At 38.1% G+C, this 72,089-nt stretch overlaps 2 protein-coding genes across 2 annotated transcripts in view; one reads left to right on the top strand and one right to left on the bottom strand.

Annotated features, from left to right (window-relative positions):
• The first annotated feature begins 16,158 nt into the window (after nucleotides 1-16,158).
• On the top strand, nucleotides 16,159-66,391 carry smpd1 (sphingomyelin phosphodiesterase 1). The gene is made up of 6 exons (XM_039744052.1): nucleotides 16,159-16,686; nucleotides 30,735-31,507; nucleotides 37,171-37,342; nucleotides 40,129-40,205; nucleotides 57,537-57,682; nucleotides 61,595-66,391. The coding sequence occupies exons 1-6, from the start codon at nucleotides 16,489-16,491 to the stop codon at nucleotides 61,999-62,001; spliced, it is 1,773 nt and encodes a 590-aa protein (XP_039599986.1). The 5' UTR covers nucleotides 16,159-16,488; the 3' UTR covers nucleotides 62,002-66,391.
• A 5,520-nt stretch (nucleotides 66,392-71,911) lies between these two features.
• Nucleotides 71,912-72,089, bottom strand: part of wdr4 (WD repeat domain 4) — a 35,032-nt gene continuing 34,854 nt past the window's right edge. Inside the window, exon 12 of the mRNA XM_039744050.1 lies at nucleotides 71,912-71,998. The gene's annotated coding sequence lies outside the window, so the exon portion shown is untranslated. The remainder of the gene's footprint in view (nucleotides 71,999-72,089) is intronic.

The following is a 72,089-nucleotide window of genomic DNA, read 5'->3' as shown; positions in this document are numbered from 1 at the left end:
ACATGTACATCCACACCATTGAACTTGTCTCCGCCAAATTCTGCTCAAATTCTCCATTTACATTGCGTAACACCATAGGCTATGTTTCATTCCTAGACAGCACTGGATAACCCTGCTGCTTATAAATATAAAAGGTAGACTTTCTAACAGAATTAAGCACAAATGAAATTATTATTAACTATTGGCAGTTTTACTGTATCGACTAGTAACAATGCCAATAGTTGAAAGTTCAGTTTGATAAGATATGCTATGGTATGTGGCGAGAAAGAAGAGGAAAGCATTCCAGCTACAAAGATGCTGAAAAAATAAACCCCAGGGAATTTTTGGCCAAAAGACACTACATAAAGCAAAGTACCCATTCTCTGATTTACTATCACTTGGAAGATGTAGTTAATGCTCACTCAGTAGAATATCGTTGGCAATTTAGCAAAAAGCCTAGTCAGAGTCCTATAACTCATCTCCAACTCATTCACAATGCAGCATTTTTCATTTTTGCTTCTTTTTTCTGCCACCATTTAAAGTTAAATACGTCAAAGAAATTAGACCAGTGACATTCAAACAGATTTATACGTTTGAACCAGTGGTAGGTTTAATGATCTTGAATATCGTGGCCTGGTGGAAAATATGACTGGTCAAAGACCACAAAGATGAAGAAGATGCATTTGAAGGAGCATCCAAAATAATAGTCAGGAAAAAAACACAGAACAGAAAAGTTTTAACGATTACTATGAATGCCAAATTCCAAACTATAATTGAATCACTAGTTGAAAGTTTTTCTTTGAACTTATCCAAAACTGAGAGGCATAGCTATGCATGCTGCCATGATTTTTATCAAGATGACATGGGTCAAACAACCTTCAAGAAACAATACAATACAAATTGGTGGAGCCCATGAAAAGCAAAACTGTGATTGCAAACTAAATAATACATTCCATAACCATAACAGAAATAAACTGAATCATCAAACACATCCTTATGGCATTATGACAACGGGCTAGTAAATCATGCAAGTCATTCTGTCCTTAGACATCATTTTCATTTATTGCTCCAGAAAATACTTGTGATATTCACCTATGGTGTGTCTGTTCTTTTCATTGGTTTAGTTAAATAAGTTGGAGACGACTTTAAATGACCTACTACTGCTTATTGTCTATTGAGAAATTAAGCCTTAATATAAAAGTATGAAGTAATGTAGATTGGCATGCCGCTTGTAAAAATGCCACTGTAAACAAAAGCTGGTTTTTGGATATGTTGCTTTACATGTGCAAAAAAAGCTGAAATATGAAAAAATTAAGCAAGACTTGCATAGATGGTCAACTCTTCATCTTACTCTAGCTGGAAGAATTAACATTGTTAAGATGAATATTCTTCCTAAGCTCCTTTTTTATTTCAAAACATTCCAATATACATCAATAAATCATTTTTAAGCAATTAGATTCAACAATAAGCTCATTTATTTGGAACTCAAAACATCCAGGCATCCAAAGAGCGACCCTACAAAGACAAAAAGCAGAAGGTGGCATGGCTCTACCTAACTTCCAGTTTTATTACTGGGCAGCAAACATACAAGCTATAAAAACCTGGACACAAATAGAAGAACATACACAGGCTTGGTCCGCAATAGAAGTAAAATCCTGCAGTACTTCTTTATATTCCCTGCTCTGTGCCCCAATAAACGCAAGTTATCGGCAATATACTGATAACCCAATTGTGCTTCACTCACTCAGAATATGGAACCAATGTAGAAAGCATTTTAAGATGGAGAGGGTTTTGTCTGTGGCACCTCTGCAAGAGAACCACCTCTTTCAACCTTCATGAACATATGCAGTTTTTAATATCTGGAAAAAAATTGGGATTAACTTGCTTAGAGATCTTTATATAGACAACATCTTTGCATCCTATGAACAATTACATTTCAAATTTAACATTCCAGCTACACATTTCTTTCACTATCTTCAAATTAGGAACTTTGTTAAACAGAACCTTCCCAATTTTCCTCATCTTGTACCCTCATCCATGCTGGAAAAAATATTGCTCAGTTTCAAGGACTCAGACACCATCTCTGCAATATATAAAATCATTTTACAGTCTCTCCCTTTCAAGGATCCAAGAGGACACTGGGAAAAAGATCTCTCAATTAATATATCAGAAAAGGAGTGGAAAATAGCAATGCAGAGAATTCACTCGAGCTCCATATGCGCAAAGAATACAATTATACAACTTAAAATTATATATCGAGCACATTTGTCTTGTCTAAAACTCTCGAAAATGTTTCCAGGGCAAGATCCAACCTGCGAACGCTGCAATCAAGTCCCAGCCTCACTAGTTCAAATGTTCTGGGCTTGCACCAAATTAACATTATTCTGGACCAAGATTTTTAATTACCTTTCAGACAGCCTTGGTGTCATAATCCCTCCTAACCCTGTGTTGGTGTTCTTCCAGAGGGGCTTAAAGTGGAGAAAGACAAACAAATTGTGATTGCATTCACTACACTTTTGGCACGCAGACTTACTCTGATAAACTGGAAGAACCCAAACTCTCCTCTTTCAAGTCAGTGGGAAACCGATGTGTTATACTATTTGAAATTGGAAAAAATCAAATACTCAGAGGATCTGTACAGACTTTTTTCAAAACATGGCAGGATCTAATCAGTAATATTTTAAAATAAGCTCTTAAAGCACAGAGGAAGCAACTATTTCCATATTTCTTTGTCTTCTGCCTTCATCTCTATTGGCTTATCAAACTTATTATTTTAGGTATGTTTACAAGCCTTAAATTTTACGCCATTTGCCTTGCTCTCTCTCTCAGGGGTGGGGGTCGATTTGTTCTTAACTCAATTTTACTTTTTGTAAAAATTGATTGATTTGTATGGAATGATTGCAATAAAATTAATTTTTTGAAAAAGCTGAAATATATCTTCTAAATCTTTGCTTTTTATTTTTAATGTGAAAACCTAATATAAATATATGCAATATGTTATCTCTATACTGTATATTAATACTAACATTTTATTTGCTTTATCAATCAATTCTTCAGTCCATTTTTATAGCACTCTATGGAAAGACCGCCATTATATGCCTGTACAATTCAAAGCAGCAAAACAAAACACAACATTTTTCAATGCAAAATAAATTATCAGAAAATAAAGACAAAAATTACAGAAGCAAACATGAACTAATTGTACATGAGAGTCAGTTGGCCTGCAGAAGAATCATCAGCACAGTAGGTTTCTACAGATGACTCACTTAGAGAATAAACTGACATCTTTAGTCAGTTTAAATAAAAATAAAAAAGAGGAAGGGTTTGTTTTTAACCATATTAATATGACAATGACAGTACTTCAAAAACAGACTATGAGAAATCCAGAAACAATGTGTTTTTTATTTACTTCATCAATTACTTGATCTATGGCTTTGTCTTTCAAAGAGCTCCCTATTTTTTCTCCAGGTACTCCAGTTTTCCTCTCTCATGCCAAAGGCATGCATGTTATGTTAATTTGCAATTCTAACTTTATTCTTTTTGAATCAGTGTGAGAGTGTGCACAAGTGTGTTCTGTGATGTGTTGGTGTCTCATCCAGGGTTGATTCCAGCCTTGCACTCAGTGCTGCCAGGAGTGGCACTGACTCCCATCATCCAACCCAGACCTTTATACACAACATGAATGGATGGCTTATTATAGCACATATCAACATGAGAAATGTTGTATGTTAATGTTTCACTCAGAGAATAAGCATCAGTCAGATTTCAATATATCAGTTACACATATGGACTGGGTTGCTTCTCTACAACTATAACCATGTATCTGCATTAAGCAAAACAGTGTATTGCATTTAACACATAGCAGAAGTATGAGAGTATACACGTCAAATCAAGAAAAAAAGTACAATTGCGAAGTGAGGCCTACTTCTTCTATTAGTGGCTTGACAGGAGCCAGAGACTACCATGGCAAAAACAAATGCAGTGTTTCAGAGTATACATGCACACAGTTTCTTAGGTACTATTTGAAGTTATCTAACCGGCATATTTTGGGATTTGAAAACAAATAGATGTAAGCCTAAGATGACTGAAACTGAGGTTATAATATTACTCACTGAGTCACCATATCACTGAGGTGAAGTATGACACTCCAAAAATACATAATCATAATATCTTCTTCTTCTTTTGCTCCTGTTAGGGGTTGCCACAGTGGATCATCTGTGCATATATTGATTTGCCAAAATTTTACACCAGATGCCCTTCCTGTCATAATATAATTAATTAATTTTCATTCAGGCCACCTTATTGCAACGCAGGGCTGCAGGGTAACAAAGCCTACCTGGCATATTCTGGGGCATGAAGAGTCAATTCTGACTAGCAGTCCACACACTAATATTTACAACAAGGGAAATTCTGACTGAGAAAACTGACAGCAACTTTTTTGGTTTTAACAGGATGGCACAGTGGTTAATGTCTCTGCCTTACAAATCCCAAGTCCTGGTTTCCAACCCTGGTCCAGGTTTTGCCAGTATGGAACTTGCATTATCTCCCATATTTAAGTAGATTTTTCCTCCCAAACCCCTAAAACATACACATTAGCTTAACTTGTCACTTTTAAGTGGCTTAATGTAAGTGGGTTTCTGCATAACAGTGCTGGGAAAGTCTATAGTGCCCAATGACTCTAATCAAGTTTAAACCTGTTAAGAGATGAAGAAATCATTTATCTTGCTTATTTTTAAGTAAAATGTTTTGTGATTTGATTATTTTTTTCAAACCACATATCTTCACAATATGGAAGGAAAAGCAAAGACCAAAAAATGTGAAGGTATGGGTAGAGTGTGTATGTTCAACACAGTGATTCAAAGCCAGGCCTGAGATGTGAGGCTGCATCACTTTCCATTGTGCCTCTGTGTGCTCCAATTATAAATCAAGATTTGGAAGAGCCTACAAATGTGAAAACCACCTTGGAGTACATGGGAAGACATTAACAGTAGCAGCTGCGACACAGAAATGCAGTGTCAGCTTCAGTACAGTAGGTAAGAGTCAGCAAGACGGGATAATTAATGCGGGAAAAATCTGAGGGAGAGGAGGGGGCATTTAAGGTATTATTTGAACATTAAAATTAATGGAGCCTGAGGTAGCTCAGTGGTTAACGTTGCTGCTTAACGGACACTGTGTGAGTTCAAAACCTGCACCCAATTGTTGTTTGGATGTTTACCCATCGCCTGTGTGGGTATTTCTCTGGGTAGTCTTTTTTCTTCTTTGCCCCACAAATGTATATGTTAAATTGACTTACTACTTCTAACTGGCCTGTCTAAGAGAGTGTGCGAATGGGTACCATGTCTAGAGGTGGCTCCCACCTTGTTCTCAGGTCCTGCAGGACATGCTGTAGCTCCCCGTAACCCTGAAGTAAACTTAGCAGATTTGAGAAATGTTATGTTAAGGTCAATGAAGCTCAAAAACATACTGTATCTGGGTTGGGATCATCACAGAGTGTGATCATCAAACATGAATTACTGTTCATGGTTTGATTTGTGTGTGCTCAGTTCCCAGGTACAGATGTGTGATGGGACAAATCACTGACAGGTACATGATTGTGACTGCAAAGGGTTTTCCACATTAAATTAAAGGTACCTCAAAAGCTTGGCTTGAGCTTTGTATCTTCTTAGAGTAAACACCACTATATAAGAGAAATACCAGAAATGGGAAAAGCAGGAGGACGGCACAGTGGCACAGTGGGTAGCGCTGCTGCCTGGCAGTTAGAAGACCTGGGTTCGCTTGCTGGGTCCTCCATGCGTGGAGTTTGCATGTTCTCCCCGTGTCTGCGTGGGTTTCCTCTCACAGTCCAAAGACATACAGGTTAGGTGCATTGGTGATTCTAAATTGTCCCTAGTGTTTGTGTGTGCATGCCCTGTGGTGGGCTGGGGTCCTGCCCGGGGTTTGGTTCCTGCCTTGCACCCTGTGTTGGCTGGGATTGGCTCCAGCAGACCCCCGTGACCCTGTACTTAGGATATAGTGGGTTGGATAATGGATGGATGGGAAAAGCAGAAAAATCTGAAGATGAAATAAAACATGAAGCATTGCAGAAAGCTTACCTAACATACAATAAGTTTTATAACATTTAAAAGGAAAATACAATGACAGAAAAAATTGCCAATAACTTAATCACACAAAGACAACCTCAACTAGTTATCAAAGTTTCATCAGTTTCATAAAACACTTCAAATGACCAGAGAGAAAAGAAACCATGTGCAGCATGCAGTGGTTAAGATATTGCTGGTAAGTCTCTCATTATTCACATTTTAAAGAAAAAGAGTTGTACAACAAAGCTAATAATAATTAATTATCAATTTAATAAAAAGGTGAAATTACTACAAACTGCAAATGTGTAAAATGCAGGCTAAGGAGCAGGACTTTAAATCACCAAGTTCACATTCACAAATACACATTTCTGGTTGACCATGTAACAATGAGCAAATCAATTAACCTACCTGTACCATTCATCCATTATCCAACCCACTCCATTGTCTCAATGGAGGTCTTTTAAGCCACAGGAAAGAAGATTGCCAGTGTCTGCTGACTTAAAGCAGAAAGTACACCTTATGAGAAGGATTTAGGAGTTATAGTGAACTCTAAGCTATCGACTTCCCAACAGTTTTCAGAAGCCATTAAGAAGGCTAACAGAATGTTAGGATATATAGCACGATGTGTGGAGTACAAGTCCAAGGAGGTTATGCTCAACCTTTATAATGCACTGGTGAGGCCTCATCTTGAGTACTGTGTGCAGTTTTGGTCTCCAGGCTACAAAAAGGACATAACAGCCCAAGAAAAGGTCCAGAGAAAAGCGACTAGGCTGATTTCAGGGCTACAGGGGTTGAATTATAAGGAAAGATTAAAAGAGCTGAGCATATACAGTTTAACCAAAAGAAGACTAAGAGGTGACATGATTGAAGTGTTTAAAATTATGAAGGGAATCAGTACAGTGGATCGAGACTGTTATTTTAAAATGAGTTCATCAAGAACACTGGGACACAGTTGGAAACTTGGTAAGGATAAATTTCGCACAAACATTAGGAAGTTTTTTTTACACAAAGAACGACAGACACTTGGAATAAGCTACGAAGTAGTGCGGTAGACAGTAAGACGTTAGGGACTTTCAAAACTCGACTTGATGTTTTTTTGGAAGAAATAAGTGGATAGGACTGGTGAGCGCTGTTGGGCTGAATGGCCTGTTCTCGTCTAGAGTGATCGAATGTTCTAATGTTGCAATTAGTCTTTGAAGTATGGGACTGATTACTAATTATATATTAATTTATCTTGCCTGTATTTATTCTGTCCCAATTTGTATTATGGCACTGAGCTCCCTGTTAAAATTCTCTTAAACCATAATTGAAGTGTCAAACCACTTATAGCTCACTTTTTATTTACTGCAGGACTTTATTGTAATGAGTAGCAAAATAACAAACTCAAGTGAACTGACATGACACATATCCAAAAACTGTTAGTTCATACCCTGCTTCAACAGCAATATTAAAATTCTGCCTCCCCTTACATACTCATTGCCATAATGGGAAAAACTGATGGAGGACATACGTCAATTTTAGAAAGAGACAAACCAGTAAAGATTACTTGACTTTCCTAATAATACTGTGTACTTTCCTACACAGTATTAGGATATCAAAACTTACAAATTTTGCAGTTATTCAGAACTATCCATTATACATAATTCCTCAGATTTAGAAAACAGAAAATGAAATTCATAATATTCAACAATTACAAATGTAGCAAACATTATCTTACAAAAAATCTTACAACCATAAAAAGACACATAAATGAAATCTGACTGTAGAAAGTTTTAGCGACTGGATTATGTGAGTCTAAGAATGTACCCTGCTCAGGGTAAAGTGGGTTTATAAGATGGATGGATAGATGGATGTTCATTTGTTTAATCTAGCATATAATGTATGCACCCCTCCTTGAGCCGTCACCTTATCACCTTATAGGTGAGGGATGAGACAAAGAGCGGTTCAACAAACCTCCAATGAAGAGCAAAAACATTGTACAATGTTTTCCCTTGCCTGGACCGGTCACCGGGGCCCCCCTCTGGAGTCAGCCCTGGAGGTGGGGCTTGATGGTGAGCGCCTGGTGGCCGGGCCTGCACCCATGGGGCTCGGCCGGGCACAGCCAAAGAGGTAACGTGGGTCCTCCTTCCCATGGGCTCACCACCTATGGGAGGGGCCAAGGAGGTTGGGTGCAGTGTGAGTTGGGTGGTGGCCGAAGACGGGGACCTTGGCGGTCTGATCCTCGGCTACAGAAACTGGCTCTTGGGACGTGGAATGTCACCTCTCTGAAGGGGAAGGAGCCTGAGCTAATGCGCGAGGTTGAGAGGTTCCGGCTAGATATAGTTGGACTCACCTCGACGCACAGCTTGGACTCTGGAACCAATCTCCTTGAGAGGGGCTGGACTCTCTACCACTCTGGAGTTGCCCCTGGTGAGAGGCGTCAAGCAGGTGTGGGCATACTTATTGCCCCCCGACTTGGAGCCTGTGCATTGGGGTGGCCTCCCTCCGCCTTCGGGTTGGGGGAAGGGTCCTGACTGTTGTTTGTGCATATGCGCCGAACAGCAGTTTGGAGTATCCACCCTTTTTGGAGTCTCTGGAGGGGGTGCTAGAGGGCATACCTTCTGGGATTCCCTCGTTTTGCTGGGAGACTTCAATGCTCACGGGCAATGACAGTGAGACCTGGAAGGGCATTATTGGGAGGAATGGCCTCCCCGATCTGAACCCGAGCGGTGTTTTGTTATTGGACTTCTGTGCTCGCCACGGATTGTCCATAACAACACCATGTTCAAGCATAAGGGTGTTCATATGTGCACTTGGCACCAGGACACCCTAGGCCTCAGGTCGATGATCGACTTTGTGGTCGTGTCGCCGGACTTGCGCCATATGTCTTGGACACTCGGGTGAAGAGAGGGGCGGAGCTGTCAACTGATCACCACCTGGTGGTGAGTTGGCTTCGATGGTGGGGGAAGATGCCGGTCAGACCTGGTAGGCCCAAACGTGTTGTGAGGGTCTGCTGGGAACGGCTGGCAGAGTCCCCTGTCAGAAGTAGCTTCAACTCCCACCTCCGCAGAACTTCAACCACGCCCCGAGGGAGGTGGGGACATTGAGTCCAATGGGCCATGTTCCGCCTCTATTGTTGAGGCGGCTGACCGGAGCTGTGGCCGTAAGGTGGTCGGTGCCTGTCATGGTGGCAATCCCCAACCGTTGGTGGACACCGCGTGAGGGATGCCGTCAAGCTGAAGAAGGAGTCCTATAGGACTTTTTGTCCTGTGGGTCTCTGGAGGCAGCTGATAGGTACCGCAGGCCAAGCGAATGCGGCTTCGTTGTTGCTGAGGCAAAACTCGGGCATGGGAGGAGTTTGGAGAGGCCATGGAGAACGACTTTGGACGGCTTGAGGAGATTCTGGTCCACCGTCCGGCGTCTCAGGAGGGGAAGCAGTGCAGTGTCAACACCGTATATGGTGGGGATGGTGCGCTGCTGACCTCACTCGACGTTAGGGTCGGTGGGGGAGTACTTCAAGACCTCCTCAATCCCACTAACATGCCTTCCACGAGGAAGCAGAGCCTGGGGACTCTGAGGTGGGCTCTCCCATCTCTGGGACTGAAGTCACCGAGGTGGTCAAAAAACTCCTTGGTGGCAGGGCCCCGGGGGTGGATGAGATACCGAGTTCCTTAAGGCTCTGGATGTTGTAGGACTGTCTTGGTTGACACGCCTCTGCAACATCGCATGGACATCGGGACAGTGCCTCTGGATTGGCAGACGGGGTGGTGGTCCCCTCTTTAAAAGGGGACCGGAGGGTGTGTTCCAACTATAGAGGGATCACACTCCTCAGCTTCCCTGGAAAAGTCTATTCGGGGGTTCTGGAGAGGAGGGTCCGGATAGTCGAACCTCGGATTCAGGAGGAACAGTGTGGTTTTCGTCCTGGTCGGAACAGTGGACCAGCTCTTCACCCTTAGCAGAGTCCTGGAGGGTGCATGGGAGTTTGCCCACCGTCTACATGTGTTTTGTGGACTTGGAAAGGCATTCACCGTCCCTCGGGAATCCTGTGGGGGTGCTCGGGAGTATGGGGTACCGGACCCCTGATAAGAGCTGTTCGGTCCTGTACAACCGTGTCAGAGCTTGGTCCGCATTGCCGCAGTAAGTCAGCCCGCTTCCAGTGAGAGTTGGACTCGCCAGGGCTGCCCTTTGTCACCATTCTGTTCATAACTTTTATGGACAGAATTTCTAGGCGCAGCCAGGGTGTTGAAGGGGTCCGTTTGGTGGACTCAGGATTGGGTCACTGCTTTTGCAGATGATGTTGTCCTGTTTGCTTCATCAGGCCGTGATCTTCAGCTCTCTGGATCGGTTCGCAGCTGAGTGTGAAGCGGCTGGGATGAGAATCAGCACCTCCAAATCCGAGACATGGTCCTCAGCCGGAAAAGGGTGGAGTGCCCTCTCAGGGTTGGGGAGAGATCCTGCCCCAAGTGGAGAAGTTTAAGTATCTCAGGCTCTTGTTCAAGAGTGAGGGAAGAATGGACCGTGAGATCGACAGGCGGATTGGTGGGGCATCCGCAGTGATGCGGGCTCTGTATCGGTCTGTTGTGGTGAAAAAAGAGCTGAGCCGTAAGGCAAAGCTCTCAATTTACCAGTCGATCTACGTTCCTACCCTCACCTATGGTCATGAGCTATGGGTAGTGACCGAAAGAACGAGATCGAATACAAGCGCTGAAATGAGTTTCCTCCGCAGGGTGTCTGGGCTTTCCCTTAAAGATAGGGTGAGAAGCTCAGTCATCTGGGAGGGGCTCAGAATAGAGCTGCTACTCCTCCGCATCGAGAGGAGTCAGATGAGGTGGCTCAGGCATCTGATCAGGATGTCTCCTGGACGCCACCCTGGTGAGGTGTTTCGGGCACGTCCAACCGCGAGGAGGCCCCAGGGAAGACCCAGGACACGCTGGAGGGACTATGTCTCCGGCTGGCCTGGGAACGCCTTGGGATTCTCTGGAAGAGCTGGAAGAAGTGGCCGGGAGAGGGAAGTCTGGGCCTCTCTGCTTAAGCTGCTGCCCCCGCGACCCGATCCCGGATAAGCGGAAGAGGATGGATGGATAATGTATGCATTGAATAATCTAGAATGTATTTTAGGAACATATGGCAAGGGGCTTCCAAGGAAACTGATGAAACATAACCATGGAAAGGGATCATGGGGAGTGGAGGAAGGAGAGGAAAAAATGTGAACTACTATGGTTGTAGCATTGATGGAGCACACACCTTTATTGTAAGTGCAATGAAGTAAAATGAAAAGAATGCTATTGTGTCTGAGATTTAGGGTGCTGCTACGCTCCCTACAAGTCATAAATTAATGTAAAGAAAATAAAAAAGAAAACATATCAGAACACTCCAGTCAAGATTATGACAGAACTAGGCATGAGCCAGTGCAAAATAAAAAGATAAAACATCCGGCCTATCCAGAGTTAAAGACATCCTCCTTTTATCCTAGCTTGCAGAGCACTCCTATTTGTTACAGTCCTGGCTTATGTTTATTTTGTGTTTTATTATGTTTTTTCCTAAATTTATATAATTATTTTTCATGTTTCTGTGTTATTTACAGTATGTTGGTTTGGTCTTTATTCATTATTTATGTACTGTCTCTATAAAGTGGCATCCAATCCTTGTTCTTTGGGGGTGGACCCCCTGGAGGCAGAAGAATGGAATTCATTAATTGAAGAATACTTTACTTATTCACTGACTTTGTGTTGGAGTTTAAGAAGTGAACATTGTTTTTCTTGATTTTCTAGTTCTTGGATTTCTTGTGCTACTGTTTATTGGTTTCTGCTCTTGGATTGTGCATTGGAACTTGTTTACTTTAGTGTGTTTTTGGCAACTCTTTTATTTGCCTTATTTCTCCCCTTCTCTTAATTTTTGTTAATAACTCCTTCATGAATAAAGATAAGCCATTGTTGTTCATGGTTTCTCTCTCTTGTGAGGCATTTTTGATATTTTGGGACTTTAAGATAAATTTTTAACTTTGGTTTGCCCATTCTGGGGCCTGGCAGGCCGGAAGCTAACAGATAGTAGTTGTGGGACTAGTTAGACTGGGGTAAGCCTCTTGTGGGCTGGCCAGTGAAAGTCCTGGCCTGCTTTGTGGCTGTTTTTGGAGGCCTCAACCCTTTTTTGTCATGTGTGAGATGTCAAATCATAACACTATTTGTAACAATATTCTTTTGTTATTACTATGCTTTAGTATTTGCTTCTTCCAATTTGTGATATACTTACAGCAAAGTTGAACAATTGTGAATTCTGTGAATTTCAATCAGAGTGCTCGAAACTGAAAGTGCTAATTTTCTTACAAAATTCAATTTTGACTCACCTTTTGTATTATGCTCAGTAGTACTTAGATTCAGAACAGTAAACCTCTTCTAATCTGTTAAAACCATTCTAGAAACAGTGAAAGGTTACAAAGGTTCAATAATTTATGGTATTGTGTAAAAGTATCTCATAATATTCCTATACTTACTTTATGACTCTAACATAACAAACCGCTGACATTTATTTATTTCAAATAATTTACACAAAGATTCCCATACTTTTATCTTAAGACCAGGGGGCTTGCTGATTTACTCTACTTTATTTGTTGACTTTAAATTAAAATGAAGTCTCATTCCTAATGTATGCTCAGTGCCTCAGGCCTGGCTAAAGTTCATTACCACCAATAACTCATTCTGAGGGGTTGACTAGGGTTCTAGTCACTATAGTCACAAAAAAGATTTGTACTAATTTTCACCTATCCTAATTATATATTGATTTTCTGAGCCCGATTTATTTTTTATTAATTATAGGGTTACAGGTAAAATTTCCCACTTTTAGGGAAAATCCCTTAGACATGATGCCAGTCTTTAATAGGACACACTGACACATACCACACACCTAACATTTATGCCTTTGGGATGTCTAAGAAAATTGTAGTAACTAGAGGAGGAGGTCCACATTGAAAATGGGAGAAGATGCAAACTCTGAACTGCAGTGCTCACCAGTCCTGGATCATAATGCAAGCTTTTAATCCAACCAGGTTAATTATTTCAAAATAAAATATTTTACTTAATTAAATGTTGGATAATGGATGGATGGATGGATTAAAATATTATGTCCCTTATTCATGTTATCAAGCTCAAGTTCAGTGTATTTTCTCATGTACAGGGTATAAAGAAAGTCTTAATTGCATAATGTGCGGCCAGTGGAAAACTGAGTAGGTGACCTCTCTGACAATCACATTGGATTTGCCAAGGCAGACCTCCCCAAACTTGGGTAACAAAGGTGCTTAAATGGTGAAAAATGGATCACAATATCAAAAAGGTTGAGAAGCAATAAATTATTCCTTTCCCAACAGGTGCTGAAGTAAGAATGAGAAACGTAAGTTGTTCTGCTTCCTACTATATCTGTATATCTCTACTATACCTCAGTTGTGAAGCAATAAATAAAAATTGTATATGGTGCTATCTGAACACTGTGACAAAATGACAAAGTGATATTTCTAACCAACATTTTTTTGGCCTGGATGAAGCGTAATAATTATGGGTTTTTTTATGCCATACAGGACTTCTCACTAGATGCAGAGGACAGAAAGATATGGAAGAAGATGATCTGCAACCCCTAATGGGAGCAGCCAAAAGAAAAAAAAAGAACAAAAAGACAGGACTTCTCATTAGGGCTAGTTTCCTTTTGCCTTAAACCCTATAATTCCGCCATATCAGACTTTCTCAGACTCTCAAGGCTGTGTACACTGAAAGGGGGCTCAATTTAAAGGAGATACAAGAGGAACAAAAACTTAACCAATAACCTCACAATGTATACTTTACAACATCAGCCTGGGAAGAGTTGCCAAACACAGGCGAAGGTCCCTTAATGGCTGACATTTTAACCATGCTCACCAGACCTTTCTTATTAAGACCATCACAAGGAGGCTAGGAGACTTCAAGACCAGTGAAAAAAAGGGTAAGCACAGCATACAAAAGAAGAAAGTGAGATAAAACTGGAGACAGAGCTCTAGGCAACTACATACATCTTAGATTGTTTTCTTGTCTTATTTAGGATCTGAAGACCAAAAAGTGGTATTTTGTTTTGAGTTTTTATTTTCTAGTACAAAGGATCTCTTCTGTTTTCCAAAGCTGTTTTGCTAGGTGTCCTATCTGGGGGAGAAGGCTATATTAGATTAGACCCCCTTATTCCCTTTAAGTGTTTTCTTTCCTTTTTTTTTAGGCAATGCACACTGAACACTGAACATAAAACCTAAGACATTAATAAGACATTAAGTCAATGTTGATAGATAGATAGATAGATAGATAGATAGATAGATAGATAGATAGATAGATAGATAGATAGATAGATAGATAGATCTTCATTGGTAAAGATGGGCAGGCAATCAAACCCTTTAATAAATTTATCAAGCAATCTTTATTTTATATAGGTCCATCAACTGAAGAAACACATGGATCTGCAATAATAATCATACAAGATACTGTGAACAGTAGGGGATACTCTTGAGATGTTCCTAAACACAAGAATATATAAAGTTATTTGTTTTATTACAAGGAAAAAGCAGCATTATAATGAGAATATGAAGTACAAAAGAAAGAGAAGACTTCTTCTTTCAGCTGCTCCTGTTGTAAACCAGGAAGTGCAATGGATTGGTAAGGAGGATTAAGGACAGCTATGAAGAGGATGAAGAATGGGAAGGCTGTTGGTCCAGATGAAATACCTGTGGAAGCATGGAGGTGTTTAGGAGAGATGGCAGTGGATTTTTTAACCAGATAGTTTAATGCAATCTTAGAAAGTGAAAGAGGATGCCTCAGGAGTGGAGAGGAAGCGTACTGGTACCAATTTCTAAGAATAAAGGGGATTTACACAGCTGTAGTAACTACAGATGCACAGAATTGATCAGCCACAGCATGAAGTTATGGGAAAGAGAAGCTAGGTTAAGAAGGGAGGTAATGATTAGCAAGCAGCAGGATGGTTTCATGCCAGGAAAGAGCACTACAGATGCTATGTTTGCTCTGAGGTTGTTGATGGAGAAGTATAGAGAAGGCCAGAAGGAGTTGTATTGTGTCTTTGTGGACTTAGAGAAAGCATATGGCAGGGTGCCTCAAGAGGAGTTGTGGTATTGTATGAGGAAGTCCGGAGTGATAGAGAAGTATGTAAGAGCGATACATGATATGTATGAGGGAAGTGTGACAGTGGTGAGGTCTGCGGTAGGAGTGACAAATGAGTTTAAGGTGTAGGGATCATCTCTGAGCCTGCCTATATCTGGGGTTGTGCCTGACTGACCAGGTAGGGTGGGTGGTCCACTTACCCACAAGTACTTCCTGTCACCTTCCTCTTAAAATAAATCCCTCTCCACACCCAGGCCTTTCTTCCTCCTACCAGTTCAGACATTGGTGCATCTCCTGATTCCAAGCTCAAGTGCTGAATGGCCAGATGGGGCTTTTAGACATGGACCTGTAAACACTTACAGGGTGCAAATATAAGCCCTGTGGCCGATCACCTTGAGTTTCCTCAGGCAATCACAGGTGTTCAGTACATACAGTACTTCCCCACCTGGTTAAACCCATGTGACTACCTGCATTACTCACACAACATGTTAACCTTTTAAAAGAAGTGTTCTGAAGAGCCACTTTTTTGAGGAGTCATTTAGCACTTTTCACAAGTACCAGTTACATTCTAGTGTATCAAAAATGAATCAATAAGTTAATATAGTGAAAAAACCAAAGGGGAGCACTAAATGGTCGGTATTCTTCAATAAGGGCGCGTAAATAAAGGCGAGCCTCAAAAGGGCGACCTCAATTGGGCGCAGCGAATAAAGGCAAAAATCAACAAAATTATTACAGAAAATTTATTAGATTAGCCATTTGAACTAAATTATCTACGAACGCCTTTATTCATCGCGCTCAATTGAGGTCGCCCTTTTGAAGCTCGCCTTTATTTACACGGGCCTTTATTCGCCGCACCCAATTGAGGTCGCCCTTCCTATCAATTCAGCAGTAGGGCCTCTAGAAGGACTTTTATTTTGATACAGCTAGTTTCACTTGCGAGTTGACATTTTTTTAGGCATCACACCACAAAGTCTCGTGACGCACCAAGAAGTCACGTGATATTCCTTTGGCTACAATGTAGTACTTTCTGTTTCCGCATTGGTGTATTTACTGTTTGTTTTTTAATGTGACTGAAGTCCGTTTTCTTTACAAGGTGTTTGTGTAGTTTTTTTAAATATATATGTGTTAATGTTCCTGCTTATCTGTAAGCGACTCAAGGGCTTGGCATTACACTTACTGCATTAAATGTCACGCGGAAACAAAATCAATTGGCGACGTGAAAGCAGGAACTTTTTGTCATCCGTGTTGTGAAGGTTCGGCGCATTTCCCTGTTGCTTTTAGAGGAGACCGTTTGACAAGTGCGATTTCATTTTTTTAATTTTGTTTTCTCCATGTTCATCACGATTATATTTGGTTTGCTGGTCTTGTGCCAGCACACCTCTTTTGTCACTGGAATTCCTGTCGCTGAGAGGGACCTGAACAGAAATTTGGGACATGTTGTTCTGGAAATGAAGCAGCACTTCACCTGGAGAAATATGACTTGTCCGCTGTGTAAAACCGCCTTCGGTATTCTTAATATCGCCATGCAGGTAAAAGAAACATTCAGTTCTTCTTTTCTTAACGTTTAGTGCTCAGAACAGACTTGCCAAATTTTGAAAGATATTGTTTAGTTCAGCTTCTTTCGGAAGTCAATTATTTCGTAGTAAACCTGGGACAAAATGTCAGGTGAAACGGGGTCATTTTGAAGTAGCGAATATTAACGATTAATTATTTATTAAGTAATTCACTTGAAGGCTGTCTGTTTGCACGTTGCTATACTTGGGATTAGTGCAGGGAGAATGTTTTTGAGTGTGATCTGCTATGGACTGCGCCTTATTCCGTCGGTATACTCTTCGGAAATCCAGGACCCTAAACTGATTTAGGGAGTCTGGAAAAAGAATGGGCGAATATTTAATTGTCCCAAGTAGCAGAAGTTGGGCAGGTTACAGAGTATCCTTACTACATCACAAATTCATTCTTGTTACGTTGATTGGTGGTTTTAAATGCCCCCCTAAATGAGCGAGTAAGCCAGGCAAAGGAATTTCACTCCATCCTGAAGTAATTCATGCTTTGAACCTGATAAGAACTGTGGTAGTTAGGAACCCGCGCCTTACCTCATCTTACGGGAACATTGTCTTCCACTTTAACTGTTTGGGCGTGTTTCTCGAGTTAAGTCACAAAATTATACAGTACTGCTATGCTTTCTGGTGTCGTTACATTGTCACATTTTAGATAGTGCTGTTTAAAAACATTCTGACACAACCGACTTGTACCAACAAAGCTTTCAAAAAAAGAAATAAATCATGTAGCTCGAGAAAAGCGTGATTTCTTCTCCTCCGGTATGTCAGAGGAAATACTGTAGTCACCGACCTAACTGATAGACCACACAGCGCAGAAGACCACAAATAGATCCCACTTGTCACACATTTGAAATCGTTTAATTATAGCTCATATTTTTTATAGATTTATTTAATAATTGTTTATAAGTAAACAACAACAACATTTATTTATATAGCACATTTTCATACAAACAGTAGCTCAAAGTGCTTTACATATTAAAGAACAGAAAAATGAAAGACACAATTATAAAACAAAATAAATCAACATTAACATCGAATAAGAGTAAGGTTCAATGGCCAGGGGGGACAGAAAAACAAAAAACTCCAGACGGCTGGAGAAAAAATAAAATCTGTAGGGATTCCAGACCATGAGACCGCCCAGTCCCCTCTGGGCATTCTTCCTAACATAAATGAAACAGTCCTCTTTGGATTTAGGATTCTCACGGAAGGACTTGATGATGATGATGGTCACGTAGACTTCTGCCTTTTAATCCGTCCATCATTGTTGGAGCATCATGAAGCTTTGAGTAGGTGGAGGTGGCGCAGGCCACCACCACAAAGAAACCGGAAAAGAAACAGAAAAGAGAGTTGGGGTCAGTACGGTTTTAGAGCCACCATGAATAGTTATTTTGAGGAGATTGAACATATAGAGTATCAGGATTAAGTTAAATTAAGAATAAAATGAAGTTATAAAAAGGCCATGTTAAAGTAATGTGTTTTCAGCAGTGTTTTAAAGTGCTCTACTGTATCAGCCTGGCGAATTCCTATTGGCAGGCTATTCCAGATTTTAGGTGCATAACAGCAGAAGGCCGCCTCACCACTTCTTTTAAGTTTTGTTCTTGGAATTCTAAGGAGACACTCATTTGAGGATCTGAGGTTACGATTTGGAATATAAGGTGTCAGACATTCTGATATATAAGATGGGGCGAGATTATTTAAGGCTTTATAAACCATAAGCAGAATTTTAAAGTCAATTCTGAATGACACAGGTAACCAGTGTAGTGACATTAAAACTGGAGAAATGTGTTCGGATTTTCTTTTCCTAGTTAGGATTCTAGCAGCTGCATTCTGCACTAGTTGCAAACGATTTATATCTTTTTTGGGTAGTCCAGAGAGGAGTGCATTACAGTAATCTAGTCGACTGAAAACAAACGCGTGAACTAATTTCTCAGCATCTTTCAGTGATATAAGAGGTCTAACTTTACTTATGTTTCTTAAGTGAAAAAATGCTGTCCTAATGATCTGATTAATATGTGATTTAAAATTCAGATTACAGTCAACAATCACCCCTAAGCTTTTTACCTCCGTCTTGACTTTTAATCCTAATGTATCCAGTTTATTTCTAATAGCCTCATTGTATCCATTATTGCTGATCACTAAAATTTCAGTTTTCTCTTTATTTAACTTGAGAAAATTACTATTCATCCATTCTGAGATACTAGTCAGACATTCTGTTAGTGAATCAATAGAATCGGGGTCAGTGATACATTTTTTTTTTATAACCTTATTTGGTTTGCATATGCATATTAAAATACAGTGTACTGCTAAATCTCTGCAAATCATTCATTATACACTATCATTAAGTACTTTTAGACAATGAATTATTCAACAGCAGTGTTTCAAGATTTTTTTTTCTCTCATTGGGGGACAAATTGAGTAAGATCATCTATGGTAAGTAGATATTTCTAACAGGTGAAATGGTGTACAACATATAATGCAACTGTACATTACAGGTTCTCAAGTCCAGATGTTGAGGCCACAAATTTTCGTCCCAACCAACTTCTGTTTTTTTTAAATTGAGATCTTCTTTAAATAGGCAAGCTGTTATTTCCCAGTTTCTGTGTTTTAATGTGAAAACAAAAATGTATGTTACACTGAGTTAATTTAGTGTTTTTTATTTCTTGTTTTAACATTTTTACCATCCTCATTATTATGATTTTCATTATAGTTTTCCATATTTAATAGTTGTTTAAGTTTTATTTATTACTAGCAGGAGTACCTGGCATTGCCCGGGAATGTATAACCGGTGAATTTCCCAAATGAAAGAAACAGAACATCGAAATAGAACAAACAGTTTTCTGATTCACATTTTCTTGTAAGTTCCTCCATTCTGGATCTGTCTGCTGTGGTGTTTCAGATGCCCTTGAAATAGACTTTCTTCTGGCATCTGAAGTGGACCTTCCAATTCTACGTCTTTTTTTTTTTTTTGGTGGCATGGGTATATTAGCGAAAAGCAGGACAATTATAATATTACATGGTATTACGTACGGAATACGCACCACAGTGAGATGAATTTATCTTATTTACAATACGTCAGAAAGCGAACAAATAGCACCAGTCAGTCAGAAAGAGCAACACTGAAATCGTACTGTGAGTCGGAAAGCAAGAAAATAGCACCACAATACGGAAAGCCAGTGAGAGAGAGTAGCACTGAAACCGTATTGGGAAAAATGGCGGGTAGGGGTGCTCTGTTTGTAAGGAGCGTCTGTGTTGAACCGTGCTGCCATTTAACGGACATTGGTGATGGTAACTACAGAGAGAAGTGGCATACTATCGCTGCTGGATGTGAGAAAATGTTGGGGAAAGAATGCTGTCTTTTTAAGGCGAGTCTTTGTTCAAACATGCTGTCACATAACGGACGTTGTTATAAATGTGAATGTATCACTACTGTTCTCTTCTAAAATGCAGGATTATAGAAAAAAACATGCTAAATAAACAATTAGATCATACAGAGGTTAAAATGACTTAGCGATTGTGAAATTATGAAACAAACCCTGAACATATTGTCCAACACAGGGCAAACACATACACACACCAAGCACACACTAGGCCTAATTTAGGGTCGGCAGTTCAACTAACCTCCATGCCTTTGGCCAAAGGGAGGAAACCCACACAGACACATGAATCACATGCAGAGCCAATGCAGGGAGGACCTGGGTTGCAAACCTTTGTCTCCTTATTGCAAGGCAGCAGCACTATGTACAAAAAAAGCACTTTACAAAAGTATTAATTTTTTGCATATTTTTAAATTTCAAATTTTTTGTTTTTAAAAGATCACTTTAAATTCTTAATGGACTTGAACACTGCCATTAGAAAAAGTGTTTGCTGCAGTCTGATTTGTTACCAGGTGTTCAGCCAAAACATAAAATCAGAATAAAGGAATTCTGGGTGAACAAATAGTACACAGCTTTAATATATAATTTTCATGGAAATTATTTAATATCCCTTACAAATTGTGGAAAAAGTAATTTCCCCTTTTCTTAACTAACCAATTGCATCACCTTAACCAGCAATAATTACAATCAGTCATGGCCTCTAGGTATTGGCTAGTTTCACACAGTACCATGGAGAAATTCTGGCCCACTCGATATTTTTCAACTCAAAAGTTATTTCTTCACAAACATGGTATATACGCATTTGTCACATGAAACTGTGTTCTAAAATTAACCCTTTGTGTTTTATAATGGAACCTGTTTGGTTACATGTCACCTAGAAAACAAAAGCCTAAAAACGTGCAGAATATGTCCATTTTGTTTAAGCCAAGAAAGTTTTAGAGAATTGGATCACACTCCTATTGTTACCAGCTTTTAAATGTCAATTTCGAACAAAAACAGAAATTGAGATTTAATCATTTAAAAAAAAAAAAGACCAGTTGCTTCATGTATATAACTCCTTGCTTAGAATTCATACTTAAACGTGGTGTAAAGACAAAACTAGAAATGTGCATATGCACAAAAAAATCAGATGCGTCATCCTGTGTGTAAGCAAAGTTCTACACACTTTATAAATACCTTTATAAATCCCAATCAGTATGAATTTTAAGGCACATACACAAGTCTACAGACCCCTCCTGACTCCTACAAGAGATGTACCTGTTTGAATATGCAAATCAATATAAATAGCCCCTTCCAATTAGTGTTTTGTTAAAGGAAATGATGAAAGCACATGTAAATAAAGAAGAATTTCAGCGAATGCAAAATGGAGGCCCTGTTCAGTGAAGTGGAGGCATGGAAAAATGTACTATTTGGTAACTTAAGCAGTGGTATAAGCAATAAAAAGCAGCATGGCACTGGCACTCAGAAGTTCAAGTTCAGAAAATTGTAAATAAGAAAAGAAGTGGTCAAATATCAAAGTCGACGCGGAAAAGGCAGGCTGCAGCTCACCATTTGTGTGTCAGCACTGTTGGAGGAGGTGGCGGAATTCCGTTGCTCACACTATTTAAGCAGTGAATTGCTGCAGTTATTTGTGAGACACTTCTATATTGAGAGAAAACATTAATGAGACGCATTTTCACATCACAGATAATTTTCATGTTTAATAGAGTGGAAATGTTTCTGTATTTACATAAACACTTTCTTTCTCTGAAGGTGACTTTATAGCAATGTATGTAAAGTCAACTGCTCTGATTAAATTTGGGAAGCTGGACTTTGCTGCAACTGTGCTTTGATGTTTGCCCATTCAAGTACAGTGTAAGGAAATCTTATATATTTGGATAAGTTACCGTCCCATACAGGTGCCATGGCACGACTCCGTGATGACTGAGAAATACTTGACCATCAACCAGTTCACATTGAAAAGCTCCTGTGGCTAAAAACCCAAGGCTGGATAGAACTTACATAGGAGCAGGTAGAACACATTTCCTCAAAGTCTACATTTGTAAAGCCTGCCCTAGTTTAGTAGACAGCTTCTCAGAGGATAGCTTTTGGAAATTGTAAATTCACTTAGACGCCAGTCATCATGATGGGGCAAGCAATCGGTACGATCTCTAAATACATGCTGTTTTCTAATTCTTTCATTTTCAATATCTTCTCTAACGGTGCTAAAGTAGCCATTCCATGCACCATTGTCTTGTTACAGATTGAGTACAATCAAATGCTTTAAATTTGTAAATGATATGCAATTAATCAGAGTATTTGATAAAGCCCACATCATGAATGCAAATACATATAAAAAAGAGGGAAACCACACAGAAACGGTAGCACTGCTTTAATGCTAGGTACCACTCGGTTTTGTAAATGTGTGTACTCGTGATCTGAGGCTGCTGTGAAAATGTGAGTGACATTACACCAACTTTAGTTTAGTATACATCTTAGCGTGAGCGTTTATACATGAGGCCCCAGCTGTGCACACTAGCTCAGTTCTTGTCTTTTTCTGCAACAACCTTTCACCCTCTTGAAAAGCAAAACTTTCTTAATTAAAAATCCTCAGAAATCATCCATCCATCCTCTTCCGCTTATCAGAGGTCGGGTCGTGGGGACAGCAACTTGAGCAGAGATGCCCAGACTTCCCTCTCCCCGGCCACTTCTTCTAGCTCTTCCAGGGGAATCCTGAGGTGTTCCCAGGTCAGCCGGGAGACATAGACCCTCCTGGGTCTTCCCCGGGACCTCCTCCCGGTTGGACGTGCCCGGAACACCTCGCCAGGGAGGCGTCCAGGAGGCATCCTGATCAAATGCCCGAGCCACCTCATCTGACTCCTCTCTATGTGGAGGAGTAGCGGCTCTACTCTGAGCCCCTCTCGGATGACTGAGCTTCTCACCCTATCTTTAAGGAAAAGCCCAGACACCCTGCGGAGGAAACTCATTTCAGCCACTTGTATTTGCGATCTAGTTCTTTCGGCCACTACCCATAGCTCATGATCATAGGTGAGGATAGGACATAGATCGACTGGTAAATTGAGAGCTTTGCCTTATGGCTCAGCTCTTTTTTCACCACAACAGACCGATGCAGAGCCCGCATCACTGTGGACACCGCACAGATCCGCCTGTCAATCTCACGCTCCATTCTTCCCTCACTCTTGAAGACCCCGAGATACTTGAACTCCTCCACTTGAGGCAGGATCTCACTCCCAACCCTGAGAGGGCACTCCACCCTTTTCCGGCTGAGGACCATGGTCTTGGATTTGGAGGTGCTGATTCCCATCCCAGCTGCTTCACACTCAACTGCAAACCAATTCAGAGAGACCTGAAGATCACAGCCTGATGAAGTAAACAGGACAATATCATCTGCAAAAAGCAGTGACCCAATCTTGAGTCCACCAAACCAGACCCCCTCAACAACCTGGCTGTGCCTAGAAATTCTGTCCATAAAAGTTATGAAATAAAGTAATAAAGTAAAAATAAATAAAGAAATAAAGTAGACTAGCCGAAGCCTGCCGTAGCATAGGGCAGTGTAAGAATAAGAATGAAAAACGGTGAGAAAGGAATTCAGAAATCAAGAAGAAATAAATACTTCTTGAAAGACGCAGTTGTGAATAGGTGTTTTGGTGGTGATGACAGATAATGAGTCGAAAGATCTAACCTTAGAAAAAGCCACGTACAACTGACTGTGGCTGAAGACTGTTTTTTTTCTAGTATTATTGTGAAGAGTAAACAGCATGTGGGTATGAGGAAGGCCGCGCTTCTGAAATTCGATTACATAAATATAATCAATAACAACCTAAAAAAGATGTAGTAGAATGTCTCTAAGTAATTCCTGCACCTTAATCCAAAAGACTCGTACTACAAAATCAGGTCTGTGCTCCGGTCTTTGGGTATCCGACAGTGCATGTAGAATTTCTGGCCAAGCAGGATTACATATGAAGTGATAAATAAATGAGGCTGTCCGAATTTACGTACTATGGCCATGGCATCCTGCTAGTTTTGTTGCATGTATCTTGCACTTCCTGGAAATGTGGATGGTAATATGATCATTTTGCCTACACATACCTTGTTATTTTCAGTGTTTGCTTGCAGTGCGTCTGACAGTCCTTTGTATTGTTCCACACGCAAATCTTGTTGATCTAATCTGAGATAGTTGAGACGCGCGCCCTCTGTTTTAACATACACATTTATGATGTACTGTTGGAATAGTTCGCCGCTGGAGTGCAAAATACTAAATGTATTCCTCATTGCTAATCTGTACGCGTAAAATTGGCATTCAGTAAGCCTTATTCGCTTGGCGGTTATTTTATTGGGAACATGTTGCAAATCTTTGTGCCAGCCAATGTCTCCGTAAGGGAATAAAAGTGGGTAAAGGATAGGATCGCAATTCATATTGAGCATGGAAATCTGTTTACAGGAGTTGCCTATGGGACAGATGCAAACGTCCCTTTTGACAGGCGGTTCGCCATCTTCTCCGACAAAAATCACTGCGACATTGGTGTGACATGTTGGGGCATTGTATCATCGTAAATCCTGCCTAGGGTTTTCCTCGAAAAGCATTCGTACAGATGTTGTTGGATTGGACTGAGCGATTTCATGCATGTGTTTCTATGATTTAGCGAAGGGTTTGATGGTTCTGAGCATGTAATCTAGCCGGAGAAGTAAATTTTCACTGCATGCAGAGTTTGCTTTACTTTGTAAGCATACTTCAGAAGCTTGGCGAGAAATGCTGTGTTGGCTGCGTGTGGGCGGAACCGGTTTTGAAGAGGAGCCGCTGGCAGCATGGGAAGGGGTTTGGATGAGGACGAATAGGAATCGAGAAATGCCGTGTCGGCTGCCTGTGAGCAGGACTGGTTTTGAGGTGGAAGCAGAACAAACCAGAAAAGAAATATATATAAGAGATTTAATTATTTCATCAATGTTGGTGTACCCTGCAGCTCCCTGTACTTTTAAAGAAGTGTTTCTCAATCACTGGGTTGGGTCTGTCCTTGGAGGGTCACTAGTTGATATTGTTTATAATGGCAGTGATTCGCAAAGTAGGATGCACAGTGGTTTGCTGCTTGACAATCTCTTCTTTTCATAAGAAGGGGGAGAGGAGGGTAGGCATGCAAGCCTTAATGACAGTCTCACTTAGTTCACCCCTTTGGAGGGTCACGAAGAGACCACATGAAAAAAATGGGTCACAACACCAGAAAAGATTTAAAAATACTGCTGTAAATAATCCTCAAACTGTATTACTGATACCTGTTTGCTTAATTGATGGCATTCAGTTATTAGTTATTGCTCTGTGACTTACAAATGATGGAATCTTAAAAGCTAATCTTAACTGAGGCAAAAGAGATCTGTAAATCCCATGAGATGTAACTTAAGTATCAAAGAGCCTTGCAATATTTTTATCTTTGTCTTTTAAAGCGTTTTTTTTTTTTTTTTTTGGAAAAAAACCATACCCATTATAAATCAGCATACTACTGTCCCAAAATGTCTTGATTATTACAATTTGGCTGTGAATGCCTGTTTCTGGAGATGCCTTCAGAAATTATAATTTAATTTTGCAATTTCCAATGATGGGTATTATTATTTTGCTGAGGTTTTACAAAATTAATGATCTGATGTGTCTCAGAACTTGTGCTATTAATTTTGCACATACAGTATAGTATGAGCTACAGCCTGTCAGATTTATTCTGAACCCAGCTGGCCTAAATCAAGAGGCTAATTGTTAGCTAAAGTATTCCAACAGCTGGCTTTCAGTTCCCCTTCCAAGTTTGTTTTTTTGTTTTTTATGGCAAGGGGCACTTTTTTAAACTTGAGTTTGAAAACTTTGTATACATAACAAACAAATGAAAACCACCAACATTTGGTGTCTTCCTACTTTTGCATAGAACCCATAAAAATACCAGATATATGTGTATTATTTCAAGCAGTCATATGTACTTTAGTATGAGAAGTATAATTTATTTTAAAATCCAGCTCTGTGTTTCTCACCTTACTTTTCTAGTGCTATGTGTCCACTGTTTATAGCCAAAGGAAATCTGAGATCCTTATAAAAGGAAAATCAAGAAAAAGACTAAAGGTGGTGTTTGAATCAAATTATTTAACTGTACTCAATGTAATACTATGTACTGTACACTTTTTCAGTTTGAGCAGTAATGGTCTCCTGCAATGATTTCTGTAGTGTGGCTCAAAGTCCTTTAAAAAGTGAAATACTTTTAAAATCTGATTCACAGAGGGCAATCTGATTATACTGTTGTTAACACTCTGAATACTTAATTTTATTTCCTGGACATGGGGAATTACTGTAGGTGGGTTGCTTTTCCAGTGAAATTCTTACATGTTAGTCTTGGAATCCTAGTTTTATTAGGATCTATCTTTAATCTTTTATATCAGTTCTGGTATAACCAGAACTCAGTCCTGACTTGGATTTCTATTTGCTGCATGTAACACCCACTGAACACCTTTTTAGAATTTTGAGCTATGCATAAATATAGTCTGTTGGTAGCTGACTAGCTTCTGTGTTCTGTATATGTTAGCTGCACAGTTACATGAAAATATCATCCAGTAAAGAGGTTGTTCTGTACACATATGTGAAGATTTTGCTCACATACTGTTTTTCGTATATATTAAAGAAAACAAACATGCAAGCACACACACTTAACACTGAACTGGCTGCAAAATGGATTATTGTTTGCGGCTGTGTCAGAGTACAGTTTCAACATTCTCATATGCAAACCAAATAAAGCAAATGAGAGACAAAGAACATAAGAAATGAATTAAATCATTCAGGAAAATAAACATGCCTTCTCCTTGGTATTAAAAGCTGTGATTAGAGTGCAAGAGTTTCAAGCAAAATGCACTATTTGCTGTTTTTGGACAGGTGGTATATATTTAATCACAGTAATGCTTGGTTTAATAATGAAAATATTTTTAGTTAAAACAGGAAAAGACTGAAACAAGTAGGACTGGGGTATTATATTCTAGAGTGCTTTTCACTCACCACACACAATGCAGATGGGGCAACCCATTTTTCAAAATGTATATCAAAAGAGACATTACTATGGTAATTAACAAATTTAATAAGCACATCTGCTTGCTTACTGTATACATATAATGTGTGGATCTATGTAATTTCTATTTAGAAACTGGTAGTAAGTTTATGCAGTCTGTTACATATTTTGCCTGTGGCTTTATGCTAAATCTTGGTTGTATAGTAATATTGATTTGCACATTTGCCTCACAGACCTGTCATAATGGGTTCAAATCCTTCTTCTGGTTATTGCCTTTTTGAAGTTTGCATATTTTTCCCATGTCTCTTTGAGATTTAACTATTTGCCCTCGAATAAGGTGTATATTTATAAGTTTAACTAGAGAATCAAAACTGGCACAGTGAGCATAATGGAGTAGTTCTCCATTCAGGGCCCGGTATTGCCAAAGTAGGCCAAAGCCTTGGATTGGATTAAGCAGATCTGAGAATGCTACATTGTTATACTAAGTCTTCCATTGCTATAGCAGTGCAATTTCTTTCTGAGCCTGCATAGCAAGTCAGCATTTCTGATGCTTGTCTGTCCTTTATGAAAGGAAAACTGAGCAATGATTATAAACAGATGATTGCCCACCAATCATATGACTGGCTACAAGCTAATGTGATATTACAGGTACTGGTCATAAAATTAGAATATCATGACAAAGTTGATTTATTTCAGTAATTCCATTCAAAAAGTGAAACTTGTATATTAGATTCATTCATTACACATAGACTGATGTATTTCAAATGTTTATTTCTTTTAATTTTGATGGTTATAACTGACAACTAATGAAAGTCCCAAATTCAGTATCTTGGAAAATTAGAGTATCAATTAAGACCAATGTAAAAAAAGGATTTTTAGAAATGTTGGCCAACTGAAAGGTATGAACATGAAAAGTATGAGCTTGTAAAGCACTCAATATTTAGTTGGGGCTTCTTTGGCCTGGATTACTGCAGCAATGCGGCGTGGCATGGAGTCAATCAGTCTGTGGCACTGCTCAGGTGTTATGAGAGCCCATGTTGCTCTGATAGTGGCCTTCAGCTCTTCTGAATTGTTGGGTCTGGCGTATTGCATCTTCCTCTTCATAATACCCCATAGATTTTCTATGGGGTTAAGGTCAGGCGAGTTTGCTGGCCAATCAAGAACAGGGATACCATGGTCCTTAAACCAGGTACTGGTAGCTTTGGCACTGTGTGCAGGTGCCAGGTCCTGTTGGAAAATGAAATCTGCATCTCCATAAAGTTCGTCAGCAGCAGGAAGCATGTGCTTCCTCTCTTCGTCCAGACTCTGGAACCTTGATTTCCAAAGGAAATGCAAAATTTACTTTCATCAGAGAACATAACTTTGGACCACTCAGCAGCAGTCCAGTCCTTTTTGTCTTTAGCCCAGGCGAGACGCTTCTGATGCTGTCCCTTGTTCAAGAGTCGCTTGACACAAGGAATGCGACAGCTGAAATCCACGTCTTGCATACTTCTGTGCGTGGTGGTTCTTGAAATACTGACTTCAGCTGCAGTCCACTCTTTGTGAATCTCCCCCACAGTTTTGAATGGGTTTTGTTTCACAATCCTCTCCAGGGTGCGGTTATCCCTATTGCCTGTACACTTTTTTTCTACCACATCTTGTCCTTCCCTTCGTCTCTCTATTAATGTGCTTAGACACAGAGCTCTGTGAACAGCCAGCCTCTTTAGCAATGACCTTTTGTGTCTTGCCCTCCTTGTGCAAGGTGTCAATGGTCGTCTTTTGGACAACTGTCAAGTCAGCAGTCTTCTCCATGATTGTGTAGCCTACAGAACTAGACTTAGAGACCATTTAAAGGCTTTTGAGTTAATTAGCTGATTAGAGTGTGGCACCAGGTGTCTTCAATATTGAACCTTTTCACAATATTCTAATTTTCCGAGATACTGAATTTGGGACTTTCATTAGTTGTCAGTTATAATCATCAAAATTAAAAGAAATAAACATTTGAAATACATTAGTCTGTGTGTAATGAATGAATCTTATATACAAGTTTCACTTTTTGAATGGAATTACTGAAATAAATCAACTTTGTCATGATATTCTAATTATATGACCAGCACCTGTATGCACACCTTTGCTTCTGCATTGCATTCATTTTGCACATTGTAAAACTTTTCATCATCATTCTTATATTGTCATATAATGCACACCTTTGCTTCTGCATTGCATTAATTTTGCATGTTGTAAAACTAACTTTTAATACTGTGGTTTGGCTAGAGTCTCATATATTCAGCTACCGTATTCTAAATTAAATTCATTTTTCAAATGAAAGGCGCAAGAAAGAACTTTGTTTTCTTAACCTACCATTTTCCTTTCTCTCTCTCAATATTGGGCTCTCTTTTCTTTCCTCCCATCAATTCACCCCTAAATTCCTTCTCAACTGTATGGTTGTGGTGGGCTGGAACTTATAACAGCTATATAGGATGCATCCCTAATTTCTTTCCCAGGCCGATTGGTTAGCCTTTGGATTCAAGACATATTTAAACCTCATCCCAGGACCACCAATTCAACTTGCCAAAAAGGCTAGAGTATCGTCTAATAGCTCATTGTGTCTCCAATCCTTCTAGGAAATACCTTATCTCCATGGCTGCTGGCCAGCTGTCTGCTCTTACAAAGGGGTATCCCGATCCTTACCTTCTAAGCTTAAAACCATTTATGGTGTTCTGTTAATCACTGGGCATTTGAACCTTTTCCTTAATCTTTTGTGGCATTACTCCCTCTAGTGTATAGAGTATTTAGGAGTAATTACTTTTTCTTCCTGTTTTAATCTTCTCGTTCCCCTTTGCTTCCCATAATCCTTGCCTGCAAACACCTTGTTTGTTGATCCACCCATCACAGTGGGAGAATTAAGCATTTCATCTCCTGCTGAATTTGTAAGTTTGCTCACTTACAAAGAAATGAACAGTCTAATTTTATGGTAGTTTTTTTTTAATGGAGAGAGACAAAATATCAACCAAAATCCAGAGAAAACACATTACATAAAAGTTATAAATTGATTTGCATGACATTGAGTGAAATAAGTATTTGATCCCCTATAACCCAGCCAGAATTCTGGCTCCCACATATTGGCTCTGTGCCCATGTGGCACACATTACAATCAATCAATGAATTACAGATACTCCTGATCAAATACTTACTTTAACTCAAGATTGTAATGACTAGAGTGCTTCTGAAATTAACTACAGAACATAAATGTTTTTGAAGGAAGTTTATATATGTATAGTACTGTGGGTGAGTAAGTGACTGCGCCATTTTAAAAACTGTACAAAGTTGAGGGTTGTGCCCTATGTTGCCATGATAAGTTCCAGCCTACCAGAATCTTGCAGATTTAATAAATGAGTTCAGAAACTAGTTGCTCTGTGAATACTGGTTCATCTAATACCTTGGAATGTACTGTATTGCTGAAAAGATTTGTGTTTAATTTTTATTAACCTGCCTGTTGTTATTTCTGTTTTAAATATGTTTAAAAAAGTAAAGTTTAGCGTTGTACATAATGCTTGGGTAATAGAAAATATATTCAAAGTCATTGTCTTAAAGATAATAAACCTGAAAATTCACTTAAATATAACATTTCTTTCTTCAGATTGAGAAAAATAAAGACTATGTGGCATCATTGTCTGCCAAAATCTGTGTCTGGCTGCACTTTGAAGAGCCTAACATTTGCACAAAAATAACTGAACTGTTCAAGGAAGATGTTATAGCTGCTGTCATGGATTCTGTGCTCCGGCCATCTGAAATATGTGCAGTGCTGTTTGGAGAGCAATGTGGTCATTTTGACATCTTTTCAGAGTGGAACATCACACTGCCTCGCACACCAAAGCCTCCGGTGATCCCTCCAGTGCCTCCTAACCCAAGTGCTCCTCGTAGCAGGATCCTTTTTCTCACCGATGTACATTGGGATCGTGATTATGCAGAGGGCAGTAGTATTGATTGTAAGGAACCACTGTGCTGCAGGAGTGATTCAAGCCCAGCACACCATCATCAAACAGGTGCTGGACGCTGGGGTTCCTACAGTAAATGTGATCTGCCTTTGCACACTGTAGAGAACCTCTTACAACATTTAGCTGCTACTGGTCCATGGGATTGGGTCTACTGGACTGGAGACATTCCAGCTCATAATGTGTGGGATCAGACTCGTGATCAGCAGCTGCTTGAAATAAAAACAATTTCCAAGCTTATCCGCAAGTACCTGGGTAATCTGCCTGTGTATCCTGCTGTGGGAAATCATGAGAGTGCTCCTGTGAATAGTTTCCCACCACCATTCATTATTGGAAATCACTCCTCATCATGGCTTTATAACGCAATTGCAGATGAATGGGCGGTTTGGCTAGCCCCGGAGGCACAGAAGACAATAAGGTTTGCTTAAAACTACATGTTTATTCTAGGCTAGGTATTAACTTTAAATATTTGGTCTTATCTTGACAGTACCTAGTGAAGCTGACAGTCTAGTTTATTTTAAACAAGAATACATAAATCTCTGCAGGCAAGTATGTACTGAATGCTGTTATATTTCCATTTGCGTGTGTTTGTTTTTTCACCTTAAAGAATTCATCTTGGGCAACTGTAAAATACACAAGGAATAAATGAGGTAATTATCTACAACAAAATTAAGTACGTAACTGTTAAAATAAGATGTCTTGCAAAAGATATGGAAAAAAATCTCTGCAATGAATGGAGAGATCTAACTATGTAATAGCAGTTTATATTACTTGGTTTTGCCCTTTTTTTCTATTGCAGAAACTTTGAGTCATTTGTAAATGTGTTGACATTGTTAATATTGAGTGCTACGAAATCAGCAGGAAAATTGAGTTCAGCAGTTCAAGATTGCACAGCAGGTCATTCTTCCACTTTCCACCCAGTGTTTCTGGTGAGGCTCACAGTGGCTGTACACTAAGCTGTGCAGATCATTTGCCTTTGGTGATTCTGAGACAATCCCAAGTCAACTGCATCTCCTATGTATGCCCCTGTGTTTTCTGCAGGTGGTGCACCTTGATATATTCACTATGTGAAGTGTCCAGTGGACGTCCTAGCTACATGTCTAAAACAGCTTGTCTTATCTTGATTTGTAAAAGCGCCTGTCTATTCAAGCTTCAACCATACTGCTGTGCTACTGCACAGGAATTTGTTTTGTCCCTTGCTCTTGCAGTCTTGTATGTTACAATCACTGCCTAAAGCTTGTAGCTGTAGGAGAGACCTTGGATATAGATAGACTGAAGAATTTAAAGTTTCATCCTGGAACTTGGCTCCTTTTTCGCAAGCACAGATTATGCAACATTTGTAAATATACTTCTGAACAAATTTTTTGGTCTGTCTAACAATGCCTAATTTGTGCCAAGACCATCCAGATACTTGACCTCCTCTACTTTGCACGGCTAACTAAACTGTACTGTGCTTCTAAGGTCTCTGGTGCAGCTACAGCCTTTTAGGTCTGCTCTTATCCTTCTGTTACATCACAAGAGCTGCTAACATTACATTAAAGGCTCTTTAGTCAGCCTGTTTACGTGATAATAAGCTTGTCTTACCACTAGTGTCCACTAACAGTTTGAAGGGTCTTCATTGTGATGGGCACTTTTTGGCCACAGCTCCTTTTAGCTGAGGTCTTGAACAGGGTGAATTCTAATACCATGTTAGTGACAACTTAAGGTAAATGTTAAGGTCATCCAAGTCAGAGTTCAAACTGTACCAACAACATTAGTAAATATGTGAGGTTTAATGAAAAGGAAAATATATGAAAGGGTAATATATTTATCAAGAAATGTGACTGTATTATCTAATATTGTAGTTGTCATGCTGTGCTATGTTTATCATTAGAGTACACAAGCAGCCATTGAGAGATTAAAAACTCACTAACATTTTTGCATAAGAATGTATATAATTCAGTTTTTTTCTGAATAAGCACAGTACAATAATAATGCACATGGCTAAAAGCCATGCAGCACAAATTCAAAATATAATGTTGAAACTTAATCCGAGCATCATCGAGCTGTGTATATGTATATATTCCTAAAGGGTGTATATGTGTGTGTTATTTTAAATAACCATTCAAAAATGACTAGAGATAGTTAGGAATAATATGAATACCCTCAAAAGAAGCTCAAACAAGAGTGTGCTGTGGTATACCAATGAGTTGTGAGGATTGATTTATGTGCTAAGACTGATGGGAATATTTTAATATTGGTAGGTAAATCATTCTAGAGTTTGGGAGTCCTATAGATTCAGGGTCTTCTTGTTGTGGTACTTTTATTTATCCTTGGAATTTTAAGTAGGCCTGCATCTTGTGATCACAGTGTGTGCCTTCAAGTTTACGTTTTAGTAAGTTCCGAAAGATATCGGGTGGGATAAACTATTTACATCTTTACACACAGACATGAGAAGAACGATTTTAAAACTGACTCTAAATGTAATTAAAAGACAAAGAAGTAATTTAAGATCTGGAATTGTATGAGTATAAATTTTAGTTCTAATTATAATCCTTGCTGTTGTATTTTTTTTTTTTACATTGACAACTGTGGGGTAATACGTGAACAATTTTTTTTTTTTTTTTGACAGTCATTATTATGGTAATTTTCTATTGTTGAGAAAGTGGTTTTTAGGAACAACTGACAACATTAATTAGTCTTATCTGATAATAATTCAGACAGATTCAGCCAACCTAAAATTCAAGAGTTCTGATTTTTTACAGTTGCCTTAATGTTCACAAAGTTACTACAGACTGAAAAAAAAAATTTTTCCCTAAATTTATTATGTTCATAAGGATTACAGGTGAAGGCTTTGAAATCACTTCAGTTTTTTAGGCCCAGCACCTCATTTTGATGTTTGATTATGCAAAGTGTGAAGCTTTTTGGGTTCTGCCCTATCTTTGGCCCTCTAAACACAAAAAATCCACATTTTTTTTGTCCATTTGGACCATATGATGTGCTGGAAATTACTCCGTTTGATAAAGAGTAAACCAATAGGTGTTTTCAGCAAAAATGCTAAGAAGGACATGAAGTTCTCCATGCCACAATACATGACCCCAGGGTTCACTTCCTAGAGAGATACAAGGGATCAAAGTTACTCCTTTTCACAAAACTTAAAAAATGGGGTTTGGCAATATAGACATGTGGAATATCATTTTATGCTACTTCAAAGTTGCTGAATATAGCAATATTTTTGATATTTGATTCTTTACTTGTGGTCCTAGTCTTCTAAATACCGCTCTCAGAAAGTTAAAAATGACAAATTTCAAAAATAAGTATGTGAGGTATTGCTTTAGACAGTTTCACTGTCAGTGATTACAAATAAGATGTTGTTTTTAATCCTTTACTAGGAATCCTCTATGGGGGTGAAAACTGAAATTTCAGTTACTTTCAAGAATATTTCGACTTAAAACTTCTAGATTGAAGCACACATTTTAATACAACTCAAATAGATTAAACTTTTCGGGTTTGTTATGTAATTCTTCCTCATGAAGTAAATCATTACATTACTAATGAGGCTTACACTAATTCAGATTTTTTTATTTTATTTTAAATGTGTCACTTAAAAGTGCATTGAGCCACACCAACTCTAAATTTTGATTAAGCATGTTTGTGAATATTATGTTATTTTTAACTTATTATTGTAAACATTTCTTTTGTTTTCCCAGAACATAGTCACTAAGCCAATTAAAACCAAATAAACCAAACAATAAGCCAGCAAAAAAAAAAAATGGACTAGACTCGGAAACACAAGAAGATAACCTATGTTATGTGTAGAGATATTATATATTAATTATTTTAGTTCTTTAAAAGTAATTTGTTCCTGTTCCTTCAATTCATTTAATGCAGAATATTTATTTACCCAAATATTTCACTAATTTTAAGGTCCACAGTTGTACTACAAATTATTTTTGTCAGTTGAAGCCATTAATGTTGCAACATTTACACCTCATGCTTTATAAAAGAAGGGGACCTTTGTATTTAGGTGATGTGCCTATTCATCTGTGAAAAACATTGCCATCCCACAACCATCTTTAAAGTCTTGCACGTTTCTCATTTGGAAATGTATTTAATAATATTTGAAACCTCTTGATTAATAATTTAAACATTTATGTATATGTTAAGATAGCTACCGTATATGTAACTATTCTCTACTGAATGCAATACAAGCAGAGTTTATATCAGTTAAATCACCAAATCTGTGTACTTAGCATGCAAGGAGTGGATTTATTTTTAACAGGTAAAAATTCCTGTTGCTATAATTGGTATTAATTAGAAGTGTCACATCCTCTCCATACAGCTTATTATTGTAATAACTTAGTAATTGTTTGCAACTTAGCTAATTTTAGTTACACAAATGCAGTTATTAACAGTTATTAATATAACAGGAAGTGATTATTTAATCAGGCTGCATAATCTTACACATTACAAATAAGACTTGTTGAATTATTATAACAGGAATAATATAGCATCAAACTTGGGTATTGTCCCTGTAAGCTGTTAAGGGCATAAGGATTTAATTTGCATTTGTACATTCATTGTGTTGCTTTGACTTAGTACTGAAAATATCTGTAGGTAGACAGAAATAAATGGCACACACAATACTTGTCTTCTCTTGGGACAAGTACCGAGTAAGCTTATCTTCATCAAGGTGTCACTGCAGCAGTTATCCAAGAAAAATACTATGGGATCTGTAAATTTTGGATTTACCACCTAGACCTTGTGCTTTGCTTGCTCCTGCAGATATAAAATGTAACATTTACATCTTTTCAACTTTAAAAAAAAAAAAAAACAACAGCGGGCATAAACACAAATTTCTGGAGTAAGTAACGTGTAATATTTAAGTATTTGATTAATGATATCACAGTGGAACAGTGTTTTATTTCTGCACCATTACAGCTCCATTGTCCTGGATTCAAATTGTGATCAAGGTACACCTTATGTGAAGCTGAATAGAGCTCTAGTCAATTTCAGAGAGAACAAACACACACACACGAGGGCCATTTTGGCATCATCAATCCACCAACATCAAAAAACATATGTACAGATAGAGACATTGCATTGCCACAGACCATGTGACTTTGTGTTTTACATAGCTGTACTGACAGAAAATATGTTTAATTTTTAACCTTTGGAAGTAAAAAAGTGGAACCTTCCTAAACATACTTCAGTCAGCAATCTGTATCATAGATGAGGAACTTGAAGTGGTAACATGCCATGTAACAGTACTGAAAAAAGAAAGGATGCTCTGTAGGCCAGATTTTTTCTTCATCTGGCCAGCAACCTCTTCCATTTACTTCATAACTAAAAAAATCTACAAGGGGATTCTTTTCAAGCCCAATTTATTCTGTAAATCCCAATTTGTAGTTGTTAATATGTTAAAATCAGAGTTGGTTGATACCAGTGCACTATATGCAAAGTACAAGTTCTGTCTTGCCAAATTTCCAACATATAAAACATCTGCTAATTTTTCACCTCAGAATTTTCTATTATGCAGTAACAGTAAAAGATTTCTTTTGAATAGTAAATAATGGAAGTTTGAGAAAATATATGTAAAATGTAATGGAAATAATAAGTATGCATAAACTACATTATTAAAACTGGTCACTGTCACATAACGTAAAAGACAATAACAGTACCGTTTTTAATTCATTCACCAATATTTTGCCTGAAATGTGGTGCTAGTTACCCATTTTCTACAACCATTACATTTCTGGGCTGGCCTGTTTACTGCTTTGCTTAACTGATGTCTTGATCATCATTGTTATCCTTTTGATATTTAGAGCATCTGTCCTGTTGACTTTACCCTTAGGGTGTGCCTCAAGGTTAAGTTCAGAATTGAATGGCCTTAAACAGTTTTCTGTCTCCACCTACAGTAAGCTAGACCTTTATATTTATCATTTTGTGTTCTTGCTGAGTAATTACCAAAAAGTATGTATATAAATATATATTATGTGTTTTCTGCTTCTAGACTAAAATTGTTTTGGTTAGTTGTTAAAAAATAGGTTTACCACAGCTGAAGTACATACATTAAACATGATTTCATTTTATTATTTGTAGATGGGGAGGTTTTTACACAATGCAGATTCGGCCTGATCTGCGCTTGGTTTCCCTCAACATGAATTTCTGCGCTAAGGAAAATTTTTGGCTGTTGGTTAATGATACAGACCCAGCAGGTCAGCTTCAGTGGCTTATTGGTGTTCTGCAGCAATCTGAAATGAAAGGAGAAAAGGTGAGAAAATAACATTTATAAATATCCTTTGGAATTCAAAATAAATGGTATACAATATTGAGAAATCAGGTGTGCCCCCCCCCCAAACCACCGCACCCATATCCATTGTTAACTAACCTAAATCAGTAAGGCAACAGTAAAAATAAATCAAAAAGACATGTCTAATAGTTACCCGAGTGGAGTTTGCAAAAGCTCTTTGAGTAGTGAGAAAAGCACTATATAAATGTGAAGAATTATTATTTATAACTCTTAATATAACTGTTTTTAAAATATTTTCACACTTAAATTGTTCTTGGATTATGACTGATACCAATAGAAAATTCATTTACAAGTAAATGCTTAGTAATTTTCAGTAACTCAAAAGTATTCAGGATGGAAAAATCTTCTTTAAAGTTCAGAATAAAATTTACCAGCATTTTCGTTCTTTTATGCAATAATAATTACTTCTAGCAGTTGTTCTTTGGTTTAAATGTATGTTGCTTTCTTTTTCTGTTCCATGTGATAGACTGGAATCCATACACATTTACACACTTATGTAAAACTAATGAATTTCCTCAAAAGCTTGCCAATCAAAGTTAAAATGGCACTATATATTTCAGTGTGGGCAGTAAACTAGCTACCTGGTGCTTCACAAACCAATTACTTTAAACAGCTGAGTTCCTGTCTTAGACCTAATGTGTAACAGGGTCAGTTCAAGGACAACTTACTTAGCATGTTACAATTATGACTTTCTATATCTAATTTTAAGGTATGGCTATCTTTTTTAGGTTTAATTTAATCTGTCACATCCAGAATGTTGTTTCTGTTGAAGTTGTTTTTTTTATACTTGTGCTAAATCTAAAAAAAAAAATTAGTTTTGTTATATCCTCTCCACCCTTTTATCACATTTTCAATGCTGTTGTTTCCTTTTTACAACATTACACTTAAAAAATCTTTTCTCATAGTGTAATTAAGTATATTAAATTAGCTATTACAAGTTTCTGACAAGACATTCTGCTCAGCAATGTTAGAAAAAATATTATTTAATCTAGAGCTTGCGAAAAAATAGATTACATAAGCAACCGTACTTCTATTTTCATCACCTGCAACATTGAAAATATAGATAAGATAAAAGACCTGTCAGTGAGGTCCCCAGAGAATACTTAATGCAGAACAGCTGCTGTACGTGCCTAGTTATGTAGAGTATAAATGATACTGTGTTAAAGTAAGTAAAATATTGCAAATAGATCCCTATTGTCTTACTAAAAATGAGAGGCCAAAATGTTCCTTTTTATCCTTTTGAAATTTCAATTTTTTGTGTGACATATACCGTGGTTAAAAAATGATGTATTAAATCAGCAGGTCCTCACTCAGATGGCTAAATTGGTTGTAAATAATACTTTTGCATCTATTTTAAATTGACTTCAACAATGTACATAGAGGTGTATAAATATATTTATATACAGTATATTGTGTATAGTATAGATACATGTCACTGACCAGAAATTCTAAAAACAACCTTAAAGGAAACCAGTTTTCACTAATGTGTCAATGGCACTAAGGCCCACTGGAAAGTTAATTTAATCAGGAAAAAAGAGAGAAAACTGAAATGTGTTTTTACTAGTGCCCAATTTCTGTAGGGATAAGTATTAATTGGCAATTACCAAAGCACAAAATATCACCACAGATATTTTTGATAGCTGCTCGCTTAGCTGAAGACTTGCTTTTTAAATAAAGAAAAAAAAATTCAGATTTTTTTCATGACTTGATTACAGAAACTGCTTTATTATCCTCTGGATTCTGCACTTGAGTGTTTCCATCAACTATAGCTGCATTTAACACAAGTGTAAATGCCAATACATTTTCTATCCACAACAATCAAGACAGCAGAAAAGACAAAAGAATCACATACAGTAGAGCTGTGGTAGCAGTCAGGTAAGCCACAGAAAGGTCGTGCAGTTTTAAAACGTGAACTATGAAATCATTGGCATCATGCTGAAACACTAGTGTTTTTATGACAGTGTGGCATGTCACTTCTTTTTACTTTTTCTTGTTAGGTCATGACAAGAAGCCAAAAAATTGAAGGTACAAGCTAGTGCTTGAAAGGTCAAATGCACTATTTTTTTATGATGCTTAGGGTATAGTTCTCACTGATTACATGATTCGAACAGCTCGCGTAACTGGTCAGTTTCTCATTTTCTGTGGCATTTATAGCAGTCAGTCTGCAGAAAGCATTGAGGAAAGCTGTCATTCATCACCCTTCTTGTTTATAACATGCCTCCTTTTCACACTACATGAATTGTAAAGGCAGCTCTGTGAAACTGAATTTGAAGAGATACACATGGCCACATGTTGTTATAGCCATTAACATGAAATGTGCTATGCCAGTAATGGAGACATCCGCTCAACTACCAAAAAGTTGCAACAATAGCAAAACCAAACCAGTTTATTAGAGTGACTTAACAATGCTTTGTGTATGTTGTTACAAGTATTTTAGTTTTCACAGAGACTTTGTAGAAACATAAAAATGTTTTAATAGGTGAAGCTCAAAGATTTTGATTACTCCTTGAATTCGGCCCCAATGAGAATGAAAATGACCATGCATGTGTGTGATGAGAATATCTCATGATGGATGGACACACCAATCATCATTAGTTCCCATATTGTCATTAATGCTTCTGTGATAGGCACCGGACTTAGCACAACTCTGAATTGAACAACAAGGATTAACAGTTAATGGAAGGAGAGACTGAAGTTGTCAGAGTAAGCAATTATAATAATAATAATAATGATAACTTTTCCTTTAGGTTCATATCATTGGTCATATTCCACCAGGACTATGTTTGAAAACTTGGAGCTGGAACTACTATAAAATTGTAAATAGGTAGGTAGATTTTTTCCTGTAAGTGTCTGAGATGGAATTTTTTTTATTCTTTTAAGCATTACTAGAAACCTACTTAACCTATCATTACAAATGATGTGTTGTTTCCATAAACAGCCTAATGAAAAGCAATATTTCACATACAGTAATGTGATATTAATTAGCAGTTAAATATATGTAGACAGCGGTGTAGTTTAATTTTAAATTGTTGAGAATATTAATAGTTTGGGGTGATGAAATGTGATAATATGGAGACCCAGTGGTTACCCATTTCTTGTGAGAAAGCACATACCCACATTATTATACAGGTCAAATACCAAAGTAACAAAATTTTCAGAACAACGAATACTTTTTGTTGGCCTGAACAAATATTCATACAACATGTTAAACAGATTTTGTTTCTTTGACCAAACAAATAACCACCATAGATGATAATGCAATGCAAAAAATATTTAATGCCATGCCTACATTTTCGTTGAGTCTTAGGAAATTTGCAGCTGTCTCTTTCTTGTTAGACTAAAAGTAAGTGATAATTGTTATGTGTGAATGTTAGTGAGACATCAGAAACGGCATTAGTTTACGCTGAAAGAAAAATTAACAGTCCTAGAAAAAGTTGATTCCGGTATGAAGAAAAATTATGTGTTGGGTACCTGGAGTACTTCTGGGTGCCCTATTATAGGAGCCAGTCACCACCACCAAATGCCCAGAGTCAAGAGGAAGTGGATGACGCTCGCGAGGTGGAGTGGAGGCGGAAGGACTGGCAAAGAGAAGGGACTGTGTTGCTGATATATACTGGGCTACTTTGTATAAATAAAACATGTGGTGTCCTGCCTGTTGTGGCATATGGCCGGCCGTTCATCCCGGCCAATACCCCCACGCCGCCAGATGGAGCCCTCCTGGCAACATGGAGATGCCCCAAATTCCAGCAGGGCATCATGGACATTGAAGTTTTCCTTCACAGCCCTGCTGGATACCATGGGGGCCGCCAGGAAACACTGCAGGGAGGCTAAGAGACTTTTTGCCTTATAACCCGGAAGTGTGTCCTGGTCACAGGAATAAGGGAAATGACGTACTTCCGGGATGAAGAAAAGGAGTTTTAACACGACTCAGAAGTGTTATAAAGTCACATGGACTGAGGGAAAGAAAAACGTCTCGGTCAAGAAGTATAAAAGGACAATGGGAAACCTCAGCAGATTGAGATGAGTCGGGAGGAAGGGTGGCAACGCGTCTGGGAGTAGGAGGTTTGTTTATTGTATTGATTATTAGTGATTTATATAAGTATTGTGGAGTGTAGGGTGCTTTGTGCACTATATTGTAGAAATAAATCCATTATTTGGACTTTTACCTGGTGTCTGATCTGAGGGTTCAAGGGGACAACAGCGCCCCCATCTGTCACAGTGGCGTAGTCGTCAGGATTCTCTGGCCGGCGATTTGGCAGAGGACCTGATTAAAAATTTCTGTGGACAGAATACCCCAAGAAGACAGTGTCAAGACACACAGAAAAAATCAGAAAAATCGCCACAAACCCCGTTTTCCAAGACCGTCATGGGGAAAAAGAAGACCAAGCAAGGCGGCAACACAAGCGGGTGCTAACGCTCAACATTGCCTGTGCTCAAGACGAGCCACGGAGCGGCTACGCATTTCGGGAGAAACTTCCAGATGAGGATGACTACAATGTGGTATGTGCCGGGGATGTGATTGAAAATCTTTTTAAAATAACACATTTTGTCCTGTGCACATACCTCCCAGAAGTCCATCTAGAGGTTCTGCGGGAGGCAGGAGAGAATTCCGAAGGCGGTGGTGTGCTCACATCCGTGGAGCAGACGAGTGAGAAGGACTTCAGGTGCTGGTGAGGGACACATGACCCACCCCGAAGGATTGGGAGAATGAGGAGGTCTGCGTCCTACTGCTTATGGCTTCGCCCAAGAAAAAACAGACTTGGACTTTCCGAAAGAGAAGGGGTAGGCAAGCGAGTACTGCTCACCCCACGAAAATGTAAGGAGGGCTGGGAAATGACTGATTGGTCCGCCAACAAATTAATACAGGCGGATCGCAGTCGGCCAAAGATGGTGACCCGGTCCTCTGGAAAGGACTCCATTTCCCAGAAGCCTGTGTGCAGCCCAACAGAGCATGTGCCAGGAGCTGGCATGTTCATTGGCTACCGGCCGGGAGGTAGGGCTAATGATGGCTCGAGCCTGCCTGCAGCCGATTTAAATAATATTTTGGACGTACGGGAACTGGAGAAATTGCTTGAGCCTGTGTGTAGTTCCTTGAAGGTTGTGACGACCATTAAGAAGATCGTCGGAGACTTGGGAGCAGCAGCCGAAGTGCCTCTTAAAAGGGTAGTAGAATACCAATGGCGATTTTGGTAGGGAGTCTCCCAAAATGGTTAATGTGGTGGTACAGGTAAGAGAGACCTGTACCATGCAACATAAAGGGATGCAGAGTGACATGGGCCCGCAGTTAATTAGTAGCGGGTGCCAAGTAGCTGCGAGCCCTACAAGGGAGTCAGGAAGTTTGACCGAGTGGGCGGTGGAAGCATCAGTCAAGCCGGAGCAGCTAAAAAGTGCTGTCTCCCGGAGCGACGCGGTGCTGCCACTGGTCAGTTCCAAATCGAAGGGCGTGCAGACAGTAAAAGGGCTCTCTCTTTCCCATAGAGAGACCCAAACTGTGGACAAGCCCCAGATTAAAAAGGAGATCCCAAAAATAAAATGGTTGTCTCCTGATAAAATAGAAAAGGGAGCTGAGAGCTGAAGGGCAGTGGTGGAATCCTCCTCGGCGGGAAAAGGGGCAGAGCCAGCATTTCCCGAATGTTTTCAGTTCCACAGAGGGAGAGTAGCAGGAGGACGGAGGCAGTGCTATGGATGTCAAAGGCGGGGCCACATTTGGCGATATTGTCCTTGGAGAACAGGAGCCCAGATGTCTCATTGGATTAACATTCCCCCTAGGTTCTCCAGGGAATGTGAGGCAAGGATTAGCCAAGATCCGACCAGAAACAACTCCTGGAGGAAGACATCCCTCGCGTGGCTGGCCGCTCCAAATCATGATTTTTCGCTTAGTACTGTGGCATATGGCCGGTCATTCATCCTGGCCACTACCCCCATGCCGCCAGATGGAGCCCTCCCGGCAACATGGAGGTGCCCCGAATTCCATCAGGGCATCATGGACATTGAAGTTTTCCTTCACAGCTCTGCTGGATACCATGGGGGACGCTGCAGGGAGGCTCAGAGACTTTTTGCTTTATAACTCGGAAGTGCGTCCTGGTCACAGGAATAAGGAAAATTACGTACTTCTGGGATGAAGAAAAGGAGCTTTTAACACGACCTGGAAGTGTTATTAAGTCACATGGACTAAGGGACAGAAACACTTCCGGGTCAAGAAGTATAAAAGGCCGATGGGAAACCCCAGCAGACTGAGATGAGTCGGGAGGAAGGGTGGCAATGCATCTGGGAGTAGGAGGATTGTTTATTGTATTGATTATTAGTGATTTATATAAGTATTGTGGAGTGTAGGGTGCTTTGTGCACTATATTGTACAAATAAATCCATTATTTGGACTTTTACCTGGTGTCTGATCTGAGGGTTCAAGGGGACAACAACGCCCCCTATCTGTCACACTGTTAGTGTTGGGTTAGGGCGGCTGTACGTGCCCTGGGCTTCGCACTATTTAAAAAAAAAAAAAAAGTTACATCTAATGCCTCATTTTCAAATAAAATATTTTTTGCAGTTTAAGAAACCCAGGTATTGTCAAGCTTAGGTCACAGAGTAGGTTGCATGAGAGACAGAAAGGCAAGTGCAGGCTGGGTGTTAAATGTTTTAAATATTGGGCGACAAGAACATTATGCTTGTTGCAGACATTTTGAAATTGATATGTTTTTCTACATATTACAAAATTCTTCCAAATATTGTCAAAATGGAAAGAGATGAACCAGTTGCTCAAGGTGTTATTGCAATGAAAGATCATATTTGAGTCAGAACAAGAAGTCAGACTTCTAATATTACTCATATCATTTTTATGTTGGTAATTATTTCAGGAGAAATTTAGCCATGAACTACTTACTTTAAAAATAAAACCAGCGTAAGAAACCCCTTAAGATGTTGCTGTCCACAGCTCAATTACAGAATAATTTTAGGCTCCATCCCTCCTTAGCTTATATAGTATTTCATTTATTAAAGTCATTATTTATTTGAACCTTCAAATATATTTATACAGTATAGAGAGTGTTTACAAAATCTTAAATAAGAAATTTTTTCAATACTTTTGAGTTCATGACCATTGTTAAAAGGAACCTGCCTGATTTCCACAGTCTTTAAGGAGCATTCACTTTTCGGTATTTTTTAGCTAGTAATGAGAAGAATATTGACAGTGTTTCTAGTCTATATCAGTTAATGGCATAGAGTCTACCACTATACGATCTTAAAGGCATCTCTGGGAAAGGCACCTGTCAATTTCTTATGCAGTGGTATTCATCCATCCATCCATTTTCCAACCCGCTGAATACGAACACAAAGTCACGGGGGTCTGCTGGACATAATAACATAAAACATGTTGAAATTCAGGGGATACACATCCTTATAGATCATATGTATCCAAGATGCAAAGCTGAATTCAAAAAAAGTTGGGACGGTAATTAAAATGCTTGAAAAAACAGAAATCGGGGATTTTGAAATCCTTTTTCACCTGTTTTAAATTGAAAACAGTAATATCACAAGGATTGCTTGTTTTACTATAGCAAATTTATTATTTTTGTAAAGACATGTTTGTTACAAATTTATTGCTATGACAGTATCCTAATTATGAACAATGGCATCTACTGTCATTTTTTTTTAGAACTGTCCAAAATTAAGACCATTTTGGGCAAAGATATGAACCAAACTTGAACTTTATTGCTAGGAAACATAGCTTCTAGGAATATCTCTTGGTGTTCCATCTAAACACTAACATGGTACATAGAATTAAACAACACAATATACAATGCATGACTTATATACAGTAAAAATATATATATAACAATACAGTAAGATAGAATTTAAAATAAACCTGAAATATAAACTATTTGTATTGAATGGAGAAGAATAGTATTCAGCAAAACACAGAGATAAATCAAGGACTCTGTTCAACTATAGTGATTAAAGTAGGAAAGAAACTGCTTCTGAGTCTAGTAGTTCTTGTCTTTAATGACTAGTAACGTTTCCTTGATGTTAATAACCGAAAGAGAAGGTTGACTGGGTGAGTGTAGTCTTTGTTTATATTTCCAGATAACGTGATATATATAGGACCTAAATGGAGTCAGGCCTATATCAACAACAACAACATTTATTTATATAGCACATTTTCATACAAACAGTAGCTCAAAGTGCTTTACATATTAAAGAATAGAAAAATGAAAGAACATAATTATAAAAAATAAATCAACATTAACATCGAATAAGAGTAAGGTTCAATGGCCAGGGGGGACAGAAAAACAAAAACTCCAGACGGCTGGAGAAAAAATAAAATCTGTAGGGATTCCAGACCATGATACCGCCCAGTCCCCTCTGGGCATTCTACCTAACATAAATGAAACGGTCCTCTTTGGATTTAGGGTTCTCACGGAAGGGCTTGATGATGATGATGGTCACGTAGACTTCTTCCTTTTAATCCGTCCATCATTGTTGGAGCATCATGAAGCTTTGAGTAGGTGGAGGTGGCGCAGGCCACCACCACAAAGAAACCGGAAAAAGAAACAGAAAAGAGAGTAGGGGTCAGTACCGATTTTAGAGCCACCATGAATAGTTGTTATGATGAATTGAACATACAGAGTATCAGGATTAAGTTAAATTACGATTAAAATGAAGTTATAAAAAGGCCATGTTAAAGTAATGTGTTTTCAGCACATTCAGCATTCTTTTGTGCTGTCTGAATAACACACCACAATTTATGTTTGTCATATCAGAATGTTATGGAAAAACTTTCAATAATAACTCTACAAAATTGTATGAACACTTATTACGAATTTTTTATGTTAATGGAGAAAAAACTGAGCTTTATTGGCAAGACCAGTTATGCGTTCATCCTAGTTCAGACTGTGTGTGACAGTTGTGCTTAAAAATTTAAATGATTCTACCCTGTTGATAGAGTAACTAGAGTTAATTATTCCTAGTGCTCCTATAGAATTGAATTAGAGTGAATTATAAAAACAATATTTTAACAATAAACTTGTGTAATGTATTGTTAGTGTGTCAATTGACTTTGCTTTTCTAATGAACCAAACTTAATGGAAAGCAATGTCTTTTGTTAGCCAAAACTAGAACAAAAATCAGGAGTGGTCTCCCCTAGACTTTCTTGTATACTCAGATATGGGGATGGATATTTGAGGAGTAAACCATAAGACAATGATTATATTATGTACATTAAAGAGCCATCAACAACAAATCAGAGCAAATTAATAATATATTGAGCAATTATTATAAAAGTAAAGTTGAATAAATTGGACTCTGCAGCTGCATGAATAAAAGGTGAAGTACCACTTCCATTTAACAGAAATAGCCCAAAGGTTGATAGGAATCTACATTTAGTACCTAATACTTGTATTCAAAATTTGGTTGACCATAAGTGAAAGCGTGCTCAAGTTATTGTGTTTTATACACACGCACACACACACACACACACACACACACGGACGCACGCAGACAGACAGACATTATTCCAAAAATGGTATTTTCGAACTCGGAAAGGTCTAAAACGTCAAGATTCATCTAAATCTTGACATTGAATGGATAATTACAGTACAGTAGTTTCCCTATACTTTGTATACCAGAAAGTAAAAATTAATTTTACATGGAATCGTAAAGGTATTTTTTCAGAAATTTAGCAAGACTTTGTTAATGTTGTTCTAACATAAGTATTTTGGGCTCCTTCCTCTATTTTTGTTTTACCTGTGTACTTTTTAATAGGCCTTTTATTTCTTCTTCTTTTTTTTTTTTAACAACTCTCTGAATTGTGTAAATATGAGGTTTTATGTATTGCAATATGACCTTTGTAACACCCTATATGTAATTGCTTTGTTACACCTATTTTATTTGTGTGCATATATTTTGAATCTTGTCTAAAAGAACAGGAATTTTTTTAAAGTTTAAAGATTGCCCAACTGGCGTCTGTTTTAATACATTGTATTGTGTTTTTTGTTACGCATTTTTCATTGCTGCTTGTGTTTCATGATCACATAAAATAAATAAACTTAAACTGTACTGTCTAAGGTTTTGCAGACTGTCAAGAATAGTGTGCCTGGGATGTTGGTGAAAGTAAACTTGGCTGGGCTATGAAGCTGTGATTTACACAAAGCTTGCCAAATTAAATGGAGTGGCCTTACTGTATGGTTTCTCCACACATAAACAGAATATACTAATCTGAATTTGTATTTTTTATTTATATTTTTTGCAACTGATTGAATATCTATGTAATATTTTAAAGGAGGTCTCCCCAGATGTTGCTTCTAAGCTCCCTATATTCTCTGAAGCTGTACAGTGGGCCAGTTAGTGTTTGCAGTAATGCAATATAAAATCAGTTTAATTTGTTGAAAAGTGCACGTGATTTGTGAAATGTTAACAAGCGTACACCTGTAGTTTCCTAAATACTGCATTAATGATTGTACAACAAGAATTATGATTGGTCTAGGTACTTTAAGCACAAAGCATTCTATGCAAAATATGCCAGACCTTCTCTATTATGTGCAGATGTTAACACATCTAAGCACAATATAATTATGAACAAAAACATGCTTGGAACTCCTCTCCTTCTGTTTAAGAACATTCTGTTCCAATGTAAACATGGTATTTTTATAAGTGACAAAAATGAAAGGTACTGTTAGTTTAAGAAATAAACCTACCTCTTTAAGACTTTGGTTGAAGGTTTAACGTTACAAGGTTAATATACAGAGACAGACAGAAGGCTAAAACATTTCTTAGTCTCGACCATCCTTGTGCTAATAAAGATTAGGAAAGGGCATTCTTGTAGGTTTATATCTCAGAAAAAATCAGTTTCTTTTCATCATTTTATGCATGACTGATGTGTTTTTGTTTTGTACAGTGAAAAAGGAAAGGAGCATCATGCAAAGGTTTGGTCACTCCAAGATATTTTAGATCTCAGGTAACTTTTACAAAGGTTTCTGACTTTAATTAGCTAGTTAGGGTTATGGCTTGTTCGCAGTCATTGTGAGGAAATCCAAAGTGAATTTCAAAGCTCTATAAATTCCTCGACTCTTCAAACCTTGTCCCAATAATCAGCAAGCATGGGTTCCTCTAAGCACCTGACTGGCTCTCTGAAAAACAAAATAATTGATGCTTGCAAAGCAAGGGGAAGGCTACAAGAAGATAACAAAGAATTTTCAGATAGCTGTTTCCTCAGTTCATGGTATTATTAAGAAATACCATTTAACAAGAACAGTGGGGTTCAAGTTGAGGGTTACTAGAAAAGCAAATAAAAAAACCCTTTTGATGGAAAAAGACCTTCAGTAAGATTTAGCAGACTCTGGATTGGTGAGGGTGACACCTGAACAAATATGACCTTCAAGGTACTGTCAGCAGAAAAAAAGCTTTTCTGTATCCAAGCCACAATAGTCAGTGCCTGAAGTGTGTAAATAAACATGTGAACAAGCCTGATGCATTTTGGAAATAAGTCCTATGGACTGATGAAGTCAAAATAAAACTTCTTGGCCACAATGTGCAAAGCCATGTTGCAGGAAAAAAAGGCACCAAATTCCAGGAAAAAAACACCTCTCCATTAAGCATGGGACAGGATCGATCATGCTTTGGGCTTGTGTTGCAGTGTGTGGCACAGGGAACATGTCATTGGTAGAGAGATGAATTGGTTCAAATAAATACCAGCAAATTCTGGAAGCAAACATAACACCATCTGTAAAGAAGTTGAACTTAAAAAGAGGATGAGTCCTACAACAAGATAATGATCTGAAAAAACATCTGAAAATATACAATGGAATACCTCCGGAGGCACAAGCTGACAGTTTTGCCATGGCCCTCACAGTCCCCCAAATATAAAGATTATTGGCAGTCTCTGTATAGCTCTCAACAGATCCATGCATGCAAGTCATCCCAAAAATCGTGCAGAGTTAAAAGCCTTTTACAAGGACAAATGGGCAAAAATACCCCAAGTAAGAATTGAAAGACTCTTAACTGGCTACAAAAAGCATTTACAAGCTGTGATACTTGCCAAAGAGGGTGTTACTAAGTACTGACCATATTGAGGATGCAAAGTTTTTCTTCAGGCCCTTTTCATTTTTTTGGTATTTATTTTACCGGTGAATGATGTTAATAAAAATGTAATCTTGCTTGAAATATTAAAAGAAATGTGTCATCTTTAACTTAATGCCTTTTGGTGACAAGTTCATCTTCTGCTCACTTAACAGTTAACAGTAGCACACATTTTAAGCAAGGGTGCCCAGACTTTTGCATGCCACTGTGTATTACTGTGTTGTACCTTTTTATCAGGTTATTACGGAATGACACAATAATATTTACCTTTTATAGGAATTTTAGAAATAAGAATTACATTTTTTAGGTCTTAAAATTTTGTTACTTGTTGATAGATGAGTTTATATGTGGAAATGTCATTGAAGTAGCTGCTTCTTTTTAGAATTTAGTACCCTCTTTTCTTATCATTTTGATTAAATTTACACTTCAAATTCAATAGAAAAAAGTGAACCTAAAATAACAAAAAAACAAATGGACCACTGTTTATTAAAATCTATGGCAACTACTTTGTTGTTTCTGCTTCTGTGATCATTAGCAAGTAACTGATTAAATAAACAAAACTTCAAAAGAAATGAAACTGTCCAGTCTTAGAAAGAAAGATCAGTATTGCTTAGTCATTCTTATTAAATTCCTTCAAAAAGAAAATTTACTTCTGCATTTCTGGATTAACACAGTAGAAGCTGAAACTCACAAATAGATTACAATTTAATTAAGATAGGAGTCCAACTAACCTCAAGGATAGGTTGGAACAAAAGTCTGTACCCATTGGGGCCCTCCATGGACAGACTTCTCACAATGTAAAATATAAATATATCCCAAATTTCCCCCTCGGGACAAATAAAGTTCTGTCTACAGTCATGTGATAAAGAAAGTACACCGTATTTTAATTATAAGGTTTTACATATCAGGATATAATACAAAATCATTTGGTCCTTGGCAGGTCTTAAAATTAGGTAAAAATAATCTCACATGAACAACAATATGAAGTATCAAACCATGTCATTATTTAACAAAAACTAAGCAAAAATGTAGAAGCAGTGTGTGAAACATTAAGCATATCCTTACTACTTCCATATGAGTTAAGAGGGTAAGTAGCAGCTAGGTGCTACTAATAATATGCACTTGATTAATTGTTCATCAGCAAATTTGACCTCCTCTATGATAGCAAAAGTGTTGGCACTTTGTTTGGCTGGATCATTCAGGTTAATATAATTCCGAGTAGGAAAGACATCAGCAGTGATCTCAGAGAAGCCATTGTTGCGGCACATCGATCTGGGAAGGATAATAAGGCCATTTTATATATGACCAACATTATGAAGTCCATCATTCTACAGTTAGAAAGATTATTCACAAGTGGAAAACATTCAAGACAGTTGCCAATCTTCCCAGCAGTGAACATTCCAGCAAATTTACCCCAAGGTCAGAAATTGCAATGTTCAGAGAAATTGCAAAAAACAAAAGAGCTACATTTCAGACTCTACAGGCCCTAATTAGCATGTTAAAGTTCATGACAGTACAATTAGAAAAAGACTGAACAGTATGGCTTGTTTGGGAGGGAGGCCAGGAGAAAGCTTCCTCTCTCTAAAAAGAACATGGCAGCACAGCCTAGATTTGCAAAGTTGCATCTGAACAAACCGCAGGACTACTGAAACAACAAAGTGGAGATGTTTGGCAAAAACCAAACACTGCATATCAGCACAAACATCTCATACCAACTTGTCAAGCACGGTGTTGAAGGGGTGATGATTTTGCCTTGTTTTGCAGCCACAGGACATAGGCACCTTGCAGTCATTGAATTGACCATAAACCCCTCTGTATATACAGTACCAAAGTACTCTAGTGTCAAATGCGAGGCCATCTTCTGACAGCTACATCTTGGCTGAAATTAGGTCATGCAACTGGACAATAATCCTAAGCACACCAGCAAAACTACAACAGGATGGCTGAAAAAGAAAAGAATCAAGATGTTGTAATTGCCCAATCAAAGTCTAGACTTCAACCTGATTGAAATGCTATGGCGGAAACTTCAGAGAGCTGTGCATAAACAAATGCCTGCAAACCTCAATAAAGTGAAGCAATGTTGTAAAGAAAAGTGGGTCAGAATTCCTCCATAACAACGTGAGAAACTGATAACTTGAAGTAATAGTTTTCTGTATGAATTTATTGCTGCTAAAGGTGGTTCTACAAGCTATGGAATCCTGGGGTGTGCTTTAGTTTTTCACACATTACTTCTCCATTTTCACCTCATTTAAGCTAAATAATGACACAGTGGAAACGGTGTGTGTTGTTTTACACCTGAGGTTAGATTTAAATAATTTTAGACCCTGATAAGGATCAGATTTTTTTAATTATGTGTTGATATGTAAACCATAGAATTGTAAGAGGATGTTCATTATTTTTCACATGACCATTCTGAACAAATCGCCTACAAACCATATCCACAGGAAAAAGTGAGGGCACTTCTGCATTTAAGTATTTTTTTCTCTCTACATAATATATACATTGAGGAAGTATTGTTATCTTGAAAAAACGACTTCTGGTTTTTAACAGAAAAACATGTTTTGAACATTTTTTGAAAAGCTGTTTATCTGTGGTAATTTTAAGGATGCTGTAACTTGAGAATAAATGGACAGATGCTTAAGAAATTTTGTACACAACTTGCACTCCTTATTTTCTTACCTTTTTAGGTTTTGGGTGAATTCCACCTGTGATAGCAACTAAAGTAAAACCACTGTTCATAAAATTTGACATATGCTTGATATAAAGACTTTTGTGAATTTTGTGTTTGGATCCAAAGGTTGGTCTTTGAGCTGTTAAAAGTTCAAGATTTTCCACTGCAGTAGTGGTATTGCACCTTTCATCTTGAATACATTTTAGTTAATTTCTTTATATACTATAATTATGTTTTTTGCTTTTTTAGTATAAGTTATAGAGTGGACTGACATATGAAAAACAAACTTTAGTGATTTTTGCATCTCAAATATACAAAATATAAATAAATTCACAGTGTATACTGTACTTATAAATATGGAAAAACTCATGTGCAGGCCACATCAATTCTCCCACCCACACTGTAGCGGCATTATTTTGTATCACCCTATACTTTTTTTAGTAACAATAGAGGGATCAGATTTTATATCTACTTTTTCAAAAATCTCTGGAGAAAGTTTAACTGTTCAACAAAGTTGTCATCTATTGCCTCTTTTCCCACTCTTCCAAATAAAAGGTGCCGACAGCCACAAATAGTGCATCTTTGTATCTTGAGTTAGGGGAAGGGAAAATGTCTGCTTCTGTAATTAAAAAGTGGTTGCTAAAAAGCAGCACAATTTTATGTTATTCCAGGATGTATGAAGTATTTTTAAAATTAATACTATTAATAATATTATACTTTTGAAGAAATAATTCAAAATCATTTGATTACCCATTTTGAAAACTAATTGGATGTGATTTCAAATGTACTAGAAAAAGAAGTGTAAGCAGCTGGCACATAAGCGATGTACAGCACACATCACAAGCTTTTGAAAATGGGTAGCAACTGTTGGGTCTCGCATTTCAGAAGGCCAGCTGTCAGTTTTGCTTAATGTAACTGTTCAACAGCACTGAAAAGCATATTAATGAATAAATAGCTCACAATCAAATCCAAAGCAGATGTTTGAAACAAAGGAATCATTTAAACAGAATTCTTTTAGTCATATATGTGTACAAGAGTACAACAGACTTGCACAATTTACAGTTTTTAATTTTACAGGGAACAGATCTATGTATATGATGGGCTACATCCATGATATGCAGCTTCATGTTGATTTTAAATTGTTTACTGAATGCTTCTGCTGCTTCAATCAAAACTTATCACAAACACATGCATTTTCTGTCCGTAGCCACTAACACATTTTTTCTTCCCTTTTGGGTGAATTTTAATTGTCAGGAGACATCTCTTGAGTTATTTTTGATTTATTTCATTTTTTATAAATTAAATCATCCTAAATTATTTTTATTATTATAGACCAATTATAATTTAGAATGATCTTCCCTTTTTGTCATCAAAAGAATAATATCCTTTTTTCATATCGCATACTTTTCCCATTCACTTTCATGGGTAAATAACACAGGTCACAATGTGACAATATAATTTTACACTAGTAAATGTTAACAATAGCTTGAATTAATAATGGTCAGCGTCATTTTTTTGATAACCAGTAGCAATGGATGAGAATTGGCAGAAGCCTTTTTTGGCTGTTTATTGGCTTGAGGGTATAACACAAGCATAATAAAAATAAAATACCTCTTTATGCAAAAAATGTACTTTTACTAAAAATAATAAAAAAAAAAATCTCTGGATACTTTATTAAATTAGTGATGAAGTACATTATTTGCAGATTACAAAAACCATGCTGCTGACCAGTTAGTGTGTAAATCAGCTGAAGAAATTGCTGTGTCACTTAGAAGCCTTGTACTTGGCAGTTTGCATGCTCTAAATAACATGTGTCACCTGATATCTACTTGCACCTTTTTATCTATCCATCCAAATATCTTCCTATTCCAGTTAACTTGGAAACAAAGCACAACATTGACAGAATGGCCAAGTTTATTTTCCAAGTATCAAGTGAGCAGTTTATGAGTGGTCCTCAGTTACAAGTGCAGGGCTAGTATGATTAAACATTTACTAATTGTTATATTTAAGTCAGGGTTCCTCCTCTAGCTGAGGCTCAAATTCCAGTTTTTTTGTTCATTTTTATAAAGGCTAGGACATCCCATAGTCCCTTGCGGTTCATTTAAATGTGCTCGGGAAGCTTGGGTGATTCTTGTGCTATTTGATTATATGTGATTTTCTGAAATTTTTTGACCTGTTCACTGTTTATGCTGGATTGAGACTTGTGATTGGGACTTGTTTTCCCTGGATTGCCTTTGACTTTCAGGAGACTCCTTTTGCTTAGTTTAGTTTTATTATAGAGCAATTTTTAAAGAATACATCTTTTTATTTAGAGAGATTCTGTGTTTGCCATTGTTTCTAACTGGGTTTTGATGGTTTCTCACTCTAGTGAGCATTTTGATCAATTTCTGGGGCTTTTTTGTTTTGGGGCTCTCGAGATTCATAACACTGTTGGAAAAATTCTACTAGTTCTTTTTGTGAAACAAATCAGGCAAATACCAAAATGACCTGCAATGTTATTTTAATGAAGATCTTTAAAGTAGCAAAACATTTCTTCAGTAAATCTGGACCTATTGCTTGAATTAATCGTTGTCTTCAAAGTTGAAGTCACAATGGTATACACATGACAAACCATTTAATGTCTCCTGCTATTTTGTTTTCATGGCAGGTCTTTTTTTTTTTACTATCTACAATGATATTTTTGGCTAATCTAGATTCCTATTAAAAGGAACTGTAGTTACATTTTGACTAGTCAAAATTTCAATTCAGACAGCTGTAATTCCATTTTGATTATTGATAATTGATGGTTTTTCCTAAAGGCACTGATGGAGTTTTCCATTAGAGATATCAGGAAATTGCATTTTGACTATTCTAAATTTCAAGCTCAAGTGATTATTGTGTTTGAATTAAAGATATAATAATGTCATTTTTAATATCTAACATACATTCTAATTGAAAATGAATATATCATTACAGATATCTCATATGTCATAGAATTCATTGAGAATAGGCTCTCAGTTGTGTGTGTATACGTACATATATATATTTGTATAACATACTGTGTCTCTGATAATCATTCTGACTAGTCAAAGTTATATTTTAGATATACTATATAATTATATAACATATATAATATAATATATAATCTAGATCAGAAAAAGCTCAATGTCAAAGAGGAGTTTCAGGGACCTCTGGAAATGCACTAATTCGCAGGGTTTAGCCAACAGAAATCCAAGTGTAGCAGTCACAATTAGATAACTGGAGATGAGAGACTGGTGAATTCCAGGTTTTATATTTTATTCAACGCAACAAACAATTGACAACAATAAACAAACAAACATGCTCAAGGTAAACCAATATAGCATAATACAAAGTCTCTAGGTAATGGAAAACAACTTCCAGTTGAAGGCGTGACATTTATTAAACTTCTTTACACTCGACGTGAAGGTAGAATAGTTAAAACACAAGCACCAGCACCAGCTTAACAATAGTTTGTTAACCACGGTAGATGAAAAAACAAAATCAGTGTTGTTGGTTGCCCTAAAGGGAGAAAAAGTGCCTGAATCACAACCTCATACTGAAACAGGCCTAAGTTCCTTTTCATTTAATCATCTGACTTTGCCTGCTATGCGTTAGCTTAAACATGACAAATCAGTCCTACATCATCACACATGCAGATTTACAGTGTTGCCACCACTGCATTGGCTCCATGAATTCTCTTGGTTCTACTTGAAACTCCCCTAGAAGTGGAGAAGTTACAGGCTTCTAGATAAACCTGAAGGCACAACACAACAAAGGCAACAACAGAGTTGTTAAACCAGGCAACAAAGAAATATTCAGTGTAAGATTTAAAATTAAAGGTCACAAAAACTGCAAGCCTCATCCTCTGGCCTGTGTGTTTTTGTCAAGAATCCTCCCCATCAATGGAGAATTCCATAAAATGGCAGTACTAATAACAGCACAGGAATTTCAATGAAAAAAACAACTAACTGTTATGACTGACAAAATTCCAAGTCGAACAGTAAGTCTGCTTGCTTTTGACTTGTGGACTACAACCTAGCTTGTCTATTAACAGTGAGTTAGATTTAGTGCACTGTACTGTAGTGTTGGATCTGATGGGTGTTGCAGAGCTACCATTTCTGAATATGTGTCTAAGATAAGAAGTGGAAGTGAATTGTTGTTGTTATAATTTTGCATTTGACTGAAGCCTTAGTGAAAGGTAATTTACAAAGACAAGGTTACATTACAGCTGTTTCCAACTTTGAACATATTTTTGCATCTGGCGCCAGGCCAGGGTAAATTACTTGCTAAGGGTCACACAATGAACCAGCCACCTTTTGGTTTCACTGCACTCCCTATTATTTATTTATTGCTTATTTAAAATTATTTATCATAGTTCAGAAATTTTGAGTATGCAGTAACACTGTGTGTTAGAGCTCAGCAGCTTCAGAATATTTTTATTAGATATCTGTCAGCACTACATGATGCAAAAGGCAAATATTTGATTTAATGAAATTGTTGACCATGAGGATTTCATGTGCAGCAGATGAACAAAAACAGTCAGTGTCTAAAAACAACAAATGCCTCACTGCCCAGAACATTTTTATCTTATGTACTGTACAGTGATTAATGGAAGTCTGGTAGTTCTATACCATATAAAGATTTGTTTAGCATTTTTTTATTCTCTCTTGTGCCATACAGAGGGAATTCCAGTCTAGTGTGTAATGTTGCTAGTGTTTTCAATTAAACACAACCACAGAATGCTTTGGCAATAGCTGGGCAATAGGAATTTAAATTCTTCTCTTTTAAAAACAGGTATGTGAAAAATATATGGGCACTTTGCTATTATAACCACAGAACTGTTCCTGCACAATAATATGCAATCAGGACAATACTAACATAGATGTTTGTATTGGGTAGATTTCCTCTTTGGCAATTTGTGTGTTGTACCATAAATGGAATTTTGTGTTTATTGTAAACGTTTCAATTATTTTTTGCTTTTGGAATGCATTTAAAATATTCATTCAAATTCACATCAGTTCATTTGTCTTTAATGAAAAAATTCTGTATTTAAAGCTAATTAGCTGAAAATCTTGTCTTTGAGATTATTTGTTCTTTATCATAGTAGTATAACCTTTATTGCATTATGAACATTATATAAATTATTTTCTAAACATTTGTAAATAGATTTAAAAGCTATCATGTGTTTTAATAAGCTTATACTTAGACTTAATTGAATATACCACTGCTTCACTGCATAAGCAAATAGAGCTGCTCTTAAATAGTAAAGGCAAGTTTCCAGTTTGGTACAGATCACTCATTGGATGTTTAAGCCATAAGGTGAAAATATTTATGATTCAGATCTTCCTTTTTAACATTTGTATTTAATTTTCTGAAATCTTTCCACTATTTTAAAATATGCTTGCCTTTTTATAGGTTTGAAAGCACAATTGCAAGTCAGTTCTTTGGACATACGCACCTTGATGAATTTCAGATGTTTTATGATGAGGAAACTCTCACTCGCCCAGTGTCCGTTGCATTCATTGCACCCAGTGTTACAACTTTTATTAATCTCAACCCAGGTAAGTAAATGGAAAATGGAAATCAAAAGTCTTTATCTGGTTATCAAACTGAAAACTCAATTCTCAGAATGCCCATAAGTTAACACTGGTGTCTACAAACTGGTATGGTCCTCATTATGGAGCAGTAAAGAAAGGCAGAACTTTTTACTGAAACTGTAGTTCCATTTTTGAACATAAGATGCACAGTGTACTGAACACAGATGATTGATTCATGTTTTTCTATTTACTAAGATTAAAGAATTACACATTTCACTTGTACTGTATATTGGTACTTACTCTATGCAGGATATTGCAAATAGCTACATGCACGTTCTAAATGCTTTTTTCATTCTCTGATTACTTGTGAATTTTCAGTGCAGTTGAACAAACTTCTTTGAATTGATGATATTCCCACCATATGTAGGCAGTGTGGTGTAGTGGTTAAGGTTTTGGACTTCAAATCTTGAGGTTATGGGCTCATATCCCACTACTGACACTGTGAGACCATGAGCAAGTCACTTGACTTACCTGTGCTCCATTTGGAAACCAAAAGAAGTGGAACCAATTGTATCAGAAATGTTGTAAGTCACCTTGGATAAAGACGTCTGCTAAATAAGTAAATATGCTAAAAGCTTTTACTTCATCTTTATATTTTTCTTAAGTTTTCCCTATCATTTTCAGGGTAACTGATGTAAATAAATTTATAGTGTAAAGTGTACATTCTTTTTGTGGATTCCACAGAGAAATCTAGAGAGCCATGGGCTGTTTTTAAAGTTACAGCTACCTTAATAGATTTTGTCACATGGTACAATTGACTTTGGAGAAAAGGGAATTCTTGATCATCTAACTGGAGATGGAGAGAATTGACTTGGCAGGGAGGAAAGACCCAGGTGTCTCATATGGGAACATGGAAACATTCTGTGGCCTACAGGGGGTGCACAGCTCCCCAAACCCAACACTGACAGATGCAGGATGCAAGTTCAGCACACACGTATTTTTAGTTGGTTTTTTTTTCCCACTGTGGGAAACACCTTTCCTGTTTCCCACCTGCACAGCACAGTTCCAACACAATAAACATGGCACCCTCCAATGTCTTCTCTCCTCTCTCTCCTCTCTCTCCCCTCTCTCACCTGCCAAGCTTTGTCCTCCACCTCCTAACTCTGGCTCCCGGAATGAAGGCGGGCAGCTCCTTTTATACTGCACCTGGAATTACTACAGGTGGCTCGTTGGTGAGATCCAGAAGTACTCCCAGGTGTGGAGGAAGCCTGACAAAAATAAGGCTCTGTAGCTCCCCACCGTGCCACTCGCAGAACCCAATCGGGCCGTCCCAGACTCCAAGTCCCATTCTGCCCTGTGTGAATCCTGGGTACTGCTGTTATGCAGAAGGACTGCTATGTAGCAGCCCGAGGGGAGGTACTGTCCTCTGTTTGTTCTCTCCCCTGGTCCTTCCAGTTCTTTGGCATCCTGGCTGATTAAGAGCCCTGGCCATCCACCACAGTTTGTATAACACACCCTCTTTTTATTGTTTGCCTTTTGCCCCCTGAAAAATGTAATCACTACCGTTAACGTGACCCTTTTTCATTTCTTTACACTTTGAAAATTATCATTCAGAACAATAAATGTAAAAACTAAATGAGCTCTTATGGTAGACATCTGAATCTTCTCGTTTTTCCCCTCAAAATACAACATCTAAAACAAAAGTAAATAAAAATAAAGTCATATTAATTATATTTCTGTGAAGTTATTTTAAGCAGCCATAAATAATTTGTTTATTTTTGTTTTTATTTTTAAGGAACTTGTTCTTTTTGAAAAGAGTGCAATGTACAATCAATATTATTTTATATCAGTGTTTCTTAAACTTAATTTTTTGACCCAGTCTGGCCTTTTAGTTTCTTCAAGATCCATTCCATGTTAAATGACAGGCCGTGGTCCATCTTTGAGAGCTTTGAGCCCTTTAGAGAAACATGGACGATTGTGAGAGCAGAGGTGGAGTAATCATAGATGAGAGCAGTTGTTGTAGTAATGTCAATTGCTTAATCAACCTGCGGCAACCCAATTCCACAACCGTTTTCCATTAACTACAACTGTAACTGTTTAACACTTTAAACTCAGCCCAGTTGTTTTGGACCCACCAGCAAGACCAAACAATACAATTTTTTTATTAATTGCATTTAATCATCCATTTCATCATTGCTATAATTAATGTACAGTGGGTTACTGTTAAAATACCATATTGAATACCACAGTGCGATGCTATAATGTTTTTCTTCTTTCAAAGAAGACAGCATTGCTGTATCCACTGCGACGCCAAAATTCTTCTCATAATTTCTACTTTGAATTTTCAGACCTCCTATTGAGTATCCAAACTTAACATTTTTACTTACTTCATGTAATACTTTACTTGCATTAAGTTTCATCTGCCACAAACCTACCCAAGTCTGAATGCTGTCCAAGTTCCTCTGTGATGATTCAATGGATTCCAAATTATCTGCCAATCATCTGTCTTGGTATCATCTGCAAATTTAAATAGCTTGTTACTTATATTCCTATCCAAATCATTTATGTATATTAAAAATAGCAGCAGCCCTAGCACTGACCCCTGTGGAACACCACTCTTAACTTCAGCCGATTCTGATAAGATTCCTCGTACCATAACCCTCTGCTTCCTGTCTTTAGTCAGTTTTGTAACCTCAAATAACACCCTGAACTCCCAATTCTTTTAATTTGATGCTAACCCTTTCATGTGGCTCCTTATCAAATGCTTTCTGAAAGTAAAGATAAATAATGTCACATGCTCCACTTTGATCATATCCTTTTGTTATCAACGCAGAGAATATGATATTATTTATCTTGTGGCTATTGGCATTGGAATTTGGATACAAAGTATAACTTCTTTATCAACTATATATATTCTAACAGAGTAACATATGCCCTTCATAATGATATGTAGGCCAGGGGTCTTCAGTAAAGAATATGTATGCTATGAAAACTAATTTTTAAACAGTTAAAACTGAGAAAAAGAATTTCTGCTTCAAAACAGTAAAACTAGACATACTACTTGTAGATATTTCATAACTTTTTTTCTGGGTGTTTCTGACATTATTCACTGCCAATTTACAGTGCTTGGGAACTTATTTCAACACCTGTGGAAATCAGAATAATATTAAAAGTGACTTTTTTTTGTAAAAACATTATTGCAATTTTTTATTCTGCTATAACATATGTATACAACAGTTAATTTTTCAGTTGTAGCAATTCTGAAGGAGAAATGTTTGACCTTTATTTTGAGGAGCAGAAACATGACTATTGAGTGAAGGATGATATGATGATATTCTAACCAGTTAAATCAAAGTAGCAGAAAATGGGGAAAAAATAAGTCTGAGTTTAAAGGGTTAAGATACCCTGTTTTAGATAAATACATTTTTAAAAATTATGATAAACTTCTGCTTAGATGATCTGGGCTTTGCAGAAACAAATACTTCAAACAAGGAGCTGGAGTCCCACTAGAAGAGTATCAGTGAATTATCTTGTACATATGAGACAGTTTTATATACAGTACATATGATTAGACAGGTGCCTTTTATTTTTATTAATTTCTTGTAACTAAGTATTATATGAGCATATAGTAAGCCCAATTTGTAAAGTAACACTTTTTTCTTAATCTAACGGATTCATTTTCTAAGACACTTTGTAGCATATCACTTTTTATGGTTGTCATGGCAACAGGGATTGATACATTCCTTCATTTCCTCAAGCACCAAACTCTGGAAGAGGATTAAGGGTAACTAAAATTTCATGCATACTTCATGTAAATATATTTAATTATGCAGTATAATACTTTTTAATGTGTTCTGTTGTTTTTAAATCATACTACATTGTATGTGTTAGATTAAAAAAAATAATAATAATGTTTTTAACCAAATAATTTCCTAGGTTATCGAGTCTACGAGATTGATGGAGATTACCCTGGAAGCTCAAGGATAGTTGTAGACCATGAAACCTACATCCTTAACCTAACTGAAGCAAACATGGAATCTACCTCTATCCACTGGAAACGCCTGTACAATGCCCGAGAAAATTATGAACTGAAGACTCTGTTTCCCTCAGACTGGGATAATCTTATCCGCACATTCCAGAAGAATGATAGTGTGTTCCAGAATTTTTGGCATCTTTATCATAAGGGTCACATTTCAGAGCCCTGTCAAAACGCCTGTAAAGCTACAGTACTGTGCTCCCTCCGTTCAGGTCGGTCTGGTGATCCTCAGCTATGTCTTGATATGCTTCCAGGTCTGTCTTACAGTGAAATAGAGAAAGCAAGGTATCGAACAACAATGTGTTAATTAGGGAGATTATTTAACAAATTAGATATAAAGAAATACATGTAAAAAAATAATGTGAGCATTACATGCTTTACATCCCCTTGTAAATGTATAGTTAGAATCTTAATAACATGTAAAACAGTACTGAGGGACTAAACTTAATTTTTAAATGTTAATTTAATAGACTTTATTTTATTTATGCATTTGTGTATTTAAGAAACCTGGACCACAAGTGTTTTATCCTTCCTTGTACCTAAAGATTTCCTTTGGGTGGAAATGTGAGGTTTTTAGAAATGTGTAATTTTTATTTTCATTTTCTTTTTAATTTTATACTAAATCCTCAATTTGCTTGACTTCTAAGATCCTAAAAGCACACGGGCTTGTAAAGTTAACTGGGTCCGATTCACTTTATTTATTAAGTGCAATTTACTTCTGAACAAGAGGACTGCAGAAGCATTGGGTTAATTTCAGTGTTTAAGAAATCTTCTCATCGAATCCAATGATGAACTCAAGGCATTCACCGTATCAGATTGGGTTTTGTTACTAAATGAAGTTAATAGTTACAGTGCTGTCTGTTTTTGTTAGTTGTGAAAATGAGCATGAGCATGGGCATTTCCCACTTTCACTTACTTACTCATAGTACAGGGAAGTCTGTGCTGTGTCACAAAGGTCACTGTGGCTGCAGCTGCCATAACCAGAGAAGGGCTCTCAATCAACAAAAGATTTCTTCTGCAAAAATATGCAAGATCAAAGGAGGGGGGGGGGGCATTTTTGCACACTTTAGTCCACTTTATTTTGGCATTTTGATTGATCCCTTTTTTGTGTTTGTTGTCATTGATGATAATATTGGGTAGCTGCAGACTTCTCTTTGCTATGCAACAAGTATTGTCAGTGTGCATGGCACTGGCAGTGGCTTTATCGATGACATTTTATATAAAGCAAATGCTAAACAATGCACACTCAGTGTTGCTTTTGTTACAGTCATTACCTAGAAAGAAATGTTGATGCCAGATGTTTCTTATGACTGCTAAATCACTCAGGTGCCAGATTATATGCAGTCTTAGCCACAAGACAAAATCCGTACCCAAAATTCAGTGCATCATCAGAATGTTTAATTAGTGGCAGATCTGAGCTCAGGAATGATGGATTGCCAATGTCAGACCTGAATAAAAGATCACATTACTCAAGAGCTTTGCCTTAACTTGTACATAAATGTAGCAGTAGCTGGGACCCCCATGCAATATACATGGCTGTTATTTTAATTTTAAGGATGCTGTCTAAGCTCCAGCACCTGAGGCTTGAATCTTGTAAAACTCAGGGTCACTTTTTTCGTGATTAGAGCTTTAAGTTCTCCCCAGGTGATCTCCCCCCAATTCAAACCGCTATGCATTTTCTTTTCTTTTCCTCACCTAAATAAAAAGCCTTCATCTACCTGATTCACATCTAAACAGACAGTCCTAATGTTTGCCTTAACAATGGGCTGGTCTTATTTCAGTAACTATACAGATTTAATCAGTGGAGCCATGACGGAATTTTGCCTCTCCTTTGACGGTGATTGTATAAAACCTAAAGATTCAAAATACACTTATTTCTGTTTTTTCCTTTATTTTGATAGCAGCAGTACCATACATATAATAATAGAGGCAACACGCACTAATGCAATCTGTATCTAGACGTGAGGTTAGAACATTGGCAGTACTTGCTCCGTTCAGCTTGCGTCTTTAGAATGCAGTCTGGTGTTCTGAAATATGTAGGCCCAAGGATGAAATATCATGAATGTAGACGCGGGTAGTATTAATTTTTTTTCAGCTTCTCACACACCTAATGGCACTTGAGGCTGAAAACAAAGATTCACGCAGGGTATTAAAGGAGTCTATTGCTAGCATAAAAATGTCTTCTGTGGATTGTTTATCCAGTAAGCCAGTCTGTTCTGTCTATTGGCTGTTAATCCAGCACGCTAATATTTCTAGCTAGCTTTGTGCTCCTTTTGGTCAGTCCTACTTTATTATGCTTTGTGCTTTTCGGTGGTCCAGAGCAAGGGTTTGTTTAAGCAGTATTTCCCAGCAAAATGAATCATACACTTTAAAGTAAGCTTTAGAGAGAAATTATGTGCTTCAGTGTTTCCGTTCACACAGCGATTTGTTCACATCACTGGTTCTTCATAGCAGGCTCTTGCCTTGATTATGATGCTCAGCAGAGCCAGCGGTGCGCTCATCAAGTAGTGGTCAGTGGTGCACAGGTTTCCTTGTCAAGACTTAGGAAGGGTGGTTTCATTTCAGTCTTCATCTCATTGTCTTTTTTTTTTTTTGGGTGCCTTAGAACCTAGTAGGATTATTGAAAGCTGAATGTTGTGAAAGTTGAGCTGTTTGCTAGAAGTAGAACCAAGCACTTACTTGCTGCTGTTACATTAAGGAGGAAAAGTCACGATTTTTTATGTTTTAATAACACAAAGTACTCTTTGATGTGGACGCTTCGGAATGGGTGGGAAATACGGTGTGAAATGATTTAGCCCCTTTTTGTTAAGAGAGGGGTCCAGTGATGTAACTGGTCTAGCATGGACATGCAGGAAGAACTGAAATCCCAAGAAGCAATGTAGCGGTTAGGGAAGCAGGCGGGCTGTGCACAGATTAGTCCACCTCATTGCGTTGAGTTCTTGAGCCAGCATAATTCTTTGCCCATAACATTACCAGTCGGCTCTTTTCTGGATATCTATATCAAAACATCTTCATTGTTGCACACCGCCTAATTTCTAAAGGTGAAAGGGAATTTCAGTGAAAGGAGGCAGAATTAGAATCCAAAATGTAATCTTCAAATCAACGTCTCTGCTACTTTTTGAATTGAGTGAGTTTACCTGCAAAAAAGACCTTGGAAAAATGGCGGTGCCCCTAAATCTTAGTGAGGGAGTGGGCTAAGATATGCATATTTAGCTTTATAATAATAATACAGCTTAACATACAACTCTGTGTCACTAAAGTGTTGTATTTTTTTATTAACGTGTGGAAACACACCAAATCATTTTGGTGCAGTAGTCAGTCAGTCAGTAATTTTCTAAACCATTTAACCCTGAACAGCATAGGATGCAATGTAGGAACCAACCCTTGCCAGTCCATCACAGGGGAAGCGCACACACCGCAACTACACACTAGTGCCAATTTAGTGTCGCCAGTTCATTTAATCTGCTTGTCTTTGGACTGTAGGAGGAAACCGGACCACCCGGAGGAAACCCACGCCGACAGTAGACCTAAATTAAAGGTATCATCATTTTGTGAACATACACAAATGAAGTGGCCACGTGTATCTAACAGGTCACCTTTGCTGTGTGTCTCAAATTGTATTTTCATTGAAATCAAGAACAGATGAAACCCTGTGGTGTTACCATTTATTTGAATTATACCAATTATGTTTAAAGTCCCTGAAAAGTTATTTATTTTAGTGTCATTCCTGCTGCTGTGTTTCAGTGATGTTCCTGCCTTCACTTGCCATTATGTGTGTAATTTTGGTGATGAAGGATTGGCGTATTAGTTTGGTCTTAACATGTATTCTGAATTGAGATGGCTGCACACATGTGGAGGAGTTCACTTTTAAACTCTCTACTCCATTCCTGCCAGTGCTGCTATGTGAAAGCAGGCGAGTGTGAGACAGCTGAAGCAGCACATGGCATCTGTGAACGTCTGGTGTGGGCCGGGTGGCACGTGCCCACGGCTAACTGCACCCTCACAGGTAACTGAAGACCCTCCCCCATACTTCCTTTAGAAACCTTTATTTTGATGGGTTTTTTTTTTTTATTATAATGATGATTGTATTAATGAAGATCAATTTCTATTTTGGTTAATGAAATTATGTTTTGCAAAGTTTTGCACTTTGAAATGATTGAAGCAATTTTTCATTGTTATAAAATTCATGTGTTAACGATGCATTTTAAAGTTTAAATTTAAGATGTTTAATTTTATGTTCATTGTCTCATTTTTGGACTAGGCAGTTCTAGTCAAGTCTGTGCTGTAAATATGTCTTGCTAGTTTGTCTTTAAGCATATATGCACTTATAAAATGAATTATTAACTTGTCATATTTTATTTGCCCAGATATGTTGATACAGTATATGTAAATCCAGATATTTATGTTTTGTGTGTTACCATTAATGCTGTTTTTAGCATTGCCATTTCATTATTTAACGTATTAATCCACTGCATCAAATCAAATATTTGGCTTACAGTGTTGCTTTTCTAAAAAGGAACTTTGGCTGAAAGTACTGAACTGTGACTTGAATCTTGCTTAAATACGAATTGAATTGAACAAATGTATTCTGGTAATAGTATTAATAATTGTGCCAATGACAGTAATTAAAATGTCAACGCATTGCTGATTTCTTCCATTTTGTAAAAAACAGAAATAAACGAAGCGAGTGCCCTTTTTATGCGGTGTGGAGTGAACTGTTATAAAAGCGGTGCTTAAAGCGATTTAAAAGGCTCAGGGCTCACAGACTCGACGAGATTTGTGGGGTGCAAGTCTGGAATTAACAGCTTTGTGTCTTCTCAGCAGTGTTCTGTAATGCGCCTGCTTCAAAAATGGACTTGGTTTTCATCTTTTTTGTTTTTCTTGGGTTACCTGACACATTTCTTGTGCTGCCAGTGCCTGAAAGTGCCAAGTGTTTTATTTATTTATTGATTGATTGAGACAATTCTTTTACTGTAAAATAGGACTGAATGTTGAATTTATTTTTGCTTGTTTTCACTTTTTGTTTGCTGTTACAGCGAGGATTCTAAAGAGCCCAACTATCATTGACTCATAGATTAGAAATAATTTTATGTAAACGCCAGGTCAGCTTTAAATTCAGAAGAAGGCAGGTTGGTTGGTGTAGTGGCTGAGGAGCTGGACTGGGAACCATACGATGGCTGCTTCAGGCTTCACCACTGAACTGAATGAGCCATACACAGTTGCTATGAATTTATTTTCTGCTCTTCCTTTATCCAAGTGTGCAAAGTTCAGGATGGGTTGAGGGAAGCCACCAATTTTGAATCCCTTCTAACACTGAGCTCCATCTGTGGCATCCCGTGGTTTGGAGTGTTGGTGCGAGTGACTGCAAAAGGTGGGGAAGATAAAATGATGGTGGAGCCAGGCAATGGGGGTACAGTATATTAGAGCTCTGATTGGCCACTGCTAGACATAAACATGGTGAACGCTCACAGACAAACACCCAATGAACACTGACTATGTGGCATTTTAAAGTGAATAACGTGAATGAATGTTGGACTTGAATGACGGTGTCAGCCAGGAAACAACAAGGCTGCTGCGTGTCAGTTGTTATAATGAGGTCTGGCTGCTGGATGAAGGTCCCTTCACAGTGTAGGTACAGTGCTGTGAAAAAGCGTTTGCCCCTTCCTGTTGTCCTCTGTTTGTGCTTATTCATAACACTATAGTTTGCAATTTCCAAACAAAACCTCATTCAGGAAATCACAGAAGAACCCAAAGGAAGGAACTGCAGGCCTCTCTCAGCTCAGTTAATGTCAGCATACATGAGTGCACCATTAGAAAGACCCCGGGCAAAAATGATAGCTGTGGGAAATTTCCAAGGTAAAAACCACTGAAAGGAACATAAAGTCTTGTCTAACATTTGCCAGAAATCACCTTGATTACCTCCAAAACAATTGGGCTAATGTTCTGTGGACAAGTGAGTCCTTTTAGAAGACATGGGTCCTGTTACTGTACATCTGCCATAAAGCTAACCCAGCTTTCCACAATAAGGACATCATGCCCAGAGTCAGACGTGGCAGAAGTAGTGTGATGACATGGGCAGCATCCCATAATTTAAAGAGGCATGAATTCTACTCTACAAGAAGTTGCTAAAGGGAAATGTCTAGTTGTCAGTCTGCTGTCTGCAGTTGGGTTATGCAGCAGGACAACAATCTGGAGCACAAGACCAAGTCCAGCTCTGAATGACTCTAAAGATTTTGGAGTGGCCTCGTCAAAGTCCTGACTTGAACACCACTGAGCTGTTGTAGCGGGACATTAAACGACCAGTTCAGTGTGGCTGAATTTCAACTATTCTGTAGAGAGGAGTGGGCCAGAGTTTGTCTACAGTGATGCTAAAGACTCGTCTGCACAACCAAGTGTTACGTTTGGGGGGATATTACTTTTTCACATGGGTGTTGGAGAATTTTTTTCTTTAAGTTACTCAAATGGTCATTTAAAAACGGCATTGTGTTTACTCAGGCAGTGAAATGATCCTTTTCATTGGCCAAGTTTGAGTTAGCCTGGTAGCCATCAGTGCTGTCACGCCAACCAGAAGAAAGGCAGTTTAGAGAATAGAATAGAATAAAATAGATGGAGATTGGATTTTAATGTGATTCTTCAACACAGATGTGTCATGTAATCTGCTGGCTGTCGGATGGTGTACCTGCATGGATAGGACAAGGGGGGCCAAATGACATGACCACGTGGAACCAGCAATTTGGAGTGTGTAGCCCTAGTCTAAAACCAATGAAAAATAATTATAGAAAGGGTTGTGTACAGTAGATTCAGATAATGGGCTTCATTGCCAACAACACGGTAGTCGGAGAGAAAAAAAGAATACGAGACAACACCAAGAATGAAATAAAAGAAGGAGCTGCTGATCAGTTTGTGTGAAGACTTTGTGATTCACACTTGTACAGGGCAACGCGCAGTGAAATGCATCCTGATGCATTTGGCCAGGCAGGTTAAAGTATGGAGGTATCTGCTGTGTGCTGCTCAGTTCCAGTGTTATCAGGTGCGACTGTGCCGTATAGTTGGTGTTCAGGCATCCTAATGGTTACTGTCTGCCTGGTCAGCTGAACATCTGACTGCACGTTAACAGTGGCCCAGCAGGAAGTAAACTTGTCACCGTGTATTTCCAACACTTTTAACTAATCTGCCCAAAAAACATTTTGTTTTATACTATTGTTTACCCATCTGGCTTTGCAGTGATCGCAAAGAACAAAGATTTTATACGCTTGAAAGGTGACCCATCTTGAACAGCAGCAACTAATACAAACACGTATATTAAATCAGATCTTGTTAAACCGTTTGTGGAAATTCCTCTCACATGTGATAGTAAACCTCGTTCTTTCACATGAATGTGAGAGTTGAAACTGAAGAACCTCTCGTGGTGGCTCTGAGAGACGGTTGTCACAAGATACTAAAGGACGAGTCTTGTTCACTTTCTTACTGTTTTGTTATTCTCATTTGTTTTTTTGGTATATTTGCAAGCAAGACTAAAGTTTCACTCCCATTGAGTATTATTTCATTTTTCCTTCTATGTGTATAACTGTCGCAAATTAATAATTTTCATTCCTCTAGACATTTCTTCAGTTTTAGATAGACACTTTATTAATTTCAAGGGAAAATTCACATACTCCAGCAGCAGCATACTGATAAAAACAGTATTAATGAAAGAGTGACAAAAATGCAGGTATAACAGACAATAACTTTGTATGATGTTAAAGTTTAAGGGGATGGAATTGAAGAGTCGCATAGTGTGGAGGAGGAACAATCTCCTCAGTCTGTCGCTGAAGCTGCCCCTCTGTCTGGAGATGATCCTCTTCAGTGGATGCAGTGGATTCTCCATGATTGACAGGAGCCTGCTCAGCGCCCGTCGCTCTGCCACGGATGTCAAACTGTCCAGCTCTGTGCCTACAATAGAGCCTGCTTTCCTCACAAGTTTGTCCAGTCGTGAGGTGTCCGTCTTCTTTATGCTGCCCCCCCAGCACACCACCGCGTAGAAGAGGGCACTCACCACAACCGTCTCTTTAAAAGCAATTTCAAGCATTACTACCATTTAAGCAGATGTTTTCCCTAAGAGAAAACAAAATTTAACGCAGATTCGATGTTCTTTATGATCACCCATCACAAAAATCGCAGAACATATTTAATAAGTGCCAAGTAAAACCAACATGGAGCGCCGTATGAATAACACAGAGCAATGCCACTTGGCAGACTTAATCAGAATACTGTACATATATACAGTGGGTAAGGAAAGTATTCAGACCCCCTTCAATTTTTCACTCTGTTATATTGCAGCCATTTGCTAAAATCATTTAATTTTTTCCCTCATTAATGTACACAGCACCCCATATTGACAGATAAAAAAAATAATTTTTGAAATTGTTGCAGATTTATTAAAAAAGAAAAACTGAAATATCACATGGTCCTAAGTATTCAGACCCTTTGCTCAGTATTTAGTAGAAGCACCCTTTTGAGCTAAGACAGCCATGAGCCTTCTTGGGAAAGATGCAACAAGTTTTTCACACCTGGATTTGGGGATCCTCTGCCATTCCTCCTTGCAGATCCTCTCCAGTTCTGTCAGGTTGGATGGTAAACGTTGGTGGCCAGCCATTTTTAGGTCTCTCCAGAGATGCTCAATTGGGTTTAAGTCAGGGCTCTGGCTGGGCCATTCAAGAACAGTCACAGAGTTGTTGTGAAGCCACTCCTTCGTTATTTTAGCTGTGTGCTTAGGGTTATTGTCTTGTTGGAAGATAAACCTTCGGCCCAGTCTGAGGTCCTTAGCACTCTGGAGAAGGTTTTTGTCCAGGATATCCTTGTACTTGGCCACATTCATCTTTCCCTCGATTGCAACCAGTCGTCCTGTCTCTGCAGCTGAAAAACACCCCCACAGCATGATGCTGCCACCACCATGCTTCACTGTGGGGACTGTATTGGACAAGTGATGAGCAGTGCCTGGTTGTCTCCACACATACCGCTTTGAATTAAGCCCAAAAAGTTCTATCTTGGTCTCATCAGACCAGAGAATCTTCAGGTGTCTTTTAGCAAACTCCATACAGGCTGTCATGTGTCTTGCACTGAGGAGAGGCTTCCGACAGGCCACTCTGCCATAAAGCCCTGACTGGTGGAGAGCTGTAGTGATGGTTGACTTTCTACAACTTTCTCCCATCTCCTGACTGCATCTCTGGTGATCTTTAGGTTCTTCTTTACCTCTCTCACCAAGGCTCTTCTCCCCCAGTAGCTCAGCTTGGCCCGACGGCCAGCTCTAGGAAGGGTTCTGGTCGACTCAAACGTCTTCCATTTAAGGATTATGGAGGCCACTGTGCTCTTGGGAACCTTAAGTACAGCAAATATTTTTTTGTAACCTTGGCCAGATCTGTGCCTTGCCACAATTCTGTCTCTGAGCTCTTCAGGCAGTTCCTTTGACCTCGTGATTCTCATTTGCTCTGACATGCATTGTGAGCTGTAAGGTCTTATATAGACACGTGTGTGGCTTTCCTAATCAAGTCCAATCAGTATAATCAAACACAACTGGACTCAAATGAAGGTGATCTCAAGGATGATCAGAAGAAATGGAAAGCACCTGAGTTAAATATATGAGTGTCACAGCAAAGGGTCTGAATACTTAGGACCATGTGATATTTCAGTTTTTCTTTTTTAATAAATCTGCAAAAATTTCAAAAATTCTTTTTTTTGTCTGTCAATATGGGGTGCTGTGTGTACATTAATGAGGGAAAAAAATTAAATGATTTTAGCTAATGGCTGCAATATAACAAAGAGTGAAAAATTGAAGGGGGTCTGAATACTTTCCGTACCCACTGTAGATAGAGAGTTAAAGTTTACCCCCCTGGGTGGAACTGAAGAGTCGCATAGTGTGGGGCAGGAACAATCACCTCAGTCTGTCAGTGGAGCAGGACAGTGGCTACTCCTCTGTCTGGAGATGATCCTGTTCAGTGGATTCTCCATGATTGACAGGAGCCTGCTCAGCACCCGTCGCTCTGCCACAGATGTCAAACTGCCCAGCTCCATGCCTACAATAGAGCCTGCCTTCCTCACCAGTTTGTCCAGGCGTGAGGCGTCCCTCTTCTTTATGCTGCCTCGCAACAACCATCTGATAGAACATCTGCAGCATCTTATTGCAGATGTTGAAAGACGGCAGCCTTCTAAGGAAGTATAGTCGGCTCTGTCTTCTCTTGCACAGAGCATCAGTATTGGCAGTCCAGTCCAGTCCAATTTATCATCCATTTTATTTTTAATAGACACAAATCAAAGTGCTGAGAATCCTGTAATCCAAAATAAAAGGTAAAGTCTGAGTGGAACATTTAATGTATGGATCTCCCCAAAATGACAACTCCTGATTATCCAAGCTGGATG

The sequence above is a fragment of the Polypterus senegalus genome, chromosome 2 (assembly GCF_016835505.1).
Source record: "Polypterus senegalus isolate Bchr_013 chromosome 2, ASM1683550v1, whole genome shotgun sequence".
Classification (NCBI taxonomy): domain Eukaryota; kingdom Metazoa; phylum Chordata; class Cladistia; order Polypteriformes; family Polypteridae; genus Polypterus; species Polypterus senegalus.
The sequence above is the reverse complement of the archived record's forward strand: the minus strand, read 5'-3'. Positions and strand labels throughout refer to the sequence as shown.

Bases quoted from the DNA above. Each gene is read 5' to 3' on its own strand.
- smpd1 (XM_039744052.1), top strand. From the start codon at position 16,489: ATGTTCATCACGATTATATTTGGTTTGCTGGTCTTGTGCCAGCACACC. The intron at 31,508-37,170 runs GTTTGCTTAAAA...TATTATTTGTAG, and splicing joins GAGGCACAGAAGACAATAAG to ATGGGGAGGTTTTTACACAA. The intron at 40,206-57,536 runs GTAGGTAGATTT...GCCTTTTTATAG, and splicing joins TACTATAAAATTGTAAATAG to GTTTGAAAGCACAATTGCAA.